General features: G+C 36.6%; 1 protein-coding gene across 2 annotated transcripts; it reads left to right on the top strand.

The window, feature by feature from the left end:
* The first annotated feature begins 40,434 nt into the window (after positions 1-40,434).
* On the top strand, positions 40,435-47,044 carry LOC110787154 (serine carboxypeptidase-like 31). 2 transcript variants are annotated; one of them, XM_021991727.2, is made up of 10 exons: positions 40,435-40,770; positions 43,602-43,709; positions 43,848-43,943; positions 44,029-44,121; positions 45,305-45,387; positions 45,568-45,855; positions 46,016-46,146; positions 46,251-46,346; positions 46,462-46,567; positions 46,675-47,044. In XM_021991727.2, exons 1-10 carry the CDS (start codon positions 40,470-40,472, stop codon positions 46,819-46,821), a joined length of 1,449 nt encoding a protein of 482 aa, XP_021847419.1. In that variant the 5' UTR covers positions 40,435-40,469; the 3' UTR covers positions 46,822-47,044. The 2 variants fall into 2 exon arrangements, with proteins under 2 accessions (XP_021847419.1, XP_021847427.1); XM_021991735.2 differs by lacking the exon at positions 43,848-43,943.
* Positions 47,045-72,089: the final 25,045 nt, after the last annotated feature.

The raw sequence follows: 72,089 nt of genomic DNA, 5'->3' as shown, positions 1-72,089 counted from the left end.
GTACCATGTTTCCGTTTCCGGCAACATCTATGACTTGGACAATATTTATATTTCCGATACGATCCATATTTCTGTTTCCGGTAATATCATCGTTTCCGGTGTATTCATTATTTTCCTTTGACGATCTTAGCTCCCACTGAAACCAAGATCCGTCGATTCCGAATATCCATAGATGGAGTATTTAATGCCATTAAATACTTGATCCGTTTATGTACTATTTGTGTGACCCTACGGGTTCAGTCAAGAGTAAGCTGTGGATTAATATCATTAATTCCACTTGAACTGAAGCGACCTCTAGCTAGGCATACAGTTCACTTGATCTCACTGAATTATTAACTTGTTAATTAATACTGAACTGCATTTATTAGACTTACCATTAAATGCATACTTGGACCAAGGGTATTATTTCTTTCACCATTGGCACTATCGGTCCAACCTTTTTCTTATCCGGCACAACGAACCACAATTTAACATGGGATATACGTTCAATGATAAACGTAGACACGGCCGGGTTGCCTGCTCATATAATACTATGGGTACAAGGAAACGTCACAACTCATGCAAGCAAAAGTTCCGTGCATCAAGAATTTTAAGAAGGATTTTACTTGCATAGTTAGATGTTATTATATCTTTTTTTTTCAAGCAAGCCTATTGCACTTATTGATAATAAGTGGTGGATTGTAGTTTCAATTACCTTAATAATAAGGATTCCATTCACTTTATTGAGATGGAGCAATTACTCAACGCATGTTCAAGATTCATCAAGAGACTAGAAAGGATCTTTATTAACTACGTCGTACTAAGCATATTGAGTTGGGATTATACGTGTGATATGCGTGCAAAGTCTTAGCAACTTATTGGGCCCGGGCCGAATGGTGTTAAAGTCTGATAACTACATTGTTTACGATAAAAATGATGAATGAATTAAGCAATTGTGTCCAAAGTAAATACCCGGCCTAAAAATTTAGAAATGTAATTTTAATTTTAAATCCCTAAACATTGAGTTATCTTTAAATTGGTGAATGAAAATTTAATTAAAAGTTGCCGATTTCAACAATTTCTAAGCTGAATATTTTTTTTGGGGTCTAATTAATCCTCATTACTATAAATAATACTAATATTATTTAGATTTTAAAAATAGAAATAGATAAATAAGTACCATATAAAATATATATTAAGAGATAAATTTTGCTAGTAATAAAAAAAGACAGATAAGTACTAAGTAAAAGATAATAAGAGAAAAAGATACAATAAGATAGAATTGGAAACAAAAAGTGTTACGTGAGGGATAGATCTTTCTAAAGTATTTTTTTGAAAAAACAATTTGAGTTTTTATAAACTTAAGAATGAGATATTTGATAAAATTGTTTGAATAAGACTGAACGAGAGTAGAGCTGTCAAAACAGGTCATCGGGTCGGGTTTGGGTCGGGTCATTACGGGTCTCGGGTCATGATCAGGTCGGGTCGTGTCGGGTCAATATTCCATTCGGGTTTAGTTCGGGTTCGGTCGGGTCGATTCCAGGTCGGGTCATATCGGGTTTTTTCCTATCCCGAGTTCAGGTCGGGTTCGGGTCGGGTCACATTTCGGTCAGGTTTGATTTCGGGTTCAGGTCTTATCGGGTCGGGTTTAAGTCGGTTTGTAGCAGATAATTTCGGGTTCGGGTCTTATCGAGTCGGGTTTAAGTCGGTTTGCAACACAGTTATTTTCGGGTTCGGGTCTTAGTTTGGATCGGATAATAATCAGATCAAATAGAATTCAGGTCGGGTCACTCTCAGGGACAGGTCAAACTCGGGTCTGATAATTAACCTATACATTTTAATTACGGATTTTTCATGAAATACCCCTGAGTTTTTGCAAAATTCACCAAATGCCCCTCGACTTTCAGAAATTCACCAAATACCCTCCACTTTTTAACAAATACACTAAATACCCTTAATGAGCATTCTCTGCCAATTCTGTTAGATTTCCGTCAACTTTACCCTAATAAACTCTATTAATCCATACTTATCTAATTACCCTAATTAAATTTAAAAATAAAAGGCCAAATATTTTTTTTATTTTCCTTTTTTCTTTCCTCGTATGTTTTTCTCACACCGTCTTCATCTTATGCCCAATCTCTCTCCTCCCCCTTCATTCTTCCTCTTCTCATCACCATTGAAATTTAGATCAATCGTCACCGCCCAATCTTTCTCCTCCCCCCTTAAATTTGCTTCAAGACAAAAATGGATGAGATCTTGAACATCAACAACAATGGTCAATGGCAGAAGAGAATGCAGAAGATTAAACAACCAAGAAGAAGATCGATTTAACTCACTTCCAGACGCCATCCTCAACGAGATTCTCTCTTTCCTCCCAATCAATTCCGCCGCCACCACCTCCGTCTTATCCCTCCGGTGGCGCCACCTTAGGACTAGAGTTACAAGCTTTGAATTCAACTTTAGTTCCTCCACAAAAACTTCACGGAATATCCTCTCAATCATCGGCGACATCCTACAACAACTGACCACCCCTGATTCTCAATCACTGGTAATTTTGAAATTGATTGGTATGCTTAAGATTGAATTGCCTAAAAACGTAGCTATCGAACTCCCTAATTTGAAGAAACTTAGTTTGTGCTACCTTCTCGATGTGCCTCTTTGGTTGCGGTCTTGCGGACGATGTGTCAATCTTGCCCAATTTTGGAAGATTTACATTTGAGTTTTGATCTGATCTCTTTACCCCAACCCCAGAATGAACGTTCTTTGATGAATATAATTTCTCCCAATTTGAAATCATTGGAGTTGCGTATGAATTCCGGGAGTTACCTAGAACGGAGCAAGATATCAATTGATGCGCCCAAATTGAAAAACCTTATAATTCGTGATTACAATTCGTTTTATTGCTTTCTCCAGAATCCGAGTTTGTTAGTTGATGCATGTATTGACTTGAAGGGGATCCCTCAAGTTCAATGGGGGAAGAACCAGAGGAGGAAGAGCCAGGAGAGGAAGAGGATAATTGTGTTAATTAGTTTAGTTAAGGAAAAAAGTTAACGGAAAAGTTAACGAAGCTAACGGAAAATCGTCATTAAGGGTATCTTGTGTATTAAGTTTATAAATAAGGGTATTTAGTGTATTTGTTAAAAAGTGGAGGGCATTTGGTGAATTTCTGAAAGTCGAGGGGCATTTGGTGAATTTTGCAAAAACTCAGGGGTATTTCATGAAAAATCCGTTTTAATTATTTTATATTCTAAAAAATTTTGTTTAACTTATTTTAGAGTTAAATTTTTCAATATCTAGCAATAAATAATTAAAATAGATTTATCAATGAAGTTAATATTTGGTCGTGTCATTGATAACTCGGGTAAATCGGGTAGCGCGGGTTGTCACAGGTCGGGTCAATAGCAGGTTTCATCGAGTTACAATCGGTTTCGGGTTGACATCGGGTCGGGTATCGAATCGAGTTCGGGTCATTGTTCGGTCGGGTCAGTTCGGTTATCGGTCATTTTCGGGTCGGGTGTCGGGTCCGGGTTCGGGTGTTACAACATCGGGTTAAAATCGGTTATCGGTTTTTTTGGGTCGGGTACAGGTCGGGTTTCGGGTTTCCTGTTTTACCGTAATTTCGGGTCATGGTCGGTTACGGGTTCGGTCGGTTCAGGTCGGGTTTTCAGGTCGGGTCAGTTTTTGACAGCTCTAAACGAGAGTCGTAGGCAGTAACACATATACCTAATACGAACCAAATACTTATTCTAACACAATATTTCCTAAGATAATTCTAACGTAATATATTCCTAATATTCTACACCATTGATTTTTTATTATTATTATTATTATATTTTTTTTTCAATGTTACGTTGAGCACATTATGGAAAGAAGAGAGGAGATGATATGATAACAATATTGTCATACACAAGTTCCTAACCTACATTTATACTCCAACTTGAAAAGAGACTTATTTTAACTTTTTTTTATTATAGATATACTTAAAACGCCTATTTGTATACGATGATATAATAAGTCAAAAATGTACAAAAATTGACAAACGCGTGCATCGCACTGGCTTCAATACTAGTAAATAATACACGGAGCAAGTAATTTGAGCCAGGAGGAGTAATTCATCAAACATTAAGCGGAATACTCGTAATTCGGAATCGGGGAGAGTTATGGGTGGTTAGGTTCCAGTCCCCTCCCAATTGTTGTTGCGGGGGATCGAATACGGGTTCTCCCTACCAAGTTCAGCTCCAATCACCACTAAACCAACCAATTTGTGTAGTATATTTTAGAATAAGACTTTTGGCTTAATATTGAAAGGTATCTCAAAAATCATCATTATCAAACACGCCAATAAGATAACTGGATAAGTATTAAGGCCACTTAAGACTTAAGAGTGTCTTTGACCCGACTTAACGTTAATTTAACAAAATTATGATTAGGTACTAGACTATTGGGTTGTTGGATGGTGTGAAATGGGCCTTTTCTTTTGATACAGAAGTTGACCCATTTGTAAGATGCTGTGCTATGGACCTAGGCAATTAACATCTTGTCAGATCAGCCGGAAGAATCTAGCTAACGTAGGGCGCGTTTTTTATTTTAGTTTTTTTGTTTTTACAAAATAAAAATCAAAATATAAAAACCACAAAAAGTAGTTTTCAGTTTTCAAAATCAACATTTTTTTTTTTATTCTAATGAGAAGAAGAGCTTCAAACAAAGGAAAAAAAGAAAAGCAGAAAGCGAAAAGACTACAGCTAAAACTAATTCTTAGGGAGGTGCTAGGCGTGGCAGCGCCACACCTCTAGCATCCTCTTCTAAGATTGCACACAAAGCAGATGGAATAGTATCTAAGTAAACAAGACCATTAGTGTGAGCAACTCCTTGGTTGGCTAGCCAATTCGCCGCTCGATTTCCTTCCCGGTAAACATGAATAAGCTTCACCTCCCAATTCGTTTCTCGTAGCATAGTCTGGCATCTTCTTAGCTCGTGAATGCAGTCGCCCCCTTCGGTCACATCTTGCTTTAGATCTTGAACACAAGCAAGGCTATCAAGCTGCACTTCTAGCTTTGCAATTTTGTAGATCTTTTGCTAGCATAAGCCCATACTTAAGAGCTTTGACCTCTGCTTTGAAGGCATTGCAGTAACCCAAATTGATATGGAAAGCTGATACGAAGGTACCCTGCTTGTCTCGTATGATGCCACCACCTCCTGCTGGTCCCGGGCTACCTTTAGCCGCCCCATCACAGTTTAGCGCATACCAACCTTCTTCTGGGCCGTGCCACCTAATGTATTTTTGTATCTTTGTAATCCTGTTATTATGTGGCAGTTCCTCATCCTCAATCAGACTTCTTCTAGCTTCATCAAATCGGACTTGGAGGAAAGCACCAATGTCTAGGGGGATTTCGGAATTTTGATTGAAGACAAAACAATTCCTCCAACGCCATATCCACCATAATGCAGTCCCAAAGTAGGTCGACCAGATTTCTTCATTCTGCGCATTGCCACCACATATGTTCTCAGTGATCCATGGTTTCAATGTGGGTGCAAAGAAGTCCGGTGTGTGGCCCGGTCCACCCAGTTTTTAGTTTATGATTGTTATAGATATGATTATTTTTTAGTTTATGATTCAATCTAAATCATATACTCAGTAGTTTACAAAATAAAAAATAAAAATTGGCAGTACCGAACGGGCCCTCAACGTACGGAATATATTTCGAACTCTGTATTAGATATTTTTGTTGATAAGAAAAACAAAAAATCACATTGAATCAAAATGCACACGTGTTTCAAAATTTGAAAAATATACAATTTTAAAACAATATACTTCAATTAGACTCAGACTGGCATCAAACTGCTCAAAGGTTGGTTTATATGGTCCCTCCGTCTCAGATTAATTGTTACACTTACATTTACAGAAAGTTTTAGGTGATAAGTGGTTGTTTGGTTATCAATTGTTATTTTATTGAAAAAGTAGATGTGCTAGGATTTAGTGGAATGTTTTTTTAATTGAATGAGAGAGAGTGTAGGGACAAAAAAATTAGTGGGAAGACAGAGACTATAATAATTGTGGGGTCATTCCAATTTTGAAAGTGTAACAACTCATCTGGGACGGACGAAAAAGAAAAGTGTAACAACTAATCTGGGACGGAGTGAGTAATAATGATGATGCATTTCATGAACAGTGATGCTCAAAGGGTCAAAATGGGATTATATTATATGGCCGGTGTCACGTCGAGTAAGTTAAAGTAGCATTGTTTCAGTTGTGGTGTGTACGTAGAACATAGAAGAGGTCGACAAATGAGTTGTTTTAATTGGATGATACAGATCATGTTTAAATTAGTTCATTCTTAGGCGATCATTTATCTAGTTTAGTTTTATTTGGTTCAGGTTGTACCGAAGTATGGCCAAATTTAAGTTTAACTTATGATAAATCGATCTATATTAATTATTCACAAACTCACAACATTTTTCAGTAGACTTAGACTATATCAGATTAACCAAGTCATGTTAATTGAGAATATATCGAGCTTAATTATATATGTCGTTGACACTAATCATGTTTTTGTCACTTAATAACGTATCAAAAAAGAAACTTAACATCATTAAGCACAATTTCAATTTCAAATGGTTTATTGTATAAGCATATATTTCATTCTCCACTAGCTAGCTTATGTTCATGTATATCGTATAAGCATTATTATACTTTGCAATAATCTAAACTATATTATACTAATTATATTATGGATGGGGCGTGAGGCATGAGCAAAGTTCATATTTGAACGTTTTCTTTTTTGTTTGTTATAAACATGCATCACTTTATTTAAAGGAGAATTTCCCACTAAAGCGTATGTTAGTGATCTCGTCAATGCTGGCCAACACAAATGTTGTGTATCAACTATCAAGTAATTAAATTCTATGGATTTGATAAAATGAAATGATTTAATGCACGAAAAAGAAGAAGCTAATTAAGTCTATTCGGAGAACTTCCAATCTTCTAGATCCTTTTACGATGCGCTGAGTAGCTAGCTAATTACTACGAGTCAATTACTACTCGTAGACTCGTAGTCTCGTAGATGGATGTTAGTTGTGTCGCACTGTGCTTCGTGTCAAGTCCGTGTCTTGTGCTTGAATTAAGGTTGACTTACGTCAAGATCACTAATATCGTGCTGTGTAAAAAATTACAATAGTGTGGTATTGTCCAGACATGGTCCAAACCTACATGTCTCGTTTTGTGTCGTGCTTACGTGAATAACACCTTATTTCACTCAATTTAACGTGATTTGTCGTATCGGGACGTGATTTTTCCAATAAAACGTTATCATATCCCGAGCACGCCCCATGATTTCGTGTCAGTGCAGTGTCTTACTTTTTCCATGCCCCATGCCGTGTTGAGCTTCATTCCTTCGTGTTGGGACGTGTTGTGCTTTTTCCAATAAACGTGATCAAATTCCGTCCCACGCCCCACAACTTCATGGATGTGCCGAGCTTCCTTTGCTCTCGGTCGTGCCATGCTTTTTCCAATAAAACTTAACCAAAGTCCGTCCCACGCCCCACAACTTCGTCCGTGTCCATGTCGATCTTCTTTCGCGTTGGGTTGTGTCGTTCTTTTTCCAATAAAACGTGACCAAAGCTTGTCCCACACCCCACAACTTCGTGTCCATGCAGTGTCGTGTTTTTTCCGTGCCCCCTACCGTGTTGAGTTTTTTTCCGGTGCTGGCCATGTTGTCAGAGGCGGAGATAGGGGGGAGAGTGGGGGGGGGCAACAATTTTAGAAAATACTTATATATAGTAATTGTGAAAATACTTATATATTGCGGAGATAGAGGGGACACCGAACTGAGCGGCGCAGACTGTGTGTTGCGGTTACGAACCCAACGGATTTGACGGTGTATGCCCCACTGGACCAACCGGCTGCGGCAAAGAGGTCGTTGTCAGCGCTGGGGTGGAGGGCATATCTTGGGAAACCAGCAATGGAGAAGAAGATTCCATAACTGTGAACAATGTCGACAATGAAGCGTAGTTATCAATTAATTCAGAGTGTTTGAGAGTGCGGAAATACGGAAGAAAATTTTGATCTTTGAGGTAATATATGGTGATGGAATTTTACGTGATATGAAGAACGAACAAATTAATTTCCGTAAGGGTTAGGTTTTTGGATCTAAAGAAAACCTAGGGCTCTTGATACCATGTGAATATAATGATACGGCTTACCCTAATACAGGTGTCTGGTACTCATATATATAATAATATCGTATAATAAATTACGAGTATACCCTGAGTATCCTCTATTAGTAATAAATACAAAAATCTATCACTAAATGCTACTTGCCTCAATGATTGTTATAGTTAATAACTTTTGTGCACACCTTGGTATAGGGTTCGAATCCTTATACCATTCTTTTTCTTACCCCCCCCCCCCCCCGCATCTTTTTAGTTTCACTTTTTTTTCTCGCTCCCAACGTGAATTCTTGACTTCGCCATTGCATGTCGTGCTTCAATAAACTGGTCTATCCCATTGCCTTCTTCAGGTACTCCATAATACTCCCTCTGTATTTATTTATGGGATATACTTGCTTTTTCCGGCCGTATTTATTTAAGAGATACACTTGTCATTTTTAGTAACTTATCAACCCCACCATCTAATTAAATAATATATCTACACTCCACTCCCACCCCACACTCCCTAAATTGACATGGTCCCCACTTGTTTTTCTTATTAAAATATCTACTCAACCCCACTTGTTTTATCACTTTATTTCATTTAATTCTTTTTCTTAATACTCGTGCCCGGCCAAATGTATCTCTTAAATAAATACGGATGGAGTATGACTATAATTTCCATTTTTCTCATTTATTCAAGCCTAGCTTTATCAAGCAATTGACCAAAGCGGTTGTCAAATAGTTCACGAGCACACTCAAATATTCTACGTATCATATATGCATGATGATCATGCAACAGTGTTATAGTGTATCTTGGTCAAATGGAAATCCAAATGTGTGATGATATCGGAACAACTTGCACAGGGTTTTTGGATTCCATGTCATTATTCAACAATCCAATTGGCTGATTAAATTATATCCCTTTTTTTTTAATGATACTTTTTCAATGAACATTTAATAACTCTGTGATATATCAGAAATTCTCAATCACTTGTAAGGTTCGCCACGAAATAAACTAAAATTTCTGTTATTCCATCATGAGATTCTTGTAATCGACCTCCTATATTATTAGAGGACAGTCAAAGCTTTCTTGATTTGACTACCAAAAACTACAACATCAGTCAACTTATACAGGGAACTCTTTGTTCAATTCGTGTACTAGCCAGACAGGACAAAAACTAACAGGTTCCCGACTTCCCGTGCATGATTATAATGCACACGTCCTATATTTTGGATCAATACATGGTAAACCTGGGTACATCTATATATGGCTCGTTTGGTATCGATAATAAGTTGAATACTCCGTAATCAGTGGCGGAGTCAGGAAATTTTTTTTGGGGTGTCGGCAGTGGCGTTCCCAGGATTTTTAGAGTGTTGTGTCCGGTGATCTTCCACAACACACAATATATTACTAAAAAAAATGTATCGTCCTAAAATTAATTAATCTTCATATTATAATCGTACAAAATTATTACAATATTCTAAAAAGAATAACTTAATCTAAGGGAGGGGTTTTTTAAATTCAAAACTATAAGAGACCTGTTTTTTATAAAGACTGGTCTCTTAGGATTATCCCCCTATATTTGTTCATAACTTTAAGAGACCACTAATTTCTAAAGGATGGTCTCTTAGGATTATCTCTATAGTATTCCCGATGCCTTACGAGCGGAGCGGGTGGTTTTAAGTATAACCTAAGAGATCGGTTTTATATAATAACAGGTCTCTTAGATTTCAGGTATAAGTATTTTTTTTCCAATTTTTTTTGGGGGGTCGGTGGACCCCCCATGCACCTACTTGGCTCCGCCACTGTCCGTAACAATAATTAACATGAATATGTTTGTTGGATGACGAACTAGATCCTACACAAGTAAGGTCTTGTTCTTTAAAGCTGAATTGAACTGAACTTAACTGAATGCTCCTGAACTGAACTTAACTGAATTGCGAAATAAGTCCTAAAACTGAAATTAAGCCAAAAAACACAGGGCCTAATGATTGATGAATGAATTGAACTAGATACTCATCTTTTAGTTGTTGTCGACTAGCTAGGGTGTTACGGAATAAATTATTGTGTTAAAGAAAGGTATGTGCGAGTTGATGAATGACTTATTTATTATGCTCGGTTGCTTCTGCTTTTGCTCTTTAAAACAGACAATTTATAATGAAATTATAACATACTTCGTATCATATTCATTTCGGTGCAAATAATATATGGACATGCAATTAAGTACGAATACCGGTTTTGCATGTTATTATTAAACAACATGCAAGTATGATAAAAAGAACTTGAATTGTGACTTGTGAGTGCAATGAAAATAACATGTACCCTGTAGCAAGACGCGCATCATGCTTTCGAATGTAAAATTTAAGTGTTGATTTTATTATTCTTGTGAATATAATGATACGGCTTACCCTAATACGGGTGCCTGGGACTCATATATATAATAATATGGTATAATAGTACAATTACGAGTATACCCTTAGTATCCTCTATTACACCCCCTCAATCTGTGCAGGGGGAACCACGTGCAGATTGGACCTTAAAAACTCAAAGCGCTGACCCGACAAACCTTTCGTAAAAATGTCAGCGAATTGTAACTCAGTAGGGACATAACGAACAACTAAATCACCATGAGCAACACGCTCCCGAACAAAATGATAATCTATTTTGATATGTTTGCTACGATCATGCTGAACCGGATTGACCGCAAGATAGGATGCAGACACATTATCACAAAAAAGTTTAACAGGTGCGCGAATGACGATTCCCAACTCAGCTAACAAGGAACGAATCCAGAGAGTATCATGTACCGTGTACGCAACAGCGCGGTACTCTGCTTCTGTGGATGATTTGGAGACGGTGGGTTGCTTCTTCGAACGCCAGGAAATTAGGTTGCCACCAAGAAAAATTGCATAACCAGTGGTGGAACGACAACTATCAGGACAACCTGCCCAATCCGCATCCGAGTAGGCAATCATGATTGACATGTCTGGGGCGGGGCGAAGCCATAGACTGTAGTCTGCAGTACCCTGCAAGTACCTGTAAATACGCTTAACCACCAACAACTTAGATGTGCGGGGTGCATGCATAAATTGGGAAACTAAATGCACAGCATATGTAATATCAGGTCTTGTCATAGTCAAGTACTGTAAAGCCCCAACCTGTAGAGGAATACAGTTAAACATAATAACATGTGCGGAACAATCCCCAAAGCCAGGAAACATGTATAAAGCACAGATTAAGCAAACTTACATTCGAAGCGTGTTTTCGACAATAATATGTCAACGAACACGAACAAAGAACTCCACTTGTCGTTCCTCTACTTGGTTCACCAACACGTTCAGATCCGTCTTGATTATCGTAGCTTAGACAATCGATCAAGATACTTTGCCTTTTGGGATGAACACACTATGGAGGCACAAAGAGAATTAGGGTTCTCTATTTTCTCCTAGGGTTGTGTGTATTGTGTTATGATTGTGCTAAATTGGAAAATAGGTCATAAGGTTATTTACATAACCTTACTAACCGACCAAGCCATGAGGCAAGGCCGGCTAGCAAGCCCGCACGCCAAACACATGGACACGCACAACCAGTGGGCCATGGGCCGCGCTGCTGCTGTGTCGTGGTCTTGGCCCGCACGCACGCGCACAGCTCCGCGCCACAAGGGCCTCGCTGCTGCTGTGTTTGCTTTTCTTGCTCGCCTAGTCGTGTGCGCGCCCATGGGCCTTGAGTGCTTCGTGCACTTGGCTCGTGGGCCGCTCCTCATATTCGCGATTAAATATATTTCCGATATATTCTTTATCGTTTCGTATACGACGAATCACCGTCGTACGACACGATTTATTCGTCTCGCCTAGCTTACGAATATTCGCGATACGATATACGATTCCGATGCAAGGTCGTATCGTATAATACGTTTCCAACTTAAATCCCGAAAGGCTATTAAATGAATTTCCGATTCATTTAATCCGGTGATCTGTTACGTGTCATTGGTGTGACCTTGTAGGTTCAGTCAAGAGTAAGTTGTGAGTTCAATATCCATTAGAACTCACTGATCAGAAGCATTGCTCCAGCTAGCTGTTCCGATCACTTGATCTCACTGAATTAATTATTCGCAATTAATCTGAACCTTGGTATTAGACTTAATGCAGCTTGGGTGAAGGACATATTTCCTTCAATCTCCCACTTGTCATTCAGACAAGTGTGCATCCACATTCCTTTGTCACTTAGTCTTACTTACTGAACATAAGGTAAGATCCAAGCCATCCTTATTAGGTCCAGAAGTGTTTCTCGGATTACAGAGTTCAACTGTCAAACTTTTGCAGAAGGTTAAGCCTAACCATTCTGAGCACGGCCATGCATTTTACAGTATCTAACTCTCCGAGAGGCCTTGTTACACAACAACACCATATCCTATCAAAGATAGGAGGACAATCCATTCTTGCAATCTATGAACACTCACTTTGATTCATAGTACGCCCAATAACTGCTTTTATAGCCTCCTTTTACGGTGCGACGTTTAGCTAGTATCAAAGCGAACTAATTCTCAAACGAGCAGACATAATCGCTCATGTTTTGAGGAATGGTTCTAATCACCATTAATGAGAACTACTTATGACATGACTTTAATCTCTTAAAGTGTTCTCATGGTCAATCCGATACAAGATCCAATAAGTATCTATGCAAAAGATTCTGACATCCAGTCACTCTAGTTCAAGAAACAGAACTAAAAATCTACTTGCAATCTAATCTTCATTAGTCATTGGTTGTCCACCTTTCAATGACCTGGATTAGGGATCCTTTTGTGATTTCAATATTCAAGTTCACTTATGGGTGTTTCTTTGTCGAAGAATCCATCTTGACATCCCATTTAAATGATTTGAATCACATGGACTTATCATTTAATACTAAACCAAGATTAAATGAACTATGAAATATAATTTCATAAATGATAAATGTTTAAACCAAATGCTTACCAATTTGTGGGCCTCTAACCCAAAATCAAGCATTTAATGTTTTACAGATATAGGCCTTTCACCCAATACTTAAAAAACTCATGGAACTCAGACTTGATTCCATATCTGCATATAAATGTTGTGTATCATTCAATGCAGAGGTTTAGTTTATCATACTTTGCTATCCTTAGCATCTTTTCTATCGAAGGCCTTTCGATGTAAGATGAAAAGATCTTTGAATATGTTTCTAGAATGATCTAGTCTTTCGTTGCTGTTTAGAATGATAATCATATCTAAAATAGAAAATCATCCAGGTAGCAGACTTGTGATCAACCTGAGTTCATTAAAGAACTCCCACTAAAAACAATTTCCTTTCATTGCTTCTTAGGCAACAATGAATTCATTTCAATTATGTAGAATTTCAAATGATGCTTCCTTTTGGAATGCTCCAACCAGTTCACATAGATGTGGGAGATACATCTTTCAACTGAGAACTTGGAAACTAATCATTGATTCAGTTTCCCATGCATCACATATGGTTTAGAACTTATGTTACCACCTTTTAATCACGACACCTAATTGCCCGTGTATGTTTGTGGTTTGCCTAACAACAAGATTCAACTTTTGCTTAGGCAAACGCATGTAGCATCAAAACTTTAGTTATCTTCACTTCCTCTTATCAAGTGCTCATCCTACATATCCAAATGTATTGGATGTTCTTGATACTGTTCCAATGATCTTTGATCCAGATCAATAGAGATTGGTATAAACTCGTCACGATCCAATGTTCACGAGTTATCTTGGCGATCTATATATCACATATTACATGATTGATTGTAATGCAAAAACCATTCGCATTTTAAAATCCATCCATGTGACTTTTAGCTTTATTCTGTTTCAAGAGATACTGAATCTTGCTAAAATCTTAGCATTGCCAGGTGACATAAGGCGAAGGCACCTCTTCAAGGTTCCTCATGCTTAACTTTAGTGATAACAGCCTAGCTTTATACTTAGTTAAAGCATTCATAACTTAGACTTACTCATATGGGTTGAGAGTCTCTTTTGAGTCTCTCCATTGTGTTTGATTTAGTAATTACTTTTACAGAATCCAAACAACGCTTTAGATCCTATCCAATAGATCTTTAACCCAGTATGTTCTAAGTTTCGCCATGGTTCTAATATTGACAAATACTTTCAAATCTAACCATTTAGAATTTGAATGTCATCTTCAATAGAGAGATATGCATCTCATATATATAGAACCAATAAACTTGACTTAGCTCCCACTAAACTCCTCATCTATAAGATGATCCATATTTTCATAAAGCTATGATTCCTAAATAGCCTTTTAGACAAATATGGTCCAATTCCCACTTGCATGCTTTAATCTACGAATAGATTTCTTAAGCTTGCTCCTTTATCTAGCATCCAAAACTTTTACATTGTGTGATGTACACAATTCCTTTCTACAAGTCCAATTGAGTAAGGTGTTTCGTTTTCCAATTGCCATATTGCCATATGCAATGATTGCTAGATTTATCCAAAATAGTTCAAGCATTCCGACTTGGTGAAAAAGATTTCAACATTATCAACGCCGTGAAGTTGTTTACAATCTTTAACCACCAATCTAGCTTCTCTTTTGTATGTGTATACAATATCATCTCTGTATGTTTTGAAAACATGTTTGCAACCAATGGGAGTAAACCCCTTATGCAAATCAACGTTGTATGTTTAGAAAACATGTTTGCAACTAATGGGAGTGAACCCTTTATGCAAATAAATCAAATCATAGATTTGATTCTTTAAGATGAAGATATTTCGGATAAAATGGCCTCAAACCATTTTGTATGGCCTCGAACCATACTTATATTTTTGATGGCCTCAAACCATACTTGGGAATTTTAATTCGTCGTAGCTAACCTGTAAGTCGTATGTTTTTTAAGCACTTTCCAAAGTCTTTATAGTTTTCATTCCTCAAGATATCTATGTATCTATGTTGGTTGAATTCTATTCCTTATACGATTTACCTAGGTATTGAACATCAAACGTTAGTGTCTATAAAGACATTACTCAAGTCCTTTGAGTATTAGGATTCTCTTGAAGCACTTCTAAAGTCTTCATGAAGGTCTTCCAAAGGCTTCTAAGTACGGAGTTTTTCCAAAGACTCCTAAGTATCCTACATTTGTTTGTTGCTTGACTCGAAGTCCATTCGAGGTCATTTTTCTCCCACTTGCCTTTTGGAAATATGATGGTTTCCTAAAAGACATTATCTTAAGCAACAACCATATGTACTCAGATTTGTGGTGGAATCAATACCTTTTGTTTCTATGAGTCGCTCATAAAGAAACATATATCTATCCTTGAGTTTGTTTGATGTAAACATTAACTCCCACTGGGTTCGACAACCCTAGATATATATATGTACTGAAAAGATGTACTGAACCGAAGTTCAATCCTTATGACATCTTATCCTTAGCTTTGACAACTTTGTTTAGTGTGAAAGTCACTTGAGAGTGTAATTAGAAACTATATAGGAAAATAGTCGTGATTATCGTTAATCGAAATAGATTCCGATTTCTCCATTTGGACATACCATATTCTTATGGAGCTTCGATTGTTATAATGCCATATAAACAATCTAGATAATCTTTCTTGGCTCATGCAAACATCACCTTGACCCAGCCTAGATGTTCCAAAATTCTTGCCAAGTTGATTTTATACCCTTTTGTGAATTACATTGAAGCATTTCACACATTTCACTTTGAGTAAATATAGCCATATTTTCTCAAATTCTTGTGAAATAGGTAAGTCATAAAATCCATCTTTGGCCCATGAACTTCATTGTCTAGAAACTTCTAACAATAGTCCATTTCTATGTCATGTTCAACGAGCAAGACCCACGTGTCTTAAATTAACCAACTTTCAGAAATCCATGCCATGGAATCTTAGAATGTTGACTTGTTGATATGGTCGTATGACATTGCCAAAGATATGTGGAACACAAATCAAAGTGTTTGATTTGAACCTTCTGAAGTTTGAGTGTGAAGAGATTCGTTTGTTTATTAATCAATCATATGACTCAACCCTTAAATGACCATTTCGTTCAAATAAACACTCAACGAATGTTTTTGTTTAATTTGAATGTGAGCCTTTCCATTGTCCAAACAGAAATTGATTATGATGATTAATGGAACATAATACCATTAAGTTCCAGCCTTTAGAAGGACTTTAAAACAAACATGATGACCCTACAATTAATGTAGCACAACTTTACTTCATTTCCCACTTGTAGGTCAATAACTAGACTTAGCTCCCGAAATTTGAGTTCTTAACAAGAGTTTAGAACCTCAAGCGGTAATCTAATACCATAGGAGTTTATTTTCTAAGTCGTTTCTCTTTAACATAAACTTCAAGGTAGAAATTGAATATTCAATTCATTTCTTTTGTTCCCCTTTCCTATCCTTTCTAGCACGTTTTCTTATAGTCCTAAAGATTTTACTCTTTGCTTGATCTCTACTTTGTTATGCTTACAAAGTCCCTTTCTTTTGTTCACTTTGAATGACAACATCCAATGAGTCTAATTCATTATCGAATTAAAAGAAAATTGGTTGTTAACCATTGGTTATACATGAGTCTTTAACTCAATACTTCATTATTCCAAAACTACCCAGTATTCTGAATATATGAGGTCCAATTGGTTTACCATTCAAATTCTAGTTTGAAAACAACCATGAAGATCACTATAAGAAAATAGCATTCAAGATACGCTCCCATTCTCCTTTACTTTGAGAATCGCTCTCAAAATTAGTTACCAATCGATCGAGGAAATATCGCAGTTCTATTGTCCGAACTAGGTTGCAGATGTACTATTCTACAGAATGAAATAGCAAAGAAAACATTTATCATACTTTAATAACTTGAAATAAAAGCATTCACGCAATCATCAAAGCTATTAAACATTTCATTCATGCAAAAAGCAAAAACATGGTCCAAAAGAATGAAACGATTCCAAGACCCCAAAAGTCCTAAATCCTTAAGCAGCTTTAGCATGTCTTAAGTAGTTTAAGATTTTGGGTAAGCAAAACCTATTGCTAGTAATCTCCAAATTACTCTTGGTTAATAAATTAATACCATAATTTATCCCATTGCCACCACATAATGCCATTGTTGTTTGAGTTGAAACCACAATCAGCGTGCTCCTTTAGGACGCCTTACCACCTAAGTCAACTAAAATAGCACCTCGCTTTAGCGTAATGAAGGAAATAATGCCCTTGGTCCAAGTATGCATTCAATGTTAAGTCTAATAAATGCGGTTCAGTATTAATTAACAAGTTAATAATTCAGTGAGATCAAGTGAGCTGAATGCCTAGCTAGAGGCCGCTTCAGTTCAAGTGGAATTAATGATATTAATCCACAGCTTACTCTTGACTGAACCCGTAGGGTCACACAAATAGTACGTAAACGGATCAAGTATTTAATGGCATTAAATACTCCATCTATGGATATTCGGAATCGACGGATCTTGGTTTCAGTGGGAGCTGAGATCGTCACAGGCAAGAAATGAATACTCCGGAAACGATGATATTTCCGGAAACGGAAATATGGATCGTATCGGAAATATAAATATTATCCAAGTCGTAGATGTTGCCGGAAACGGAAACATGGTACGTATCGGGAAATATTATCGGAAATAGAAATATTGCCGGAATCGGAAATATTGCCGGAAACGGAAATATTGTCTGAATCGGAAAATATTATTGGAAATGGAAACATTGCCGGAATCGGAAATATTGCCGGAAACGGAAATATTGTCAGAATCGGAAATATTATTGGAATCGGAAAATAATTCCGGAAACGGAAATATTAAATATTTGTTCGAAACGGAAATTGATTCCGGAATCGGAAATGTTGAATATTGTTCGTATCGGAAATGAATTCCGGAATCGGGAAATTAATCGGAAGCGCGTCGTACGAATTAGCATCGGACGAGCTTGCTAGACGAAGGCCCAGCACGAAGCCAGGCCCACGTCCAGCAAGGGAAACGCGCGCCACAACACGCCAGCCCAAGGCTGCGCCAGGCCCACCGCAAGGCAGGCCCAGCGCGCGCCCAAGGCTGCGGCAGTCGTGGGCTGCGATGCTCGGGCTGTGCGCGCGCGCGCATGGCACCCCTCGTGGGCTGCTGTGCGTGCGTGGGTGTTTGTGTTCACATACGAAACCTAAAACGTACAGGATTCTTTTAATGATTAAATTCCTAATCCTATTTGATAAATTAATTAAATAAAAGTTTCATTAGGATTCTAATTTAATTAAATCGTATCCTAATAGGATTCCAATACTCTTTCCATACCCCTATAAATATGTGGCCTGGGTTCACAATTTATAACGAGTTTTCAAGTATTCAAAGTGAGTTTTTGAGAGAAAAATTCAGTCACATTCCTTGCCTAAAAGTGCCGAAATTTTTAGTACCTTAAGGGCGATTCTAGTTGGTCAATCTTAAGGCGGATCCGGACGTGCTGTGGACTATCTACGGAGGGACGACACTTGGAGTCCTAAAACTTGTTCTTGTTCGGTTCGGGCGCAGCTAGGGAAGGCACGCAACAAAGAGTATGCATCTAAACTATGCTATATGATTATGTGTAAATAATATGTATTCCTGGCTAAATGGTTTTTCCGCATGATTTATGAATTGTCATATGTATCATAACCGAACAGTGGTATCAGAGCCTCTTATTATTTTCATAATCTAAAGTGCATGAACATGGTTAAATATTACAAATTTGCAAGAATTAAAAGGGGTGATTAATTTTCGTAATTGTTAATTAATTGCAAATTGCGTTTATTTAATTATACGTATGCAGTTTTTCGGCAGTTTCTTCGTTACTCATCCAAATCGAGTGATTTTTGTGTCAATTCCGCATGTAAAAGGCATTCTAAAATTTTGACAAAAATAATTTTTTTCTGCCGAACCCAGAATTCTCAAATTCGAAGCCTAACTATGACTTTTCGAAGGTTTTAGTTTTTCGAATGCAAAATTTCGTAAATTTAAGATGTTAAATTAAATATTTGCGATTCTTGTTGATAAATCTTGAATTTTTGATTGACCTACTGTATATGTTTAACAAGTTTGAATGCCTAGCCTTGTTAATTATGCAATCTAATTTGTGATTATGATTAATTTGTTGAAAATTAGAATAATTTAGAATTAATTTGATTTTCATAACTAATTATAATTTAATTAGATACCTATGATTAAAAACCACCATAAAAATTGTAAATTTATGATAAATTTTAAATTTTTATGACCTAGGCTTGAATCCATGATAATCGGAAATCAATTGAATAATAAATTTTCGATTTTTCGCCCTAAAATTATGAAATTAATATTATTTATTAATTTGTCATTAATTTTAAATATAAATTTTAAATTTTATGCGATTCGTTCATATAACTTGCACGCACAAAGCAATGGAAGCTACGTGTTACCCTTAAGGGGTGTTGTATAGTGCGGGCATGTGACGACGAGCAAGGGAGCTCGTCGCCCATGCGGCACGAATGCAATGAGCAAAGGCATGGTGCACGAGCACAAGGCAGCAGCCCCTGCCTTATGTCGTGGGCTATGAGCAATGGACGAATGGGCGTGGGCGAAAGCAAGGCACGGCAGTCGCGTGTGGGCAGCAAGCGAGCTGCGCCACAACGCGCACTGCCTCGCGCAAGCGCGCGCAGCCTCGCGCGCAGCGAGCGCAAGCTCGCGTGCCACGGGTGCTGCGCCCAGCGTTGATGCCGCGCGCAGCGAGCGCTGGCTCGCACCAAGCGAGCGCTAGCGAGCGCGCACAGTATGCGCTGGCGAGTGCACGAAGCGAGCGCTGGCGCGCGCGCAGCGAGCACATGCTCGCGTGCATCGAGCGCTGGCGCGCGCGCAGCGAGCACCAACTCGTGCGATGGCTTGCGAAGGGTAGAAGCAGCAGCTATGTGACGCAGCGCATGGGCTGCGCGCACATGGCCAGCGATGGCTGTGTGCGTGTGGCCCATGGGCGTGCGATGCGTAGGGTGTTTGCGTTGCGATTAGATCGTTTTGAATGTTTAATTTGAAATTTTCAGTTTACGTAATTTTAATTAATTTTAAAATTAATAATTTAAATTATTTTCTTGGATTTTAATTTTGAATATTGTAATTATAATAAATTTTATTTATTCTAATTATTTTACTAAAATTAAAATCATGAATTAATTTAAATACGACTGAAATTAAATTAAACTTTTTGGATTCAATTAAAAATTTATATGAGCTTTAAATTTTAATTAAATTTGTATGTTTCCGGTTAGACTAGAAATACATTTTTATGTTTAAAATTAGTAAAGCATATGAATTTATTGGTTTAAGTGGGAGCGCTTTTAGTCATAAACTCTTGATTAGGTCTACAAATCCTTAAGGTTAAAACAACTTGATTAGAATTAATAAGGACTGAATAATTGGTAGATTATTGGTGCCCTTGATTAATTGCTGCAAATGTTCACGTGATGCATAATGTGTTTTACTAACCAGCTATGTGGGCCATTCATGATAATGAATGGGTGAATGGTATGTATTGTATATGTACTGTTTTGCAGGTTATGAAGTGACTAGTATGGTTCAAATAGGATAGAAAATATGGTCTGCGTACCATTAATTTGAATGTAATTGGTCTAAAGTACCAAAGTTGTTTTTCAATTCAAATATGATCTGCGTACCATCAAATAGTTGTAATTAGTTTTAATTATAGCTTATCCTATTTGAAGAAAATGGTGCCTCCCACGGATATTTTCAAGACGGACTTTGAAGTTGAAGCTTCAAGATGAAGTCGGGCCATACTACATCACATTTATCTTATGCATGTTTTAAGTTATTTATTGCTTTTAAATATGTCTTAAAATGCATGAGATCAAAGCTTGATTATGTTGCATGATTAAGGATTTTAGTTCACTTAAAATCTAACCAACATAGTAAGAGCCTTAAGTTCCAAACTTAAAAATTGAGTTAAAAGGTGCCATGCCAAAATATACACTTGCTTGGATATCCTTTACATCAATCTAGTAATAGTTTTCGCTCAGCGAGGTGTTACTTATTGGTCCTAAAGGGGCAAGGTACACAAATAATTGTGAGTACATGTTAGTTTTGGTGAAACTCAACGATATAAGTAAGGAGTCCTTTTATGTCGTGGCAAAATCGATAGGTTTACCTAATAAGTTCTTAGACGTACCTATCAACCAAGAATAGTTTCTAGACTATTAGCAAAAGGCTTTTGCTTACCTAAGATGTTTTAGGATTAAGTCGACAAACTGTGCTTAGTTCTTCAATGATTTTAGGATCTTGGAATCATTTTATTCACACCTGCCGGAACACATAACTTGAATAAAATGCTTAATAAACATTGAATTATGCATGTATGCTAGAATATAAGTTTATTAAGAGAAACTGTGAATGGTTATTTATTTGTTTATTCTTTTCAATTGTAGTTTTAAATATGGCAAACAACAATTCATTCAACATTCGATCAATTCTCGAAAAGGAGAAGTTGAACGGGAAGAACTTCCTTGACTGGCAAAGGAACTTGCAAATAGTTCTTATGCAGGAAGGAAAGGAGTATGTCCTAGAAGAAGCGATGCCCGAAGCCACAGGCGACGGGGTCACTCAGGCAGCCCTCAATCGTTGGATTGATGCCAACAAGGATGTGAAATGTCTAATGCTCGCCACCATGAGTGCAGATCTGCAGAAAACGTTCATCAACTCAGATGCTTTCACAATCATCAGTGAGTTGAAGAACATGTTCCAAGATCTGGCTCGAGTCGAAAGATTCGAGACTCATAGGCAAATTCTTGAGACCAAGCTTAAGAAAGGCGAGCCCGTAAGTCCACATGTTCTCAAAATGATTGGACTCATTGAGAATATGAGTCGGCTGGATCAGCAATTTTCTCAGGAAATGGCTATAGACACCATCCTCCATTCTCTTCATAGCGGGTATGATCAGTTCAAACTGAACTACAGTATGAATAGTCTGGACAAAACGCTCACTGAGCTTCACGGTATGCTGAAGACCGCTGAAAAGACGCTCAAAAGTGATAAGCAGGATGTGCTTATGGTGCGTGGGGGCAAGTTCAAGAAATCTGGAAAGAAGAGGAATGCTAAGAAAGGTGGCAACAAGGCCAGCCCCACTAAGCAAACTGGCGCCAAATCTGTAAAGAGGAAGGTCAGTCAACCCACTTCTGAATCCGAATGCTTCTACTGCAAGAAGAAGGGGCATTGGAAGAGAGATTGCTTGAAGCTAAAGGAAGATCAGAAGAACGGAACAGTCGTTCCATCTTCAGGTATTTTCGTTATAGACTGTATACTTGCTAATTCAACTTCTTGGGTATTAGATACAGGTTGTGGCTCACACTTATGTTCCAATCCACAGGGACTAAGAAGAAGTAGGAAGTTAAGCAAGGGTGAAGTCGACCTACGAGTGGGAAATGGAGCACGGATTGCTGCATTAGCTGTAGGAACTTACTATTTGTCGTTGCCCTCCGGGCTAGTTTTGGAACTGGAAGAATGTTTCCATGTTCCAAGTCTTACTAAAAACATCATTTCAGTTTCTTGCTTAGATGCTAAGGGATTTTCCTTTTTAATAAAAGACAATAGTTGTTCGTTTTATTTTAAAGAGATGTTTTATGGATCTGCTAGATTAGTCAATGGACTTTATTTATTAGATCACGACAAACAAGTATATAACATAAATACCAAAAAGGCCAAAAAGGATGATTCAGATCTCACCTATCTGTGGCATTGTCGATTAGGCCATATAAACTTGAAACGCTTAGAAAGACTTCAAAAGGAAGGAATTCTAGAACCATTTGACTTAGAGGATTATGGTAAATGCGAATCATGTTTACTTGGCAAAATGACAAAGCAACCTTTCTCTAAAGTTGGAGAAAGAGCAAATGAACTATTGGGTTTAATCCATACAGATGTATGTGGACCAATGAGTACAAATGCTAGAGGTGGTTTCAGCTACTTTATCACTTTCACTGATGACTTCAGTAGATATGGTTATGTCTACCTAATGAAGCATAAGTCTGAATCCTTTGACAAATTCAAGAAATTTTAGAGTGAAATAGAGAATCAATTAGGCAAGAAGATTAAGGCACTGCGGTCTAATAGAGGCGGTGAGTATCTGAGCTATGAATTTGATGACCATCTGAAAGAATGTGGAATTCTATCAGAATTGACTCCTCCAGGAACACCACAATGGAACGGTGTGTCAGAACGGAGGAACAGAACCTTGCTAGACATGGTCAGGTCAATGATGGGTCAGGCCAAACTTCCATTAGAATTTTGGGGACATGCACTAAATACAGCTGCACTCACTATAAATAGAGCTCCGTCTAAAGCTGTCGAAAAGACTCCATACGAATTATGGTTTGGAAAGCCTCCAAATGTGTCTTTTCTTAAGATTTGGGGATGTGAAGTATACGTCAAACGATTAATTTCATACAAACTTCATCCAAAATCTGACAAATGTATCCTTGTGGGCTATCCAAAGGAAACAAAGGGGTATTACTTCTACAATACATCTGAGAACAAAGTGTTTGTTGCTCGAGATGGTGTCTTTTTGGAGAAAGATCACATTTCCAAAATGACAAGTGGGAGAAAAGTAGACCTCGAAGAAATTCGAGTCGAACAACAAACTCTAGAGAATGCTCAAGATGACATTCAGGATGAAACTCAGAGATCTTTAGAAGAATCTGGTGAGAATCATGGTCAAACTAGAAATGTTACCCCGCGTAGATCGCAAAGATATAGATCTCAACCGGAAAGGTACTTAGGTATTTTGACGAACGAGAGCTATGACGTTCTATTACTTGAAAGTGATGAACCTGCGACTTACAAACACGCTATGACGAGCCCTAGCTCCAAGCAATGGCAAGAAGCCATGCAATCTGAATTAGACTCCATGTCTGAAAACCAAGTATGGGATTTGGTCGATTTGCCAGATGGCTACCAAGCCATTGGAAGCAAATGGGTTTTCAAACTGAAAAAGGACAAGGATGGGAAACTTGAAGTTTTCAAAGCTAGATTGGTTGCAAAAGGTTACAAGCAAGTCCACGGTGTGGATTACGATGAAACCTTTTCACCAGTTGCAATGCTAAAGTCTATTCGGATAATGTTAGCAATCGCTGCATATTACGATTACGAAATATGGCAGATGGATGTCAAAACTTCTTTCTTAAACGGCGTTTTAACAGAAACTGTGTTTATGACACAGCCTGAAGGTTTTGAGGATCCAAAGAATGCTAAAAAGGTATGCAAGTTAAAGAAGTCAATCTACGGATTGAAGCAGGCATCCAGGAGCTGGAATATACGTTTTGATGAAGCAGTCAGTGACTTTGGTTTCATCAAGAACGCAGACGAATCTTGTGTATACAAGAAGGTCAGTGGGAGCAAAATTGCTTTCCTAGTATTATATGTCGACGACATATTACTTATCGGAAATGACATTCCTATGTTGAACTCTGTCAAGATTTGGCTTGGGAAATGTTTTTCGATGAAAGATCTAGGAGAAGCACAGTACATATTGGGCATCAAGATTTACTGAGATAGATCTAAAAAGATGATTGGACTTAGTCAAAGCACTTATATCAATAAGGTGCTTGATAGGTTCAAGATGGCGGACTCCAAGCGAGGCTACCTACCCATGTCTCATGGAATGACTCTAAGCAAGAATCAGTGCCCAAAAACACTTGATGAGCGTAGACATTAAACGAATCCTGTACGTTTTAGGTTTCGTATGTGAACACAAACACCCACGCACGCACAGCAGCCCACGAGGGGCGCCATGCGCGCGCGCGCACAGCCCGAGCATCGCAGCCCACGACTGCCGCAGCCTTGGGCGCGCGCTGGGCCTGCCTTGCGGTGGGCCTGGCGCAGCCTTGGGCTGGCGTGTTGTGGCGCGCGTTTCCCTTGCTGGACGTGGGCCTGGCTTCGTGCTGGGCCTTCGTCTAGCAAGCTCGTCCGATGCTAATTCGTACGACGCGCTTCCGATTAATTTCCCGATTCCGGAATTCATTTCCGATACGAACAATATTCAACATTTCCGATTCCGGAATCAATTTCCGTTTCGAACAAATATTTAATATTTCCGTTTCCGGAATTATTTTCCGATTCCGATAATATTTCCGATTCTGACAATATTTCCGTTTCCGGCAATATTTCCGATTCCGGCAATGTTTCCATTTCCAATAATATTTTCCGATTCTGACAATATTTCCGTTTCCGGCAATATTTCCGATTCCGGCAATATTTCCATTTCCGATAATATTTTCCGATACGTACCATGTTTCCGTTTCCGGCAACATCTACGACTTGGATAATATTTATATTTCCGATACGATCCATATTTCCGTTTCCGGCAATATCATCGTTTCCGGAGTATTCATTTCTTGCCTGTGACGATCTCAGCTCCCACTGAAACCAAGATCCGTCGATTCCGAATATCCATAGATGGAGTATTTAATGCCATTAAATACTTGATCCGTTTACGTACTATTTGTGTGACCCTACGGGTTCAGTCAAGAGTAAGCTGTGGATTAATATCATTAATTCCACTTGAACTGAAGCGGCCTCTAGCTAGGCATTTAGCTCACTTGATCTCACTGAATTATTAACTTGTTTAATTAATACTGAACCGCATTTATTAGACTTAACATTGAATGCATACTTGGACCAAGGGCATTATTTCCTTCAGTCTCCCACTTGTCCTTAGGGACAAGTGTGCATTTCCTAATTCCTTTGTCGCTCGATGCTTGCTCTTGAACATAAGGTAAGAGTTGTCATCCTTATTATGTCCAGAGGTGTTCCTCGGTTTCAGAGTTCAACTGATCAAATAAACAGATAATCATAGCCTATGATTCATCCGAGCACGGCCATGCATTTCACAGTTTCTAGCTCTCCGAGTGGCCTTGTACAACTTTTAAGCATCTCATCCCGATTTATGGGAGGACAATCCCAATCTTGCGATCTTGAGATTAGACTTCGTTTGATAGGTGATTACCTGAGCGTTGCCTTTATAGCCTCCTTTTACGGTGCGACGGTTGGTCAACGTCAAAGCAACCAGTTCTCAAACAAGTAATCTTAAATCACTCAGGTATTGAGGATTTAGTGTCTAATAATTTTAATGAAATTTACTTATGACAGATTTTCATCTCTTACAGTAAAGTTTCATAGGTCTTGTCCGATACTAGTCTTCCCAAAGTAAGTATCTATGCAAATGATTATGACATTGCCATGTCCACATAGTTCAAGAAACAGAACTACTAGTCATCTTGCATTCTAGTCGTCTAACGTTTTCTATGCGTCCAATTTTATAGAAAACTCCGACTAGGGACCATTTTCAACCTTTGACATTCAAGTTCACTTGATAGACATTTCTTAGTCACAGGACTGGTCCTGACAGTCTATCTTGAATATATCGTCAAATTGAAGGGACTCATCATTTAATAAACCACAAATTAAATGGAAAAATGAATTCTTTTCATTTATTGTGAATGATTAACCAATAATGTTTTACAAAGATTTAAACTCTAAAACTTTAAAACATTAAACAGGGTCATCAAAGCCATTCTCCAATATGCTTGATTCCCATAGCTGCAGTGTGCGAGTTGTGCTTCGCCTGCGGCAGAGGTTTAGTCAATGGATCTGATATGTTGTCATCAGTTCCAATTTTGCTTATCTCGACTTCTTTTCTTTCAACGAACTCTCGTAGAAGGTGAAATCTACGAAGTACATGCTTGACTCTCTGGTGGTGTCTAGGCTCCTTTGCCTGTGCAATAGCTCCGTTATTATCACAATACAGGGCTATTGGTCCTTTAATGGAGGGGACTACACCAATTAATTCATCATCTCCTCCATAGACCAGGAAGTCATCTTTGTGCCTTTTCAGGTACTTCAGAATATTCTTGGCAGCAGTCCAATGCGCCTCTCCTGGGTCTGACTGGTATCTGCTCGTAGCACTGAGTGCATACGCCACATCCGGGCGTGTACATATCATAGCATACATTATTGAACCAATCAATGATGCATATGGAATCCCATTCATTCGTCTACGCTGATCAAGTGTTTTTGGGCACTGATTCTTGCTTAGAGTCATTCCATGAGACATGGGTAGGTAGCCTCGCTTGGAGTCCGCCATCTTGAACTTATCAAGCACCTTATTGATATAAGTGCTTTGACTAAGTCCAATCATCTTTTTAGATCTATCTCTGTAAATCTTGATGCCCAATATGTACTGTGCTTCTCCTAGATCTTTCATCGAAAAACATTTCCCAAGCCAAATCTTGACAGAGTTCAACATAGGAATGTCATTTCCGATAAGTAATATGTCGTCGACATATAATACTAGGGAAGCAATTTTTCTCCCCCTGACCTTCTTGTATACACAAGATTCGTCTGCGTTCTTGATGAAACCAAAGTCACTGACTGCTTCATCAAAACGTATATTCCAGCTCCTGGATGCCTGCTTCAATCCGTAGATTGACTTCTTTAGCTTGCATACCTTTTTAGCATTCTTTGGATCCTCAAAACCTTCAGGCTGTGTCATAAACACAGTTTATGTTAAAACGCCGTTTAAGAAAGCAGTTTTGACATCCATCTGCCATATTTCGTAATCGTAATATGCAGCGATTGCTAACATTATCCGAATAGACTTTAGCATTGCAACTGGTGAAAAGGTTTCATCGTAATCCACACCGTGGACTTTCCTGTAACCTTTTGCAACCAATCTAGCTTTGAAAACTTCAAGTTTCCCATCCTTGTCCTTTTTTCAGTTTGAAAACCCATTTGCTTCCAATGGCTTGGTAGCCATCTGGCAAATCGACCAAATCCCATACTTGGTTTTCAGACATGGAGTCTAATTCAGATTGCATGGCTTCTTGCCATTGCTTGGAGCTAGGGCTCGTCATAGCTTGTTTGTAAGTCGCAGGTTCATCACTTTCAAGTAATAGAACGTCATAGCTCTCGTTCGTCAAAATACCTAAGTACCTTTCCGGTTGAGATCTATATCTTTGCGATCTACGCGGGGTAACATTTCTAGATTGACCATGATTCTCACCAGATTCTTCTAAAGATCTCTGAGTTTCATCCTGAATGTCATCTTGAGCATTCTCTAGAGTTTGTTGTTCGACTCGAATTTCTTCGAGGTCTACTTTTCTCCCACTTGTCATTTTGGAAATGTGATCTTTCTCCAAAAAGACACCATCTCGAGCAACAAACACCTTGTTCTCAGATGTATTGTAGAAGTAATACCCCTTTGTTTCCTTTGGATAGCCCACAAGGATACATTTGTCAGATTTTGGATGAAGTTTGTCTGAAATTAATCGTTTGACGTATACTTCACATCCCCAAATCTTAAGAAAAGACACATTTGGAGGCTTTCCAAACCATAACTCATATGGAGTCTTTTCGACAGCTTTAGACGGAGCTCTATTTATAGTGAGTGCAGCTGTATTTAGTGCATGTCCCCAAAATTCTAATGGAAGTTTGGCCTGACCCATCATTGACCTGACCATGTCTAGCAAGGTTCTGTTCCTCCGTTCTGACACACCGTTCCATTGTGGTGTTCCCGGAGGAGTCAATTCTGATAGAATTCCACATTCTTTCAGATGGTCATCAAATTCATAGCTCAGATATTCACCGCCTCTATCAGACCGCAGTGCCTTAATCTTCTTGCCTAATTGATTCTCTACTTCACTCTGAAATTCCTTGAATTTGTCAAAGGATTCAGACTTATGCTTCATTAGGTAGACATAACCATATCTACTGAAGTCATCAGTGAAAGTGATAAAGTAGCTGAAACCACCTCTAGCATTTGTACTCATTGGTCCACATACATCTGTATGGATTAAACCCAATAGTTCATTTGCTCTTTCTCCAACTTTAGAGAAAGGTTGCTTTGTCATTTTGCCAAGTAACCATGATTCGCATTTACCATAATCCTCTAAGTCAAATGGTTCTAGAATTCCTTCCTTTTGAAGTCTTTCTAAGCGTTTCAAGTTTATATGGCCTAATCGACAATGCCACAGATAGGTGAGATCTGAATCATCCTTTTTTGCCTTTTTGGTATTTATGTTATATACTTGTTTGTCGTGATCTAATAAATAAAGTCCATTGACTAATCTAGCAGATCCATAAAACATCTCTTAAAATAAAACGAACAACTATTGTCTTTTATTAAAAAGGAAAATCCCTTAGCATCTAAGCAAGAAACTGAAATGATGTTTTTAGTAAGACTTGGAACATGGAAACATTCTTCCAGTTCCAAAACTAGCCCGGAGGGCAACGACAAATAGTAAGTTCCTACAGCTAATGCAGCAATCCGTGCTCCATTTCTCATCGTAGGTCGACTTCACCCTTGCTTAACTTTCTACTTCTTCTTAGTCCCTGTGGATTGGAACATAAGTGTGAGCCACAACCTGTATCTAATACCGAAGAAGTTGAATTAGCAAGTATACAGTCTATAACGAAAATACCTGAAGATGGAACGACTGTTCCGTTCTTCAGATCTTCCTTTAGCTTCAAGCAATCTCTCTTCCAATGCCCCTTCTTCTTGCAGTAGAAGCATTCGGATGCAGAAGTGGGTTGACTGACCTTCCTCTTTACAGATTTGGCGCCAGTTTGCTTAGTTGGGCTGGCCTTGTTGCCACCTTTCTTAGCATTCCTCTTCTTTCCAGATTTCTTGAACTTGCCCCCACGTACCATAAGCACATCCTGCTTATCACTTTTGAGCGTCTTTTCAGCGGTCTTCAGCATACCGTGAAGCTCAGTGAGCGTTTTGTCCAGACTATTCATACTGTAGTTCAGTTTTAACTGATCATACCCGCTATGAAGAGAATGGAGGATGGTGTCTATAGCCATTTCCTGAGAAAATTGCTGATCCATCCGACTCATATTCTCAATGAGTCCAATCATTTTGAGAACATGTGGACTTACGGGCTCGCCTTTCTTAAGCTAGGTCTCAAGAATTTGCCTATGAGTCTCGAATCTTTCGACTCGAGCCAGATCTTGGAACATGTTCTTCAACTCACTGATGATTGTGAAAGCATCTGAGTTGATGAACGTTTTCTGCAGATCCGCACTCATGGTGGCGAGCATTAGACATTACACATCCTTGTTGGCATCAATCCAACGATTGAGGGCTGCCTGAGTGACCCCGTCGCCTGCGGCTTCGGGCATCGCCTCTTCTAGGAGATACTCCTTTTCTTCCTGCATAAGAACTATTTGCAAGTTCCTTTGCCAGTCAAGGAAGTTTTTCCCGTTCAACTTCTCCTTTTCGAGAATTGATCGAATGTTGAATGAATTGTTGTTTTCCATATTAAAAACTACAATTGAAAAGAATAAACAAATAAATAACTATTCACAGTTTCTCTTAAAAAAACTTAAATTCTAGCATACATGCATAATTCAATGTTTATTAAGCATTTTATTCAAGTTATGTGTTCCGGCAGGTGTGAATAAAATGATTCCAAGATCCTAAAATCATTGAAGAACTAAGCACAGTTTGTCGACTTAATCCTAAAACATCTTAGGTAAGCAAAAGCCTTTTGCTAATAGTCTAGAAACTATTCTTGGTTGATAGGTACGTCTAAGAACATTTTAGGTAAACCTATAATTACAATATTCAAAATTTATTATAATTACAATATTCAAAATTAAAATCCAAGAAAATAATTTAAATTATTAATTTTAAAATTAATTAAAATTACGTAAACTGATAATTTCAAATTAAAATTTCAAAACGATCTAATCGTAACGCAACAACTCCACGCAACGTACGCCCATGGGCCACACGCACACAGCCATCGCTGGCCATGTGCGCGCAGCCCATGCGCTGCGTCGCATCGCTGCTGCTGCTATCCTTCGCAAGGCACCACGCGAGCTGGTGCTCGCTGCGCGCGCGCCAGCGCTCGATGCACGCGAGCCATTGCTCGCTGCGTTCGCTCGCCAGCGCTCGCTTTATGCGAGCCAGCGCTCGCTGCGCGCGCTCGCCAGCGCTCGCTGCGCGAGGCATCGACGCTGGGCGTAGCACTCGTGGCACGCGAGCTTGCGCTCGCTGCGCGCGAGGCTCCGCGCGCTTGCGCGAGGCAGTGCGCGTTGTGGCGCAGCTCGCTTGCTGCCCACACGCGACTGCTGTGCCTTGCATTCGCCCTCGCCCATTCGTCCATTGCTCATAGCCCACGACACAAGGCAGGGTTGCTGCCTTGTGCTCGTGCACCATGGCCTTGCTCATTGCATTCGTGCCGCATGGGCGACGAGCTCCCTTGCTCGTCGTCACATGCCCGCACTATACAACACCCCTCAAGGGTAACACGTAGCGTCCATTGCTTTGTGCGTGCAAGTTATATGAACGAATCGCATAAAATTTAAAAAATTTATATTTAAAATTAATGACAAATTAATAAATAATATTAATTTCATAATTTTAGGGCGAAAAATCGAAAATTTATTATTCAATTGATATCCGATTAACATGGATTCAAGTCTAGGTCATAAAAATTTAAAATTTATCATAAATTTACAATTTTTACGGTGGTAATTTATCATAGGTATCTAATTAAATTATAATTAATTATGAAAATCAAATTAATTCTAAATTATTCTAATTTTCAACAAATTAATCATAATTACAAATTAGATTGCATAATTAACAAGGCTAGGCATTCAAACTTGTTAAACATATACAGTAGGTCAATCAAAAATTCAAGATTTATCAACAAGAATCGCAAATATTTAATTTAACATCTTAAATTTACGAAATTTTGCATTCGAAAAACTAAAACCTCCGAAAAGTCATAGTTAGGCTTCGAATTTGAGAATTCTGGGTTCGGCCGAAAATACTATTTTTGTCAAAATTTTAGAATGCCTTTTACATGCGGAATTGACACAAAAATCACTCGATTTGGATGAGTAACGAAGAAACTGCCGAAAAACTGCGTACGTATAATTAAAATAAACGCAATTTGCAATTAATTAACAATTACGAAAATTAATCACCCCTTTTAATTCTTGCAAATTTGTAATATTTAACCATGTTCATGCAATTTAGATTATGAAAATAATAAGAGGCTCTTGATACCACTGTTAGGTTATGATACATATGACAATTCATAAATCATGCGGAAAAACCATAAAGCCAGGAAAACATATTATTTACACATAATCATTTAGCATAGTTTAGATGCATACTTTTTGTTGCGTGCCTTCCCTAACTGCGCCCGAACCGAACAAGAACAAGTCTTTAGGACTCCAAGTGTCGTCCCTCCGTAGATAGTCCACAGCACGTCCGGATCCGCCTTAAGATTGACCAACTAGAATCGCCCTTAAGGTACTATTATTTTCGGCACTTTATAGGCAAATGTTTGACTGAATTTTGCTCTCAAAAACTCACTTTGAATACTTGAATAATCTCTGTAAATATGTGACCCTAGGCACCTATTTATAGAGTTATGGAAAAGGATTTGGAATCCTATTAGGATACTAATTTATTTAATTATAACCCTACTAGGACTCTAATTAAATAATCATTATCTAATAGTTTTAGGATTTAATCATATTTCGAATCCCGATTGCTTTAGGATTCCCGCACAAGCATTGCACGAGCACCGTACACCCGCGCAAGCCTTGCGGCCCACGCTAGGCGCACAGCGCTCGGCCCACTGCTGTTGTGCTCTCGCGCGCGCGCCCTTGGCCTTGGCTGGGCCTGGCCTTGCGTTGGGCCTGGTCGAGGCTTGGCACGCGATGGTGCGTGTTGGCTCGCTGGGCGATGGCCTGGCTTCGTGCTGGGCCTTCGTCTAGCGGGCCTCGTCCGATGCTAATTCGTACGATACGCTTCCGATTAAATTCCCGATTCCGGAATTCATTTCCGATACGAACAATATTTAATATTTCCGATTCCAGAATCAATTTCCGTTTCGAACAAATATTTAATATTTCCGTTTCCGGAATTATTTTCCGATTCCGATAATATTTCCGATTCTGACAATATTTCCGTTTCCGGCAATATTTCCGATTCCGGCAATATTTCCATTTCCGATAATATTTTCCGATACGCACCATGTTTCCGTTTCCGGCAACATCTACGACTTGGATAATATTTATATTTCCGATACGATCCATATTTCCGTTTCCGGCAATATCATCGTTTCCGGAGTATTCATTTCTTGCCTGTGACGATCTCAGCTCCCACTGAAACCAAGATCCGTCGATTCCGAATATCCATAGATGGAGTATTTAATGCCATTAAATACTTGATCCGTTTACGTACTATTTGTGTGACCCTACGGGTTCAGTCAAGAGTAAGCTGTGGATTAATATCATTAATTCCACTTGAACTGAAGCGGCCTCTAGCTAGGCATTCAGCTCACTTGATCTCACTGAATTATTAACTTGTTTAATTAATACTGAACCACATTTATTAGACTTAACATTGAATGCATACTTGGACCAAGGGCATTATTTCCTTCACATTGTTGCTACGGGATCCCTCAGAATTAGTACGTCCTTGTAGTAGAGGAAGTGGAGTTGTTATCCGATCTATTCGACACAGAACGAGTACTTGCCAAGAATGCTTGATGTGTGGCAAAACCTTGTTCCCTAGCCTGACGAGCTTTAATAAGTTGTTCGTGACTTAACAATGCCCGACGAACATCAATAAAGGTAATGTTATCATTGAAATGTAGAAACTGACTTGTCAAGGCATCATAATCTTGACCAAGACCCATCACGGTGTGCAAAATCAAGTCATGAGTAGAAACTGGAGAGTTAATCGCAGCCAGAGAATCAGCTAGAATTTTTACTTCACGCAAATATGATTCCATAGACTGAGATTCTTGCTTAGCAACATGTTGTAACAAAGTTTTCAACTCCATAGAACGGGCCATACTAGCATGCATAAAACGAGATTGAAGTCTTTCCCAAAGCAAATGCGAAAACTTAACTTCATGCACTTCAACAAGCATATCTTGAGACAAAGTTGCGCATAACCAACAACGTATAGTTTGATCAATTCGTAACCAATGATAATAATCAGGATTCATAGTTTGACGGTTTTGATTATCAATCACAAACATATTCGGCATAGGAATAGAACCATCAATGAAGCCTAGCAGACCATGAGAAACTAAAAAAGATTCAAACTGCGTACGCCATGGTAAATAATTTTCAACAGTAGTAAGAACAGTAGTAACTATATTTTTAACATTAGATGTCGAAGTTACCAAATTTCCAGACAATTGAGAGAGATTTGGGCCGTAAGGATAAAACCCGGGCGGAGGACCGAATCCAGACGGTGTACTAACGGGCGGGAACAATCCTGAACTTCCCACAAAAGTGGAGCCCCCATAACCACCACCATATGCATCAGTATTTCGACCAAAAGAGCCGAGTGCACCATGATTCCCAGCATTGACGGCCTGAGTGGTGCTTACCTCAAAGAGACGACGCGGTGTCGGAAGGGTTGGCTGCCACGTGAAGGTAGTCGGGAATTGGGGTTCTCCGACGTACTGGGGTTGTGTGACACCTATCGTTGGTGCCCCAACAGTCGTATGTGGCTGCAGACCTGACGAAGAGGGATGTACAAGACCATGGGGCTGCTGCAGAGATGTGGAGTCCCGCGCAGGGGTGGTCGGATTTTCCGGTGACGTCGTGACTGGAGTGGTTGGAATCATATTCAAGTTGGATGAGCGGAAGCAAAGAGCTATTAAAACACAAATTAATGTGCTTGGGAATCTGTAGCAAAAACTCACGAAATAAAGAAGAAAAGTAAACCAAATTTATGATGGGAAAAGGGATGATTACCAAATTCGTGACAATCAGGTATGATAATCAAATTTTTTTTCTTCTTTGTGTTTCTTTAATGCCGTGACGTTCTGTATTTTCAGATTTAGGGCTTTTGGATCTAAAGAAAACCTAGGGCTCTTGATACCATGTGAATATAATGATACGGCTTACTCTAATACGGGTGCCTGAGACTCATATATATAATAATATGGTACAATAGTACAATTACGAGTATACCCTTAGTATCCTCTATTAATTCTTACTCTTGCTAGAAAATTTTTATGACAATTTAATGTAGGGTGATGATAAAGGTTGCAAGTTGCGATAACATTTAGTTGTCGCAATCTTACGTGTCGGAATTTAATTGATACATATAGGTGTCACATAGGCTATGAGTCATCATAATATTTTTACTATCAGTGCAATATTTTTACTACTCCGTATGAAAATATGTAGAAGGTAGTCGATATAAAGAAGGAAACAAATTAGAATATTAAGATTTTCTACCATTTTTTGAAACATGTATAATAGTAGTAAGATATATATGTTAAATATTTTCGTTTCCAATTTAAATCATGACAAATAAGCATGTCATGTCATCATTGTGACACGACTTAAAGATCGCATGTTGCGACCTTTATCATTTTCGTTTAATGTATGTCTCGGAGCCTCAGTTCAGTCATTTCTTTCACCTGAATCCTTTCCAGTGCTTTAATTAAGAGTTCAAGTAATCTATACCACTTACAATTTATGTTTTTTTTTTCCGCAAATCCTTTCAACTACTCATTACTTACATGAAAATGCATGATAAGATCATCTCCAATTGGGGCTAAGAAGTTGAAAAACAGTTATATTGGATGAATTATAAAAAATGACAATAATTTTCATTTCCTATAACTCTTTTTCTCAGAAAAAAAAATTCTCAAAAAAACAAAAAAAAAATTGGAATTTTTTTTTTCCTTCATAATTAGTAAATGCAAAGTTACTTTTTAATAGTTTTACCATTGGATGTTTGATTCTGAAATGAGGTTTAAAAAATAAGGACTTACAATTGTTACAAATACGGAGTATAATTGTTTTGGAGTCCTAAGTGAAGGATCACCAATGGTGATGCACTGATGCATGCTTTAATGACTCACATGTGCACAAATGAATACTAAGGTACACATCATAATCTAACACATAGACTCCTGCCCTTGATTTTTTCTTCATTGACCAAGTTGTGTGATGAGTATAACCATTGAACAAAAGACTGAAATCTTATCAGGAAACAAACGAAATCCAATTAAGCAGAAAAAATAAATAAATTTTGTATCAATAGTTCCATGTATTTTCAGTGTTCTTTCGTCAAAATATTAGTTAACTGCTCCCTCTGTATTTATTTAAGGAATATACTTGTCTTTTTCGGCCGTATTTATTTAAGAGATACACTTGTCATTTTTAGTAACTTATCAACCCCAGCATCTAATTAAATAATCTATCTACACCCCACCCCCACCTCCACCCCCTAAAATGACATGGTCCCCACTTGTTTTACTTATTAAAATATCTACCCAACCTCATTTGTTTTATTACTTTATTTCATTCAATTCTTCTTCTTAATACCCGTGCCCGGCCAAGTGTATCTCTTAAATAAATACGGAGGGAGTAGATTTTAGTCTGTGCGATGCACGGATTCTAATAATTATCAAGTTAAAAAAACTCCTATATATACCAACTGCTATATTTATATATTAGATTATATTAGTTTTAATTTTGGATCGAATTTCATTTTAGATTTATTTTTTAATTATTAGAGAGTTTAATTTTGGATTAAATTGTATATGCGTAATATTAATAATTAATGAATAAAAATATCTACATGGCGCCTAATAATTTATCTACATGGCACTCGACTTTTTTAATTCAAAAATAATTTCAAAATCTTATTTTTCATTGGCCGAAAAATTAGATTTCCTACGTGGCTCTCTAATATTGGGTTAGTGTTTGATTTTGGATTGAATTTTATTTTAGACTAGATTTTAGCCCGTGCGATGCACGGATTCTCTTAAATGGTTAAGTTAATATAAAACTCGTATATATTTCAACTGTTATATTTTATAAATTTTATATATTAGATTAGATTTGATTGGTTTTTTTTATTTTTGATGGAGTTGTATATATTAGTAACTAATTAATTAAAATATCTATGTGCCACCTAATTAATTATCTACACGGCACTCGATTTTTTTAATTCAAAAATAAATTAAAAATCTTATTTTTCATTGGCCGAAACAATGAGATTACCTCGTGGCACTATAATAATTCAGCAAATATTTTAGCCCGTGCGATGCACGGATTCTATTAAATTGATAAGTTAAATTAAAAATCCTATATATTTCAACTGTTATATTTTATATATTAGATTAGATTTGATTAGTTTTTTTTATTATTATTTTTATCTTGGATTGAATTTCATTTTGGATTCATTTTTATTATTAGAGTGCTTGATTTTGGATGAAATTGTTTATGCGTAATATTAATAATTAATTAATAAAAACATCTATGTGGCACTCGACTTTTTTAATTCATAAATAATTTTGAAATCTCACTTTTCATTGGCAGAAACCATTAGGTTTCCTACGTGACGCTTTAATATTGGATTAATATTTTATTTTTGATTGAATTTTATTTTAGATTAGTGTTTGATTTTGGATAAATTTTATTTCACATTTATTTTTTAATTATTAGAGTGTTTGATTTTGGGTGGAGTTGTATATATTAATTAAAATATCTAGGTGGCACCTAAATAATTATATGCATGACACTCAATTTTTTTTAATTCAAAAATAAATTAGAAATCTTATTTTTCATTGGCAGAAACCATAAGATATTCCTACTTGGCACTATAATAATTCGGCAAATATATATATATATATATATATATATATATATATATATATATATATATATATATATATATTTTGTCCCCTTTCCTTTTCAAATTCATAAATTCCCTATAATCTTGCTATGATCAATAATGAGTTCGACCACAAACATATTATTGACTATGTTAAGAGTATAACCCACGTGTGAGTAATGCGACTCGTTGTTCTTGAAAAAATAGAGGGAGATTGAGTAACATATACTACTTCTGTTTTTTTCCTTGCAACATCTGATATTTTACGCTTGTCAATGCAACTCTTTAGCCGTTAATATCTCTATTTATACATTAGCTAAAGTTATAAAAAGTTTATTCACTCATATGTTAAATTATACTTGCACCATTTTGACTTTTTGCACTATTCACACAATTCAATTTGACAATATTTTATTTCTAGTTTACGAAAACAAATATTAGCGTATAATATAATTTTTGATTCATCTTAATATATATTTTCAAAATATTAACATTTTACGTAGTATAAGTTTTTCTAACTTTTACTCCCTCCGTATTTAATTAAAAGATACGCTTCCTATAATCGGCCGTATTTAATTAAAACACATACTTTCTATTTTTGGCATGTCATGGTCACCACTTCAAATTATATTAATTTTTCTCTCCTTCTTGTGGATCCCACACTTACTCACATCCTCTTTTTACTACAATAAATATTTCAACCACTATCAATTCCTTACAATAAATAATACTTTCTCAGTTCTTTAAATATTGCATCATGATTGATTTTACGTTTTCCAATGCATACTTTTACTCTTAATATCTCGAATTATGTATAAGTAAAAATTATAAAAATTTCATATTTAGAAAACATATATCCATAGTAATCTAACAATGTCTCACATGACTAAAAAATTTCTTAGGTAGGAATCACAAAAAATTACCAAAAGTATAGTGTGAATAGTGTAACTAAAAAACAAGATGGTGCAATATTTATTGACAGAAGAAATAACTCAATATCATCTCATTTTCATCTTATTTTAATAAACTCAACTCTCCTCCTAAAACTACATGCCGTTCAAACTGTATCTTTTAATTAAATACGGAGGGAGTAGTTAAAGATATCGGTGCATGGTCAAAGTTATACACTGGCAAAATGTGTCCAGTCAAACCGGGGAAAATGGTTTGGGACATAGGGAGTACTACATATATCTTTATCGAAAATGACAAAGGTCGCAACATGCGAACTTAAGCCGTGTTACAATGATGACATGACATATATATATATATATATATATATATATATATATATATATATATATATATATATATATATATATATATATATATATATATATATATATATCCTATTATACATGTTTTAAAAAAAATGGTAGGAAAATCTTAACAATCTAATTTGTTTCTTTTTTTATATCGACTACCTTGTTTACATATTCAGTAAAAATATTGCATTGATAGTAAAAATATTATGATGACTTATAGGCTACGTGACGCCTTTATGCATGTACCAATTAAACTATGACACGTAAGATTGCGACAACTAAATGTTGTCGCAACTTGCGACCTTAATATTTTAAAACATAAAAACTTATTGGCACTTGCCATATTTTGAAAACTCTTACCAATTGAGGTTGGCATGAGTGGTTAACGGCCTCTTGCTCCTTAACCAAGGTCTCGGGTTCGAGCCTTGGGAATAGAAAAAATCTCAACTGGGAGGGATGCTGCCCATCGAGGTACCCATGCAAACTCCCACAGGAGATTACCTCGCCGAAGGCGGTGGGAACTCCTCGTAGTAGAACCAAAAAATATTTTGAAAACTCTTTATTTTTTATTTTTGTTTTTAAAAATAAAGATATTAATTTCCTCTTCTTGAATATTAATTAAAAAACTCTTTGCATATTCATAACCTCCCTTCATCATCTTCAACTTTTAATCAACATTTTTGTTACTCTTAAAGATTCTTTTTAAAGAGAAGATAGAACGGACATTTTATTAATTATTTTTACATTTTCATATAAGTGTTGAATGAATTGATTTTCGAATACCAAATCCATATGAACATAATGGTAAAAAATACGTAACTCGTGCGTCGCACGAGATAAAAACTAGTTATTATATAAAAAAAAAAATCAACTTTCTTAATTTTTATGCCGGCCACCATATACATCCTAATAAAATACGATGGGAGTATTAATTTTAGGATGTAGCCCTTTGAGTTTATCATTCTCAGCCTGTGAATTGTAGTTGATCTTTGGTTAGTTTATCACACCAATTGCTATTTATAAGCTTCCACAATATGATTACTTTTTTACCCCGGGTTTGCCTTTATCACTTTATTTTTCTCCAATAAATACACAAGTAAATACCTTGAAAATAATTATGGAGTGGCAAATAGAACATACTTTCAATATTTTTTATTTTTATTCTTTTTTAAATGGAACATCCACTTACCGAACCTATAAACCTACATATCTGATATCTAAGCAAGGGCCCATTGATATAATAATCCATGTCAGAAATTCACCAACCCAATAAAAACTAAATGGCCCACATTTTAATTTTCGTTTAGTGCAAATGTGCAATTATAAATAGCCCAAGTTGGTTCCTCTTTCATATCCTCACATTTTTCTTCAAACAATATTCTTACAAATGGATTTTACAAAGACACCATTTTATGTGTTTGTTATTATTATTGTGTTACTATTATATATAGAGCCTATAGATAGTTCTAGGCTCAAAATAAAGCCTTCTTACATTGACAACAATGAGGAAAACCCCTCGGAAAACAACCATCTTGTGACTAATCTCCCCGGCCAACCGGACGTCAATTTCCGACACTATGCCGGTTATGTAACGGTGTACCAAAAAAACCAAAGGGCGTTGTTTTATTGGTTCTACGAGGCTTCTTCTCTACCCGATGAGAAGCCGTTAGTTTTATGGCTTAATGGAGGTAAGCATACGCCACAATAACTCGTTTCATATTATTCTCATTTTGTATATTTTTGTTTTTTGATGAATATTTTTACAGCGCGTCTCCTGTGAGACCAGTCACACCATCAACTTGATGGTGTGACGAGCGCGAAACCAATAGCGTACCTCCCCTAAAACTATAAAAAAAAGTAACAGATCTAAACTATAGAAGTAACATACCTAAACTAAAAAAGTACCTCCTCTAAATTTATATAAAAAAAAGTAACATGTCTAAACTATAGAAGTAACATACCTAAACTAAAAATGTACCTCTCCTAAAACTATTTCGTATAAGAAAAAGTAACATGTCTAAACTATAGAAGTAACATACCTAAACTAAAAAAGTACCTCATCTAAAATTATAAAAAAAAAGTAACATGTCTAAACTATAGAAATAACATACCTAAACTAAAAAAAATACCTCTTCTAAAATTATTAAAAAAAAAAGTAACATGTCTAAACTATAGAAGTAACATACTTAAACTAAGAAGGTATCTCCCCTAAAACTACTCCGTATAGAAAAAGTAACATGTATAAACTATAGAAGTAACATACCTAAACTAAAAAAAAGTACTTCCTCTAAAATTATAAAAAAAAGTAACATGTCTAAACTATAGAAGTAACATACCTAAACTAAGAAGGTATCTCTCCTAAAACTACTCCGTATAAAAAAAGTAACATGTATTAACTATAGAAGTAACATACCTAAACTAAAAAAAGTACCTCCTCTAAAATTATATATAAAAAAAAGTAACATGTCTAAACTATAGAAATAACATACCTAAATTCGCAAGTGTGAACTGGTCTCACCATCAGTTGATGGCGAGGACAGTCTCATATAAGAATTTGGGATATTTTTATTGACGTAATTAACATAACTAATTCGAACAGAGAAAGTACTATATACATTTATAGCCTATACTTCCTACACTCTCAACATTAATAATTAAGTGTACGGGTACAATTATATGTAATTTGCTCATATAAGTAATGTATTACAAAATGTACCACACATTAATTATATATGATGGACATTGCATTAAAATTCCAAGCCACTTTATCTAATTAAAGACTGAAAATTGATAATAACACATACGGTATATTTATGATTATTTTTATTTTTTTGCGCTAAAGAGTACGTATTGACAGATTTTAAACAATTTAGTTAGGAAGAGAAATAGATTAATAGACAATTGTGCTTAAATTTATTCTGGGTGTGGGTGGGGTGGGGAGTACGTGGAGGATTTGGGGTTGAGGGCTAGATCTAAAGTTTCACTGTAAAGCTTTATGTTTGGGAAGGGCTTGACCTATGCATGTCATATACGAAGTAGAACATCCACCGCTGCTACTCATTCGGAAAGACAACATAAATATAAAAGTGAAAGGAGGTGTTAAACTCTTGACCTACGTATGTAGTAGAGCTGTTAAAAATTGACCCGACTTAAAATTGAATTAACACGATTCGACACTATTTCAACACCCGACCTGATGTGAATCGAAAACTGTTTGTAACTCGATGAAGCATGTTTTGGCTCGACATGTGACAACCCGATACATGATTTTACCCGATAGTTGACAATCCGATCTGCCATTGATCTGACCAAATAGTAACTTCAACTATAAGTCTATATTATTAATTTTAATTACTTGATCTGGAAAAATGGAATCCTGTTAGCTTAACGTTATTATTTAAATAAGCAAAATTAAGCTAAAATATAACTTGTTTTGTTTCTACAATAAGTTAAAATGTTTCACCTATATTACTATATAAATAAGCGAGTTTCGATCATAACAAAATTTTAGTTATTTGGAGTTTTACGATTTAACATTTTGAGATGACCAAATCGATTATTGACTCGTAATTAACTTTATATACGTATAATGTATTTCCTTGACAAGAACGCACGATGACTTGGTCTAGATACATCTCAATTTAAAATAAATTAATAATCAGTTTTTAAATATAATAAAAAATAGTTATAGGTTAAAAACTTGGTAATTACTGGACTCGATCTTAACCCGTGTCCGAGAGTGAACCCGAACTGAAAATTTTCCGATCCGTACTTGCCCTGAATCCGAGATTAACTGCTACAAACTCGATTCAAACCCGGCTATATACACTACAAGAAATTGTACTATTAACGACGGGAAATCCCGTCGCGAAAGGCAAATAATCGTTCATTAACGACTGGATTTCATGTCGCGAACCCGTCATAAAGGGGGCCGTCGTTAATAGAAATCCCGTCGTAAATCCGTCGTAAACCCGTCGTAAAAGACATTTGCGACGGTTATTCCCGTCATTGTTTGGTTGTTAGCCCCGTCGCAAAAGGCTTTTGCGACGCGATTTTTGACCTCTCGTAATTAGGTTGTCGTTAAAGATACAAATTCTTGTAGTGATAAGACCCGAACCCGACTTGTACCCGAAATGAGAAAAAAACCGACCTGAAACCAACGCGACGTAAACCCGAGTGATAAAGTGGCCTGATACGATCCCACCTGTTCATGACCCGAAACCCAAAATGAACCGACCCGAACCCGATCCGATGAAATATGGCCAAAAAAATCCTTGGTACATACTCCGCATATATGATTAGCGGATAGGAAGAAACAAATATTCTATGGACCTTAACAAACGACACATTACAAAAGGCCAAGCATATATTCCAACTAAAAGTAAAAATACATTTTTTGTTGTTTAGCTCACAAACCCATTAACTTTTAAGTATATGTTTAATAACAATATTAATTTGATATTATTCTTGTCACATTTTTGTTTTATACTCTCATATATATAATAAATTTTGGTCTCAGGTCCAGGGTGTTCTTCTGTTGGTTATGGAGCAACACAAGAAATTGGCCCTTTCTTAGTGCACACTAATGGTGGTGGCCTTAAATTCAACCCTTTTTCTTGGAATAAAGGTCATTGCTTTATTGCTTAGAATTAAAATCAATGAATATTTTTTGTGTGCTTATTTATATAAAAAAATTAATTTAATATTCAAGCTAGAATATATTATATCTTAATTAACTTTGTATTACATGCACACCATCATGTAGAAGCAAACATGTTGTTCCTAGAATCTCCTGTTGGAGTTGGCTTCTCCTATACGCACACTAGTACCGATTTTGATAATCTTGGGGATGAATTTACTGGTATATATGAATATCTCTTATCTGATATGATCATTGTTAACTCTCAGATTTTATATTAGACTCTGATTAATCCTTGCTTGTTCAGCTAATGATGCTTATGAATTTATTCAAAAGTGGTTCCTCAAGTTTCCAACATATAGAAACCGTACGTTTTACATTGCGGGGGAGAGCTACGCAGGTACGTACGTACTCATGCTTTCTTGTCTCATTATGAGTATATCACCGGCCTTGAAATCCATGATTATGAAATTGTACATCAATATAGAGCTGATAAATCTCACACAATATATACAATAACACGATAAGAACCGGACACGATACAATAACACGATAAGAACTAGACACGTTTAATTAATGGATTATTCTTGCGTGGACCTGGTCCACAATAATATTAGTGTGGACCCAAAATTAATAGTTTTGTCTAACACCCTTTTTACACTCATAGTGACCTTTATTGTTCATATAGTAACTATAATAAATTAAACACCAAATATTTTAGACATAGTAACCCTATGTTTTTAAAAGAGAATTGTGACTTAAAATCACATAATTCAAGCACAACATGTATCAACGACAATAATTTGACATTTTTTTTCATAATAATCCTAATAAATTGCCAAAATGAATTAGGAACAAGTTGTTAACTTTATTTTAAGGCATGGTCCACCATAAATTTAGTGTGGACCAAGTCCATTTAAGAATAATCCTTAATTAATTTAACGGGTCAACAAAACACACTACAAAACTCTGTATCTTTTATGACAACCTAATAACGACGGGTAAAAATTCCGTCGCAAAAAGGGTTTTTGCGACTGGGATAACAACCCAACAAAGACGGGAACAACCGTCGCAAATGTCTTTTACGACGGGTTAACGACGGCCCCTTTTCATGACGGGTTCGCGACGGAAATCCCGTCGTTAATCAACAATTATTGGCCTTTAGCGACGGGATTTCCCGTCGTTAATAGTACACTTTCTTGTAGTGACAAGGAACATTTATGAAACGGGTCGGGTCATTTTTTTGGTTTCCCAACCCGTTTATATTCGACATGAACAACTGAACATGTTACACGACTCAACACGACATATTTGCCAGCTCTACTTTAAAGCTCAAAAAATTATGACATACTATCCTAGTCATTTCTTATGGTATCTTTTAATAAGGAGAATCTAGGAGCAGATATTTGTTATCTGTGTTTAGCTTGCTTAATTAAGGGTGATATCATAAAGAAGTCGATCGAGCATAGGGTTTTACGAATTGTTTTGTGAAAATATTATTTGATGACCGAGCATTGTGCACATGTATATCCATGATATAATTTGCTATTGCATGTACGTATTACCCTTGTTTGAATGGGCAGGGAAATACGTTCCAGAATTGGCCGAGCTCATCCATGACAGAAACAACGGCTCTTCTCTTTACGTTGACCTAAAGGGCATCTTGGTATATATATTAACTATACTTATTGTGCTACCTAGTACCTAGTAGACTACTTTTGTTTTAAGACAAATTAAAAAAAATGTGACATGTGACAATTAAATCTGGACGGAGATTGTTAATACGAAGTACTTAATAACTAGTAACGGAATATGTGAAGTACATGTTCGTACTGTATATGTGCAGATGGGTAATCCTGAGACATCAGACCCTGATGACTGGAGAGGGTTGGTGGACTATGCATGGAGTCACGCCGTTGTGTCCGATGAAACACACAAAATCATACGAGATAGTTGTGATTTCAACAGCGATAACACTTGGAACAACCCTGATTGTAGCCAAGCTGTGGACGAGGTCTTAAAACAGTACAAGGAGATTGATATTTACAGCTTGTACACTGCTGTTTGTATCGCCAATTCTACCAAAAATGGTTCAGGATCAATGGAAGTCATGTTCAAATCTACCTCCAAAATGGTGAGATTAAATACAACGAAAATGATAAAGGTCGCAACATGCGATATTTAAGACGTGTCACAATGATGACATGACATGCTTATGTGTTATGATTTAAATTGGAAACTAAAATATTTAACTATTACCCATGCCATATTCCCCTTTGTTGGTGCAAAAACAGATGCCAAGAATCATGGGTGGCTATGACCCATGCTTGGATGATTATGCAAGAAGTTACTACAATAGACCAGATGTTCAAAAGGCTCTTCATGTTAGTGATGGTGTTCTGCTAAGGAATTGGAGCATATGCAAGTAATTATGAAAACCTAATCTTATATAATTAAATACTCCAATTATTTATTAGTGATTTTTTTAATATGTTAACTTAATTTGTTTATGATGTTTAATTGGTGCAGCTTAACAATATTTAGTAACTGGGCAGATTCAAAGCCATCAGTACTTCCTATTTACAAGAAGTTAATTTCTGCTGGTCTTAGAATATGGGTCTACAGGTAAATTCATCATTCATGTTCTGTTTTAATCCATCATTCATGTTCTGTTTTAATCCATATTACTTGTGAACTTATTGTTAGATTAAGTTTGCTCTTTTTTTTGGGGTTTCTTCAGTGGAGATACAGATGGAAGAGTTCCTGTGTTGTCTACAAGATATAGCTTAAATGCTCTTGGATTACCAATTATTAAACCTTGGAGGCCATGGTACCATGAAAAGCAGGTACTGTACTCTCTCCGTCTTTCTTTGTTTTTAAACTTCTGGTAAATCTGCAAAGAAACACTAATATTGTATACAAATTGTTGATTAATTTGGTTGTTAATTTACAGGTGAGTGGTTGGTATCAAGAATATAAGGGTGTTACATTTGCAACATTCAGAGGAGCAGGCCATGCTGTGCCTATATTCAAACCGAGCAGTTCGCTCGCGTTGTTTACGTATTTTCTTCAAGCACAATCCCTTCCTTCTGCCCGTTAAACTTCATCGTACAATGTACATGCCAATAACAAAATCAATGCTGCTATAAAATATAAATAAAGCTTAATAAGGCAATTTTGTAACAAAAGTTTTGCAGTCTGATATTGCCAAACAGGCCTCTGATCCAACTAGTTACTTTGTAATTGTAACCCTATAATTATATAAATTAAGGTGGGAGTTGTCTGAAATATGATAAGTTAATTAACTAATCTTTTTCCCTGTATAGTTGATTCGTTAATCATGTGCAACAGCAGAGCATGCATTAGACTCAACAAGACTTGAACCGGATGACTCGAACTATCCATTATTGGTTTTGTTACGTGACACATATAAGGTCATCACGTAAGTACGTACATTTATAGCAAACTGTAGTAAGGTCTTATTATCTACCCGACTAATTACATCTTACATCATCTGAATTCAACTTATATGAATTTATTGGAACTTGGCCGGTTTGATTGACCGGGTAAGAACTGATCAAACCTGATTGACTTGCATCATAGGATCTAATCGGACGTGATGCAAGAGTGTAAACTTGAAATAATAAACTTATAGACCTGATTGAAACTTATTAATGACCTGATAAGACCTGATTGCAATTCATCTGAACTTATTAAACCTAAAACTCAATTTTCTACGTGAAGGGAACTGAAGACATATGAGGAGCATAGTTGAGTTCAAGTGAGGAACATGGATGTGTTCCTACTTGAATATGCGTGTGTTCCTGCTCCTCACCTCACTGGCTCACTGGAATAAAGACCTCACATGTATCCTACTAGGATCATATGAGCTCATAGTGTCAAAATGTCACTAACATTAATTGCAGCTACCTCTTTGTTTGCGAGTAGTTAGTTTTGTATGTTTCGGTACAAATTTATTTTCTTGCTTTAATGTTCCTTTCTCATTGGTCGTAGCTTTATATATATATATATATATATATATATATATATATATATATATATATATATATATATATATATAGTCTTGGAGCCATTAGGACAAATCAAAGTGATAGAATTGTAAAGTTAGAAATCAAAGAGGTACATCTTCAACTACCGATTCAGGAAATCTAGATTTTAAACCCAACTAAACATACTTTCTAAAATTGATTAAACAGGAACTTAAAAGTATAAACTTTCTTCAAGAAAGCAACCTAGGTTAGAATTTTTGTTATCAAAACAGAAGGGCGTTTCATACGTGGGAAAAGAGCATGATCCAGAATTCATGATTATCCATTCAGTAGTCACGTAATGTATGCGAATCAAGTTTCAAATTAAGAATATAATATTATCATTATGCTATGTTAAGGTTTACTTATCGGCCTTAGCTTCTAATTAAGTTAATTACAGAGTTAATTATGTTTAATTATAACTATTACGTAGCTTATAATTATACTTCGCATTTGTTTATATTAATTGGAAAATAAAAAAATGCTTGATCGTTTTGTGTTACTATATTAATCTTTTGTATGAAGAACTTATTTCAAGTCTCTGGCTACACTTTGCATGGGCTTATCAGCCCAAAAACTTAAGTATGTTGGCAAGTGGCAATAAATAAAGAGGATAATTTGTGGGCTTACATATAAAGCCCCAAACAAAATTTACTCCTTTTTCAAAAGAATCAAAACCAATTTACATCTATATTGCCAGAATGAAATAAATCCATTTACTAATTTATAATATCCTTATGGATTACTCCGTATAAATTAGTAACGGGATTTATTTCACGGATTGATTAAACGACGCCTTATTTTCCTAAGAACGCCCTTATTTAGTATAGAAACATATAATATTGCCCTTTTAATATTCACCCAAATCTAATATATATATATATATATATATATATATATATATATATATATATATATATATATATATATATATATATATATATATATATATATATATATATATATATATATATATATATATATATATATATATATATATTTACACTCAAATGAGAAGGGGACTTAAAATGAGAAGAATGAGAAGGAATCTGAACCAACCAAATCAACGATTAAGATGAAGCTGAGATTTTTTTTATTTTTTTCTTCTGATTTTCGATCTTCTCCGATACAAATCCCAACTTCCAGTAAACCTCAATTTTCTCTCTCTTACTAATTATTCTACCATGGGATCAACATCCCCAACCTCTTTATTGTCTCTCTCCTCCCCTCGGCCCAACTAGCCACCGCATCACCACCACCACCGTAATTTTGTCAACTTACGAATTTCGATTGAACTCCTAGCCACATTCTCTCTCCTTCTCAGCCACCACATCCTTGCAAACAAACCAATCTCATTTCCTCTGCCCAACCAACCACCGCAATTAATTCCGCCCAACCTGCAGCCAACTTTTGAATTTCCATATTCGAGCTTCATTTTCTCTCTCCTGTTCAATTCAAGCTTTCAACCATGGAAGTCAATATTCACCCACTCTTGTTTCTCTCTATCTCCCCAAAATATAAATAATTAAGTGCAATGTTCATGGAAATATGGCTAGTTAAATCATGAATACGCTCATTTGCAGAATTTGATTAAAAAAAATCGAAAATTTTGCTCATTTAATAATTTTTTTGCTCATTGTATGAAATGAGAATAATTTTTTTGCTCATTGTATGAAATGAGCAATTTTTTTGCTCATTGTATGAAATGAGCAATTTTTTTTGCTCATTGTATGAAATGAGCAATTGTTTTTGCTCATTGTATAAAATGAGCAATTTTTTTTGCTCATTGTAGAAAATGAGCAAAATATTTTTGCTCATTTGTACGAAATGAGCATTTTTCATCATCCCTCCTCTTCAATCCCCACTACTAAACACCATGAATAAAGAGAGGTCGAAAATATACATCTCACCCCAACAACAACAACATCAACAACTTTATAGCTCGAGCACGATAACAAGATCACAACTAGTTGAGGTTTTGTATTTTTTAACCTGGAGAATTTATTTGAAATAATAACCAGAATATTTAGAGTACATAAAGGAAAAATAATACTCCAACAATGAAGCTAATTTCACTACCAAAGTAACATCTAGTTTTATGAATTAAACAAAAATCAAAAAATATTTGAGATTGAGTTGCAATCACAGCAAGTCTCACTTGAAATACAAAGTAAAAATTATAGCGAATACCCAATTGAAGAGGAAATATAAGTTGGGCTTTCTATGTTTGAGAAGCAGATGACAATAGGTGTGTGGTAGAAGATGGAGGACACCATTAATGAAGTAGGAAGACATAAATAAATTAAAGTATTGTTGCCATGGAAGATGTAGATAATAAGATGCAGGAGCTGAGGTAGAAAATGGAGGAGAGAGAAAAGGGGGGGGGGGGTGGGTGGGTTTTGAAGCTTTGATTCTACTCCCTCCGTCCCGGAATACTTGACCTGTTTTCCTTATCGGGCCGTCCCTTAATACTTGACCTGTTTCTAAAAATGGAAATATTCTAACAATATTATATTATTTCTCACTCCACCCCTATTAACCCACCTACCCCCTACTCCATACAAAAAATAATTAAAAATTCAACCCCTACTCTCCCCCCAACTCCACCCCTTTACACATTTCCCACTAACTATATTAAAATAATACCCCACTATCAACTACTACCTATTAAATTAAATAAGTCAATTCAAGTCCCTTAAACTCTGTGCCGGTCAAACCGGGTCGAGTATTCCAGGACGGAGGGAGTAATTTTGTCCGTGTATTTTCTACTCCGTATTTTATTGTGTGTCATTGACACATTGTTGTCGATCGGTTCTGATTTTAATGACTGCGGTATTGCACGCGTTGAATTTCAGTCGTTAGATTAATCCATTTGTACAGTCAAGATTTTTTCTCATTCTTCCCATTATAAAGATTTTCTCATTGGAGGGGGACCCTATATATATATATATATATATATATATATATATATATATATATATATATATATAAATGAGGCATATTTGCTGAAATATTAGAGCGCCACCTAGGATTACTAATGGTTTCAGCCAATGAAAAATAAGATTTCTAATTTATTTTTGAATTAAAAAAATCGATTGTCATGTAGATAATTAATTAGGTGTCACGTAGATATTTTAATTAATTAATTACTAATATATACAACTCCATCTAAAATCAAACACTATAATAATTTAAAAAAATCTAAAATAAAATTCATTCAAAATCAAACACTAATCTAAAATAAAAATAAACAAAATTCATTATCCAATATTAGAGCTCCATGTAGGGAATCTAATGGTTTCGGCCAATGAAAAATAAGATTTCAAAATTAATTTCGAATTAAAAAAGTCGAGTGCCACGTAGATAAATAATTAAACGCCACGTAGATATTTTAATTAATTAATTAATAATATTACGCATATACAATTTCATCCAAAAACAAACACTCTCATAAATTTTTATTTTTTTTAAATCTAAAATGAAATTTAATGCAAAATCAAAACCTAACATATATATATATATATATATATACTCCCTCCGTTCCATAATGTTCCTCACTTTTCCATTATGCGCGATCTCCAATGCACTACTTTGACCGTTAATAATTTTAATTTCGTATTAGTAAAAAATATAAAAAATTGATATTTAGAAAATTTATATTGAAACTAATCCAATGATATCCCACAAGTTAACATTTATACTCTTAATCATATTATTAATTACGGTCAAAGTTTTAAAAACTTTGACCAAATGAATAGTAAACCTGAGGAACATTATGGAACAGAGGGAGTATATATAAAGGAGGCATATTTGCTGAAATATTAAAGCGCCAACTAGGATTACTAATGGTTTCGGCCAATGAAAAATAAGATTTCTAATTTATTTTTGAATTAAAAAATCGAGTGCCGCGTAGATAATTAATTAGGTGCCACGTAGATATTTAAATTAATTAAACGTTCTAAAATCAAACGTTCTAATAATTAAAAAATAAATCTAAAATAGAATTCATCAAAAATCAAACACTAATATAAAAAAAAAAAAAATTCAATCCAAAATCAAACATTAATCCAATATTAGAGCGCCACGTAGAAAATCTAATGGTTTCGGCCAATGAAAAATAAGACTTCAAAATTATTTTTTAATTAAAAAGTCGAATGCCACGTAGATAAATAATTAAGTGCCACGTAGATATTTTATAAATTAATTATTAATATTTCTTAAATACAATTTCATCCAAAATCAAACACTATAATGAATAAAAAATAAATCTAAAATGAAATTTAATCCAAAATAAAAAAAATCCAATCTAATCTAATATGAGTTTTATTTTAACGTACAAATTAATAGAAACGCATCGCACGGGCTAAAATCTAGTAATAATAATAGTAATAATAATAAAAATAATAGAAATAATAACAACAATAATAATAATAGTTAAAAATAATATAATTATATTATAATAATAGTTAAAAATAATATATTAACAAAAATAAAAATAATGTATTCTCTTCAAAGGTGAATTATCCCATCTTCATTTGAAGCAAACACTGATTCAATTCGAAGATGAGCGCTACCCTACCCACGCACAGAAATTGCACGAAGGCCATGGTTGCACCGCACAAATTATGCGCCGACAACATGACCACCGCGCAGATCTTGTGCGCGGTCGTCGTGTTCCCGGTGCACAATCAGTTTCCATGACTTTCGGGCAATTTCTGTGCGCGACCAAGACACAAAAAGAAATTGTTCTATTTCTTACTTCCGACGGCGACGGTGGATGAGGTTGCGACGAAGGCGACTATCGGGATGCTTTGGCTTATGGTGATAATGCTTTTCGCGAATGCTCTATCGCTATGGTACTATTCTCGCTTCTTCACTTCACACCGTCATCATTTCTCTGTTCTTGCTACGGTGATGGTACTATGAGCAATGGACCAATGGTGATAGTGTGAAGGGAATAAGATGGTAGTTGGCCGGAGGTGCTCGAACCTGACGGAAGGAGTAGGGAGGGTGTAAAAGTTGGGTGAACATGGAAGGGGGGTTAATTTGTTTAAGGGTAAAAACGTACTTTTCACGATAAAAATGCGGGCGATTTTAGCTTACACGGGCGCCGAATAACCATACACTTGATTAAGGTGGTGACATAGTTCTACCTATGAGTCCATGAGAACCATACGTAAGGTAGTGTTTTATCATTAAGCGAAAAGAAAGCTGATGGTGAAATATTCATCCTTAACCAATGATTTCCAAATGATACATCCAAAGGAACTGCATGCAGGCTTCGTTTGATTTTGCGTAAAACGTTTTAAGTGAAAAAAATGTAATTTAATGTAAAATATTTTTGAAGGAAATAAAAATTCCAAAATACTTCGTGTTTGGTTCCTTACAAAAAATATTCAAATAGAAAAGGAAAATTGACGTTGGTGGATGAGGATTGACGGGTAGGTAAGAAAAGTGAAAAAGTGATATGGAAGATGGTTTCCACCCTTGAAGGACTTATTGGAAATAGATTTGCTTCTCTTGCCATAATAAACTGTTATAATTAAACGCGTGCCACGAACGATGAGAACAAACCCACAAATATAATATAGGACAAATAGCAAAGACAATAATAAAATAAACAAGTGTTTATGAGGAAATTTAGATTTCCTCCCCTCAAATATTATCGTATTATTAAGTTCCTACAAAATAACACAATAACCCCTCAATTGATGATTCCTCTCACCAATGTATTTCCCCCTCTTATTTTCTAGCTAGGCCTAAACCCCCTTTTATAGGCTAAACTAGAAACACGTCTACTAGAATTATACTTGCTCCTCAAGTCTAAATAATTCTAGAGATTGTTACATACCAAAATATATCTACTTTCCTAATTACAATTCTAATTAAACTAGGAAACAAGATATTAAATCAAACAAGTCCTTTTCGTATTTTTTCAACTTAACTAAGTTGTGTTTATTTCCTAACAAACCTTCCCTTAAACTCAACTTAGTCTCTTCGCGAACTAACGAACAACTTTCGGAGCTTGCCTTCCCTTGAGCCAAAATTTGTCCCTCATTACCTCCTTCAAGTATGAAGAGATTTTGTTTGTTATGTCGTCCCTTCAAGATCACACTCCTAGCCTTGGTGACCTCCAAACGACCTCCCTCAATATGAATAGCATAACCCAAGCCATCCAAACGACCCAAAGATATAAGATTGCGATCAAGTCTCGAAATGTACCTCACCTCTCGTACTTTTCGAGTCTTCCCATCATGTGCCTTGATCTCAACCTCACCTATACCCTCAACCTTAGCCTCTTCCCCGTTAGGCAAGGTAACACACAATCCATCATTTTGCTTATAAGAAGTAAACCACTCCTTCCTACAACAAATATGTTGTGAGCATCCCGAATCTAAAATCCAACCCTGTTTTGGATCTTTACTCTCCTCCACCATTAGAGCCATATCCTCATCAATAGAAATACTAGCAGCACCTCTAACCCTTCTGTGAGGGGGTCGAAAAAGCACGAGGCTAATGCGTGACCTCATCCCTCGTGGGTCTGACGCTTCTTTTTGTCAAATCAAGTGTAATTGGATTTCCTGTGAGTTTACACCCAATTGACTAGTAATATAGGAGTCGCCATTCAGTTTTTAACGACGATGAGAAAAACTGACAAAACCCGATTATCGTGACATAAAGGGAGTACAATTATGTTTGACCACGACGGCCGTAGGTTCCCTTGTGATCCCTGGTGGTGGGGATCGCTCAACGTACACCCGCAGGGTAGAGATTGAGGGTTCGGGGGACTGTAACTACCGAGAGGAGTACTCGCTCTTCGATAACTCCAGAGGCAGGATATCCTTACTAGCTCAGCATAAATAATTGAAGGGACATGCGTTAACTATTAAACTAATCTGAGTTGATTTTAATAATATGCAACATATAGTACTAGATCGAGCTCGATTATCTGATTTAGATTGTTTTAAGGGACCTAGCATGATAATCCAATTTCCCAAAAATATCATATTTATTGAGCGTGATCGAACAATCAGATTTTAGTTAGTTTAACAGTTCATAAAAGGGCGAGGAAAGCAATTAAACCATGGAAAAGGGACACATTACGACGCACCCTTGAGAGGTGCGTCACGGTTCTCAGAAAACTAACCACTTTGACTTTGCTATTTCTCCTTTTATTTAACGAATCTCAAATTATGGGACAGGATACGTTATGTTCGATTTATGGATCGATTGCGACAGAACGCGTGATCAGTTTTGCAGCGTGAGGCTTAGGCTTAGGGGTTTAGAGTCAACACTCAGAATAATAATTGTGTGTTGTTGTTTTCACGTCGAACTTAAGGCCCTATTTATAGAAAAGAGTTCGTGGAAAGATAGAATTGCAGAACTCTAATCAACGAGGAATTAGGAAAAAAACACGTACCAGGTATTTTCAGCGCCCAGGCCTGGGCGTCAAAGATTTCGGCGCCCAGCTCTGGGCGTTGAAAATAGGATCCATGCAATTTCAGCGCCCAGGGCTGGGCGTTGAAATTGATGTTTGGGCTGTTTTCTTAGTCAGATTCGGATTCCTAGAATCCGGAGTGTTTGAGACTTAATCGAGTCTTTTAGTGCGTATTATGTTAGGTTATGATACATATGACAAAACATAAATCATGCGGAAAAACCTTAATGCCAGGAAACATATTATTTACACATAATCATTTAGCATAGTATAGATGCATACACTTTGTAGCGTGCCTTCCCTAGCTGCGCCCGAACCGAACAAGAACAAGTCTTTAGGACTCCAAGTGTCGTCCCTCCGTAGATAGTCCACAGTACGTCCGGATCCGCCTCAAGATTGACCAACTAGAATCGCCCTTAAGGTGCTTAGGAATTTTCGGCTATTAGTGCAAGAGAGTGGCTGAATTTTCTTTCAAAAACTTACCCTTTAAATACTTCAATCGTGCGTATAAATTATGACCCTAGGCCCTTATTTATAGAGGTTTGGAAAGGGAATTGGAATCCTAGTAGGATACGATTTAATTAAACTTAGAATCCTACAAGGACTCTAATTAAATAATCCTAATAGGAATAGGAATTTAATCACACACAAAATCCTAATAGATTTAGGAATTGTGCATGGACACAAACACACACGCACGGAGCCACGAGGGCGCCCGCACGCGTGCGCTCGGCCCACGCAGCCCACGCTGGGCAGCATTGCCTTGGCGCGCTGGGCCAACCTTGCGGTGGGCCAGGCGCTGCCTTGGGCTGGGCGTGCGCGTGTCCTTGATTGCTGGGCGATGGTCTGGCTTCGTGTTGGGCCTTCGTCCGACAGGCCTCGTCCGATGCTTATTCGTACGATACGCTTCCGATTAAATTTCCGGTTCCGGAATTCATTTCCGATACGAACAATATTTAATATTTCCGATTCCGGAATTAATTTCCGTTTCGAACAAATATTTAATATTTTCGTTTCCGGAATTATTTTCCGATTCCGATAATATTTCCGATTCTGACAATATTTCCGTTTCCGGCAATATTTCCGATTCCGGCAATATTTCCATTTCCGATAATATTTTCCGATGCGTACCATGTTTCCGTTTCCGGCAACATCTACGATTTGGATAATATTTATATTTCCGATACGATCCATATTTCCGTTTCCGGCAATATCATCGTTTCCGGAGTATTCATTTCTTGCTTGTGACGATCTCAGCTCCCACTGAAACCAAGATCCGTCGATTCCGAATATCCATAGATAGAGTATTTAATGCCATTAAATACTTGATCCGTTTACGTACTATTTGTGTGACCCTACGGGTTCAGTCAAGAGTAAGCTGTGGATTAATATCATTAATTCCACTTGAACTGAAGCGGCCTCTAGCTAGGCATTCAGCTCACTTGATCTCACTGAATTATTAACTTGTTAATTAATACTGAACCGCATTTATTAGACTTAACATTGAATGCATACTTGGACCAAGGGCATTATTTCCTTCATATTAACCTTGTGACGGAATGCGTTTGGGCCCGTTACGAACTCTAGGCTCATTAGGATTTTAATTAATACGTAACTCTTATTTTCGAATCGTATTAGGAACAGGATTCTTCTCGCAATTTCTATCTCATTTAGGATTTATGTTGGAGTGCAACACCTAATTCTGACAGGTTTCTATCTTTTATGACTTGCCACTTTTAACAACTACCCATTACGGCAGTTACTATTTTTAGCAGGTTTCCATAAATAGCAGGTTTCTATAAATAGCAGGTTTCGGGTGAAATGAAAAGGGGAATTGAGATTCGTTATTTTATAGGAGATGCGTTGTCAAGTGGAGATTTATGTTTTCATCATCGAACCTTCCCTTTCGGGAATGGGGGCAAAATATGGAGAAATTGAAGCTTCGAATTGTCATCTCTATTATTAGATCTTGATACTAGCAAGGTACCAATCTCCTTTTCACATTAATTTTTGATTGAATTTTGTTTTTGCCCTTTTTTTTCTTAACGTGTTCATGATTTGAGGATGCTTTGACTTCTTCGCTAATGTCGACAATATGTTGCTTGTCCAATTAATTCGATTTTTTGGGGAAAATTGGGTGTTCTGCTTATTGATTTATTTTGATCTTCAGTCAATAAGGTTCATCTCTGACATGAGTGGTGACTGTATTCGTAATGAAAAGACGCCGGCGTTAGGATCTCGGTGGCGAAAAACCTCGTCGTTTGACATTTGTAGATCTAAATAAGTAAGTTTCATTTTATTGTCTTTTTTTCATCTAACAAAAGGTCATTTTAGTTAATAATGTTTAGAATCTGAATATTTTTAAAAATTAACTTTCAGATCTGGAGTTTAATTTTTATCTAAATTGTTGTTTTGCTTTTGTTCATTTTTAGGTAATTTTTGGAAAAATGAAATAATATATTTCTTTCTGGCTTATAATCTTTTTTTTCTTATTTCTTTCTGGTTTATAATTGTTTTTTTCATGCCAATTGTTTTATGATTTTTTTCTTATTATTGTGTCTATATTTCTTATTGAAGGATCTTCAATTTTGTTTTACTGTTATTTGCTCATAAGATGATGTCTTGCTTTCTTTTTTTTTTTTTTTTGCAGGTGTGTAATGGATGAGAGATTCATTAGTTAGAAGAATTAAAACATACGTTGTCAATTTGTTTATTTTACTTTGCGTGATTTGATTTATTCAACTTTGTAAGATACTCCTACTTTGTACTTATAATGTAATACGAGTAGTATAGAAACTCATATCTATAATTCTTGTATTCCTTATTTGATTAATAATAATGACACATGTTTAGTATATCAAGGTTTTTATCTCCAAAACTTTAATATTATGTGCGCACTTATCAAGACCCAAACAATAGGAAAGAAAAAGAAAATTATACAAAAATGCAATTTCCAACAAACTATTGAGGGGGGCAATAGTTATTGTACGCCTCAACAGGTCCCCAATATTATGCTACTTAATGGGTCTGTTGAGGGGGGCATTAGCTAAGCCCGCCTCAACAAGTCACATTTTGAGGCGAACAATGCCCGCCTCAATAGCTACAGACCTGTTGAAGCCCCCTCTGTTGAAGCGAGCAATGTCCGCCTCAACAAGGCCTAAAAGCCCGCCTCAATAGGGTTTTTTTCCACTAGTGTCGTTTGATAGGTGATTACCTGAGCGTTGCCTTTATAGCCTCCTTTTACGGTGCGACGGTTGGTCAACGTCAAAGCAACCAGTTCTCAAACAAGTAATCTCAAATCACTCAGGTATTGAGGATTTAGTGTCTAATAATTTTAATGAAATTTACTTATGACAGATTTTCATCTCTTACAGTAATGTTTCATAGGTCTGTCCGATACTAGTATTCCCAAAGTAAGTATCTATGCAAATGATTATGACATTGCCATGTCCACATAGTTCAAGAAACAGAACTACTAGTCATCTTGCATTCTTGTCGTCTAACGTTTTCTATGCGTCCAATTTTATAGAAAACTCCGACCAGGGACCATTTTCAACTTTTGACATTCAAGTTCACTTGATAGACATTTCTTAGTCACAAGACTGGTCCTGACAGTCTATCTTGAATATATCGTCAAATTCAAGGGACTCATCATTTAATAAACCACAAATTAAATGGAAAAATGAATTCTATTCATTTATTGTGAATGATTTAACCAACAATGTTTTACAAAGATTTAAACTCTAAAACTTTAAAACATTAAATAAGGACATCAAAGCCATTCTCCAATATGCTTGATTCCCATAGATGCAATGTGCGAGTTGTGCTTCGCCTGCGGCATAGGTTTAGTCAATGGATCTGATATGTTGTCATCAGTTCCAATCTTGCTTATCTCGACTTCTTTTCTTTCAACGAACTCTCGTAGAAGGTGAAATCTACGAAGTACATGCTTGACTCTTTGGTGGTGTCTAGGCTCCTTTGCCTGTGCAATAGCTCCGTTGTTATCACAATACAGGGCTATTGGTCCTTTAATGGAGGGGACTACACCTAGTTCACCTATGAACTTCCTTAGCCATATAGCTTCCTTTGCTGCTTCATGTGCAGCAATGTACTCCGCTTCAGTTGTAGAATCCGCAATGGTGCTTTGCTTAGCACTTTTCCAGCTTACTGCACCTCCGTTAAGGCAGAAGACAAACCCAGACTGTGATCTGAAATCATCTTTGTCGGTTTGGAAACTTGCGTCCGTATAGCCTTTAACAATTAATTCATCATCTCCACCATAGACCAGGAAGTCATCTTTGTGCCTTTTCAGGTACTTTAGAATATTCTTGGCAGCAGTCCAATGTGCCTCTCCTGGGTCTGACTGGTATCTGCTCGTAGCACTGAGTGCGTACGCAACATCCGCGCGTGTACATATCATAGCATACATTATTGAACCAATCAATGATGCATATGGAATCCCATTCATTCGTCTACGCTCATCAAGTGTTTTTGGGCACTGAGTCTTGCTTAGAGTTATTCCATGAGACATGGGTAGGTAGCCTCGCTTGGAGTCCGCCATTTTGAACCTATCAATTACTTTATTGATATAAGTGCTTTGGCTAAGTCCAATCATCTTTTTAGATCTATCTCTGTAAATCTTGATGCCCAATATGTACTGTGCTTCTCCTAGATCCTTCATCGAAAAACATTTCCCAAGCCAAATCTTGACAGAGTTCAACATAGGAATGTCATTTCCGATAAGTAATATGTCGTCGACATATAATACTAGGAAAGAAATTTCCCTCCCACTGACCTTCTTGTATACACAAGATTCGTCTGCGTTCTTGATGAAACCAAAGTCACTGACTGCTTCATCAAAACGTATATTCCAGCTCCTGGCTGCCTGCTTCAATCCGTAGATTGATTTCTTTAGCTTGCATACCTTTTTAGCATTCTTTGGATCCTCAAAACCTTCAGGCTGTGTCATGAACACAGTTTCTGTTAAAACACCGTTTAAGAAAGCGGTTTTGACATCCATCTACCATATTTCGTAATCGTAATATGCAGCGATTGCTAACATTATTCATCGTAATCCACACCGTGGACTTGCCTGTAACCTTTTGCAACCAATCTAGCTTTGAAAACTTCAAGTTTCCCATCCTTGTCCTTTTTCAGTTTGAAAACCCATTTGCTTCCAATGGCTTGGTAGCCATCTGGCAAATCGACCAAATCCCATACTTGGTTTTCAGACATGGAGTCTAATTCAGATTGCATGGCTTCTTGCCATTGCTTGGAGCTAGGGCTCGTCATAGCTTGTTTGTAAGTCGCATGTTCATCACTTTCAAGTAATAGAACGTCATAGCTCTCGTTCGTCAAAATACTTAAGTACCTTTCCGTTTGAGATCTATATCTTTGCGATCTACGCGGGGTAACATTTCTAGATTGACCATGATTCTCACCAGATTCTTCTAAAGATCTCTGAGTTTCATCCTGAATGTCATCTTGAGCATTCTCTAGAGTTTGTTGTTCGACTCGAATTTCTTCGAGGTCTACTTTTCTCCCACTTGTCATTTTGGAAATGTGATCTTTCTCCAAAAAGACACCATCTCGAGCAACAAACACCTTGTTCTCAGATGTATTGTAGAAGTAATACCCCTTTGTTTCCTTTGGATAGCCCACAAGGATACATTTGTCAGATTTCGGATGAAGTTTGTCTGAAATTAATCGGTTGACGTATACTTCACATCCCCAAATCTTAAGAAAAGACACATTTGGAGGCTTTCCAAACCATAACTCATATGGAGTCTTTTCGACAGCTTTAGACGGAGCTCTATTTATAGTGAGTGCAGTTGTATTTAGTGCATGTCCCCAAAATTCTATTGGAAGTTCGGCCTGACCCATCATTGACCTGACCATGTCTACCAAGGTTCTGTTCCTCCGTTCCGACACACCATTCCATTGTGGTGTTCCAGGAGGAGTCAATTCTGACAGAATTCCACATTCTTTCAGATGGTCATCAAATTCATAGCTCAGATATTCACCGCCTCTATCAGACCGCAGTGCCTTAATTTTCTTGCCTAATTGATTCTCTACTTCATTCTGAAATTCTTTGAATTTGTCAATGGATTCAGACTTATGCTTCATTAGGTAGACATAACCATATCTACTGAAGTCATCAGTGAAAGTGATAAAGTAGCTGAAACCACCTCTAGCATTTGTACTCATTGGTCCACATACATCTGTATGGATTAAACCCAATAGTTCAGTTGCTCTTTCTCCAACTTTAGAGAAAGGTTGCTTTGTCATTTTGCCAAGTAAACATGATTCGCATTTACCATAATCCTCTAAGTCAAATGGTTCTAGAATTCCTTCCTTTTGAAGTCTTTCTAAGCGTTTCAAGTTAATATGGCCTAATCGACAATGCCACAGATAGGTGAGATCTGAATCATCCTTTTTGGCCTTTTTGGTATTTATGTTATAAACTTGTTTGTCGTGATCTAATAAATAAAGTCCATTGACTAATCTAGCAGATCCATAAAACATCTCTTTAAAATAAAACGAACAACTATTGTCTTTTATTAAAAAGGAAAATCCCTTAGCATCTAAGCAAGAAACTGAAATGATGTTTTTAGTAAGACTTGGAACATGGAAACATTCTTCCAGTTCCAAAACTAGCCCAGATGGCAACGACAAATAATAAGTTCCTACAGCTAATGCAGCAATCCGTGCTCCATTTCCCACTCGTAGGTCGACTTCTCCCTTGCTTAACTTTCTACTTCTTCTTAGTCCCTGTGGATTGGAACATAAGTGTGAGCCACAACCTGTATCTAATACCCAAGAAGTTGAATTAGCAAGTATACAGTCTATAACGAAAATACCTGAAGATGGAACGATTGTTCCGTTCTTCTGATCTTCCTTTAGCTTCAAGCAATCTCTCTTCCAATGCCCCTTCTTCTTGCAGTAGAAGCATTCGGATTCAGAAGTGGGTTGACTGACCTTCCTCTTTTCAGACTTGGCGCCAGTTTGCTTAGTTGGGCTGGCCTTGTTGCCACCTTTCTTAGCATTCCTCTTCTTTCCAGATTTCTTGAACTTGCCCCCACGCACCATAAGCACATCTTGCTTATCACTTTTGAGCGTCTTTTCAGCGGTTTTCAGCATACCGTGAAGCTCAGTGAGCGTTTTGTCCAGACTATTCATACTGTTGTTCAGTTTGAACTGGTCATACCCGTTATGAAGAGAATGGAGGATGGTGTCTACAGCCATTTCCTGAGAGAATTGCTGATCCAGCCGACTCATATTCTCAATGAGTCCAATCATTTTGAGAACATGTGGACTTACGGGCTCGCCTTTCTTAAGCTTGGTCTCAAGAATTTGCCTATGAGTCTCGAATCTTTCGACTCGAGCCAGATCTTGGAACATGTTCTTTAACTCACTGATGATTGTGAAAGCATCTGAGTTGATGAACGTTTTCTGCAGATCTGCACTCATGGTGGCGAGCATTAGACATTTCACATCCTTGTTGGCATCAATCCAACGATTGAGGGCTGCCTGAGTGACCCCGTCGCCTGCGGCTTCGGGCATCGCCTCTTCCAGGACATACTCCTTTTCTTCCTGCATAAGAACTATTTGCAAGTTCCTTTGCCAGTCAAGGAAGTTTTTCCCGCTCAACTTCTCCTTTTCGAGAATTGGTCGAATGTTGAATGAATTGTTGTTTGCCATAATTAAAACTACAATTGAAAAGAATAAACAAATAAATAACCATTCACAGTTTCTCTTAATAAACTTAAATTCTAGCATACATGCATAATTCAATGTTCATTAAGCATTTTATTCAAGTTATGTGTTCCGGCAGGTGTGAATAAAATGATTCCAAGACCCTAAAACCATTGAAGAATTAAGCACAGTTTGTCGACTCAATTCTAAAACATTTTAGGTAAGCAAAAGCCTTTTGCTAATAGTCTAGAAACTATTCTTGGTTGATAGGCACGTCTAAGAACTTATTAGGTAAACCTATCGATTTTGCCACGACATAAAAGGACTCCTTACTTATATCGTTGAGTTTCACCAAAACTAACATGTACTCACAATTATTTCTGTACCTTGCCCCTTTAGGACCAATAAGCTGTTAGGTTATGATACATATGACATTTACATAGATCATGCGGAAACAACCATTAACCCAGGAAACATATTATTTACACATAATCATATAGCATAATTAGATGCATACTCTTTGTTGCGTGCCTTCCCTAGCTGCGCCCGAACCGAACAAGAACAAGTCTTTTAGGACTCCAAGTGTCGTCCCTCCGTAGATAGTCCACAGCACGTCCGGATCCGCCTTAAGATTGACCAACTAGAATCGCCCTTAAGGTACTAGAAAATTCGGCACTTTTATGAGCAAGATGTGTTTTAATTTTCTCTCAAAAAACTCACTTTTGAATACTTTGAAACTTGTGTATAAATTATGACCCCTAGGCCTTTATTTATAGAGTTATGGAAAAGGAATCGTAATCCTAGTAGGATGCGAATTAATTGGAATTAGAATTCTACATGAATTCTACTTAATCAATTTATCCAATAGGAATAGACATTTAATCATACACTGACTCTTGCAGATTCAGGAATCTCGCATGAGCTCAAACTCACACACACACGGCAGCCACAAGGGCTGCCCACGCATGCGAGCAGCAGCCCACGCAGCGCGGCCCACGCATGCGCGGCCTTGTGCGCGCTGGGCTGTGGCGTGCGTGCTTGCTGGGCGATGGCCTGGCTTCGTGCTGGGCCTTCGTCCGGCAGGCCTCGTCCGATGCTAATTCGTACGATACGCTTCCGATTAAATTTCCATTTCCGGAATCTATTTCCGATACGAACAATATTTAATATTTCCGATTCCGGAATTAATTTCCGTTTCGAACAAATATTTAATATTTCCGTTTTCGGAATTATTTTCCGATTCCGGCAATATTTCCGATTCTGACAATATTTCCGTTTCCGGCAATATTTCCGATTCTGGTAATATTTCCATTTCCAATAATATTTTCCGATACGTACCATGTTTCCGTTTCCGGTAACATCTACGACTTGGATAATATTCATATTTCCGATACGATCCATATTTCCGTTTCCGGCAATATCATCGTTTCCGGAGTATTCATTTCTTGCCTGTGACGATCTTAGCTCCCACTGAAACCAAGATCCGTTGGTTCCGAATATTCATAGATGGAGTATTTAATGCCATTAAATACTTGATCCGTTTACGTACTATTTGTGTGACCCTACGGGTTCAGTCAAGAGTAAGCTGTGGATTAATATCATTAATTCCACTTGAACTGAAGCGGCCTCTAGCTAGGCATTCAGCTCACTTGATCTCACTGAATTATTAACTTGTTAATTAATACTGAACCGCATTTATTAGACTTAACATAGAATGCATACTTGGACCAAGGGCATTATTTCCTTCAGTCTCCCACTTGTCCTTAGGGACAAGTGTGCATTTCCTAATTCCTTTGTCGCTCGATGCTTGCTCTTGAACATAAGGTAAGAGTTGTCATCCTTATTATGTCCAGAGGTGTTCCTCGGTTTCAGAGTTCAACTGATCAAATAAACAGATAATCATAGCCTATGATTCATCCGAGCACGGCCATGCATTTCACAGTTTCTAGCTCTCCGAGTGGCCTTGTACAACTTTTAAGCATCTCATCCCGATTTATGGGAGGACAATCCCAATCTTGCGATCTTGAGATTAGACTTCGTTTGATAGGTGATTACCTGAGCGTTGCCTTTATAGCCTCCTTTTACGGTGCGACGGTTGGTCAACGTCAAAGCAACCAGTTCTCAAACAAGTAATCTCAAATCACTCAGGTATTGAGGATTTAGTGTCTAATAATTTAATGAAATTTACTTATGACAGACTTTCATCTCTTACAGTAAAGTTTCATAGGTCTTGTCCGATACTAGTCTTCCCAAAGTAAGTATCTATGCAAATGATTATGACATTGCCATGTCCACATAGTTCAAGAAACAGAACTACTAGTCATCTTGCATTCTAATCGTCTAACGTTTTCTATGCGTCCAATTTTATAGAAAACTCCGATTAGGGACCATTTTCAACCTTTGACATTCAAGTTCACTTGATAGACATTTCTTAGTCACAGGACTGGTCCTGACAGTCCATCTTGAATATATCGTCAAATTTGAAGGGACTCATCATTTAATACTAAACCAAGATTAAATGGAATATGAAAATACATTTCATATATGATAAATGTTCAACCCCAATGTTTTACAAGCATGGGCCTCAAACCCATCTTCTAAAACAGTTCATGGAATTCAAAGCTATGCTTGATTTCCAGTGCTACAATGTGAGTGTTGCTTCTCACTTGTTGCATAGGTTTAGTTATCATGCTTTGCCAATCTTTAATATCCTTTTCATCGAATGTTCTTCGAGATATGATAATAAGATCTTTTCGAGTTTGTTTATTATGTGATCTAGTCTTTCTTACTTCGATGGTGGTTTTACTCATTTTGCAATGAAGAACCATCAAGTTAGCAGACGTTTTTCTTGCTTCAAGAGTGGTTCTACGCATCTTTCAATGAAGAATCATCAAGCCAGCAGATAGGTGATCTACCCAAGTTCAGTGAAGAACTTTAAACAACCCTGTTTTATTGCTTCTTAGGCAATAATTACTTTTACTTCAACTTTATAGGTTGCTAGTGATGCTTTGTTTGGAATTACTTATCCAAGCAGTTCACAGATATGTGGAATACTCTCAACTATATCTTAGAACATAGAAATCATTATTTTAATTTCCCACGCGACAACTCATGGTCTCCAACCCATGTTGCCATTTCAAAACACGATGCTCTATAGCTCGTCCTTGTCAATGGTTAACTCCAAAGGGGTCTTGCTTGATCCTTTGCCAGTGTTTCTGCGTGTAGCATCAATATTTAGCATATCTTTATTTCCTTGAATCAAGAACTATTCCTATGTACCTTTTCAAGTACCATAAGTATTCTTGATCTCAATCTAGTTGATCTTCACTTAGATCAATAGAGACTGGTATATGTTCGTCATGCCTAAAGTCATACGATACGTTTTTGGCGATCCTCATATTATATCATACATGATAAATTCTTTTGGAGAATAATTCCCAATTGAATTCTATTCATGTAACTTTTAGCTCATTCAATTTCAGTAGATACTGAATCCAGCTAAATTCTTTGACATATAATATAGGTGAAGAATCTCATTAGATTCTTTGATGTTTAACTTAGTAAATGCTTATACATAGTTCAAACATCCTTTACTTAGATTTATTCACATGGGTCGAATATCTCCAATGGAGACTTTCGTGTTTGATTTAGTAAATGCCATTTACTTAATCCAAAACAATATCATAAGATCTTTGTGAATAGATCTTAATACCCAGTATGTACTAAGTTTCGCCTTGGTCCGTCATTGATGAATAATCTCAAATCTAAGTATTTAGCATTTGAATGTTATTTCACAATAGAGAGATATGTGTGTGATACACATAGGACCAAATAAGTTTTTATGTACTCCCACTAAACTTCTTATACATCTATAAGAATCATGTACATTTTATGAAACTAAAATACTTATTAGCTTCACTAAAATACAGTTCCAACTCCCAATTGCTTGCTTAAATCTGTACTTAGATTTTATAAGCTAGCTTTCTCTTTCAAGCATTTATTTGGATCCACAAATCCTATGACATACCATGTACATAGTTTATTCCAACATTTGATTGAGGAATACGTTTTGTCATCCAATTGCTATATGTACCAATATGCAATCATTGCTTGAATTATAGACTTGAGCATTACGATTATGCATGAGGTTTCAACACAATCCATGCCATGAATTTGCTTGTAACCTTTAGCAACTAATCTAGCTTTGTGTGTGAACACAATTCCATGTTTGATGGTTTTTATCCTTAAAACAAACTTGCAACCAATAGGTGTGAAACTATTCTTGCAAATCAACAAAATTTCAATTTTGTCATCAAAACATTGAGTATGTTTTATGGCCTCTAACCATTTAAAACATTTGAGTCTATATATGGCCTCTAACCATTTTAGGGAATCTAGGTTTCGTCATAGCTTTCTTACAAGTCACAAACTCATTAATCTACATGATAATAGTTTGACTGCAAGTTGTAGGTTTCTTCACTATTTAATAGAAGAATCTCATAGTTTCATTGACCTGATCTCTATGTTTCTTTACTATCTAATAGAAGAATCTCATAGTTTCAGTGACTTGAATTCTATGCCTACTTGGGTATAGAACATCAAACATTAGAATATCAATAGCCACTTGAAAGTCCTTTGAATATTCTGTTCTCTTTGAAGCACTTGTAAAGTCTTCTAAGAGATATCTATTCTTTAAAGCCACTTCTAAAGTCCTTAAAGAATAAGTTCGGATTTTCTGAAGTACTTCGAAAAGCCTCCGGAATGTCCGTTTATGTTTGTTGTTCGCCTCGAAAACTTTCGAGGTCTATTTTCTCCCACTTGTCATTTTGGAAACGAATCTCCAAAAGGACATTATTTCGAGCAAACAAACATTATGTTCTCAAAAATTCGTGGTAGAAACAATACCCTTGTGTCTCATTTGAATAAATCACAATGAAACATATATCTAGACTTGGGCCTTAGTTTGTTGAATAACAAACACTAAGCTCCCACTGAGTTTAGCAACTCTTTAGATATATAATTGAAAAGATATCCTGAAATTACTTTTCAATAGCTTTGACGAATTTGGTTTAGTTTGGTGGTAGTTGAGCATTTTGTTTTAGAAATTATAGGAAAGTTTTTATGATCCATCATTGATCGAATCAAGTACTAATTGACTTCGATTATTCCAACTAAGATATGCCATATCTTATGGACCTAGATTGTGAAATTACAACACACAATCATTGATGATCATATTTGGTCTCAAGTAATCATCAACATGATCTAACCTAGATCTTTATGATTTCTTGCCAAGTGGATTTTATACTTCTGAATCTTTGAACTAGCCAAACAGATTCAACTTATATCACATTTGAGTAAATAAACCTACATTCACTCAAATCCATGCGAAATAATAAAGTCATAAAATCTTTCTTTAGCTTTGAACTCTATTGTCTAGGCGTTCTAACAATAGTTCACATCTTTTGTTACTTTCAACAAGTAAGACTAGCTTGTCTTAAGTTGATCTAGAAATCAACCAACTTTCAAAAGTCCATTAAAATAGAGTTTTTGAATGTTAACTTGTTGATATGGTCTAAGCAACAATGCCAAAGATTAGTGGAACTCAAATCAAGGGGTTGATTTGAACCTTAGTAAAGTTCTTTAAAGAGTTGTTTGTTTTAATCAAGCATATTGACTCAACCTGTAATTGACCATTTCATTCAAATAAACAAACAAACATTGTTTTTGTTCTTCTGAATGTGAGTCTTTCTGTGTTTGAAGCAGAAATTTAGGTATGCTGATTATGGAATAAAATAGCCATTTAGTTCCAGCCTTTGAAAGGACTTAAAACAAACTAGATGACCCTACAACTAATGTAGCATTTCCATGCTTCATTTCCCACTTGTAGGTCATTAGTGTATCCTAGCTTCATTTGTTTGAGTTATTACCGAAGTAAGAACCTCAAGCGGTATATGATACCAAGGAAGTTTGATTGCTAGGTCACTTCTCTTTAAACTTATAGGTAGAACCGGAATCGTAAATTCCTTTCATTTGTTCCTTTGTTTTCCTATTTCTTGTACCCTTTCTTATAGTCTTAAGAATTGAATTCTTTAGTGTTGACTTTTATACTTTGTTAGACATGTCCAATGTCACCCCAACAAGGTTCTTTACCATTTATGTTGAATATTTTGTTTCAACTAGATGATCTTACCAGAAGCTTCTAAAGTTCTCTAAGCATCGATCTATTCGAATGTCTAGGGACTAGACTCATTCGAGAATTAAATGGAAAAAGATATTAGGTTGTTAACCATTGGTAAAGCTGAGCGTGTTAAACTCAATGCTTCATGATCTCAAAACTACAGTGTATTTTGAATTCACAAGCACCAATTGGTTTGCCATTCGATTTTGATATTCGAAAACAACCATAAAAGTCGCTATAAGAAACGTACATTTTAAATTGCTCACTTTCTCTCTTTTCCGTGAATCGTTCTTGGATTCACTACCAATCGAGGAAATTTACTGTTACCTTTCTAAAAGGATTTATTGCAGTGCAAGATATTTAATTATAAACAATAATTAAAACATACATTGAAGCATGCAAAGTCTAAACATTTATCATGAATAATAACTTGAAAATAAAAGCAATCATGCAATTTAAACAAGTCATTAGCATTTTATTCGAATTATGTGTTCCGGCAGGTGTGAATAAAATGATTCCAAGATCCTAAAATCATTGAAGAACTAAGCACAGTTTGTCGACTTAATCCTAGAACATCTTAGGTAAGCAAAAGCCTTTTGCTAATAGTCTAGAAACTATTCTTGGTTGATAGGTACGTCTAAGAACTTATTAGGTAAACCTATCGAATTTGCCACGACATAAAAGGACTCCTTACTTATATCGTTGAGTTTCACCAAAACTAACATGTACTCACAATTATTTGTGTACCTTGCCCCTTTAGGACCAATAAGTAACACCTCGCTGAGCGAAAAACTATTACTAGATTGATGTAAAGGATATCCAAGCAAGTGTATATTTTGGCATGGCACCTTTTAACTCAATTTTTAAGTTTGGAACTTAAGGCTCTTACTATGTTGGTTAGATTTTAAGTGAACTAAAATCCTTAATCATGCAACATAATCAAGCTTTTGATCTCATGCATTTTAAGACATATTTAAAGCAATAAATAACTTAAAACATGCATAAGATATTTGTGATCTAGTATGGCCCGACTTCATCTTGAAGCTTTGACTTCAAAGTCCGTCTTGAAAATCTCTGTGGGAGGCACCATTTTCTTCAAATAGGATAAGTTATAACTAATTACAACTATTTGATGGTACGCAGACCATATTTGAATTGAAAAACAACTTTGGTACTTTAGACCAATTACATTCAAATTAATGGTACGCAGACCATATTTTCTATCCTATTTGGGCCATACTAGTCACTTCATAACCTGCAAAACAGTACATATACAATATATACCATTCACCCATTCATTATCATGAATGGCCCACATAGCTGGTTAGTAAAACACATTATGCATCACGTAAACATTTGCAGCAATTAATCAAGGGCACCAATAATCTACCAATTATTCAGTCCTTATTAATTCTAATCAAGTTGTTTTAACCTTAAGGATTTGTAGACCTAATCAAGAGTTTTATGACTAAAAAGCGCTCCCACTTAAACCAATAAATTCATATGCTTTACCAATTTTAAACATAAAAATGTATTTCTAGTCCAACCGGAAACATACAAATTTAATTAAAATTTAAAGCTCATATCAATTTATAATTGAATCCAAAATTTAATTTAATTTCAGTCGTATTTAAATTAATTCATGATTTTAATTTTAGTAAAATAATTAGAATAAATTCCATTTATTATAATTATAATATTCAAAATTAAAATCCAAAAATTAATTCAAATTATTAATTTTAAAATTAATTAAAATTACGTGAACTGAAATTTTCAAATTAAACATTCAAAACGATCTAATCGAAACGCAAACACCCTACGCGTTGCACGCCCATGGGCTGTACGCACACAGCCATTGCTGGCCATGTGCGCGCAGCCCATGCGCTCGTCGCATAGCTGCTGCTGTCCTATCCGCAAGCCTCCGCACAGCGCCCACCGCACGCGAGCTATCGCTCGCAGCGCGCGCGCGTTACCGCGCTCGCTGGTGCGCGAGATCGCTCGCTGGTGCGCGCGAGCCATCGCTCGCTGGGGCGCTGCATCGCTCGCTGGTGCGCGCGAGCCATCGCTCGCTGGCGCGCGAGATCGCGCGCTGGTGCGCGCGAGCAATCGCTCGCTGGCGCGCGAGATCGCTCGCTGGTGCGCGCGAGTGATGCTGTGCGCAGCGCTCGTGGCACGCGAGCTTGCGCTCGCTGCGCACGAGGCTGCGCGCTGTTATGCGAGGCAGCGCGCGCTGTGGCGCAGCTCGCTTGCTGCCCACACGCGACTGCCTTGGCTCGCCCCTCGCCCATGCCCATCCGTTCATTGCTCGTGGCACACGACACAAGGCAGGGCTGCTGCCTTGTGCTCGTGCACTACGCCCTTGCTCATTGCATTCGTGCCGCACGGGCGACGAGCTCCCTTGCTCGTCGTCGCATGCCCGCATTATACAACACCCCTTAAGGGTAACACGAAGCGTCCATTGCTTCGTGCGTGCAAGTTATTTGAACGAATCGCATAAAAATTTAAAATTTATATTTAAAATTAATGACAAATTAATAAATATTATTAATTTCATAATTTTAGGGCGAAAAAATCGAAAATTTATTATCCAATTGATTTCCGATTGATATGGATTCAAGTCTAGGTCATAAAAATTTAAAATTTATCGTAAATTTACAATTTTTATGGTGGTTTTTAATCATAGGTTTCTAATTAAATTACAATTAATTATGAAAATCAAATTAATTCTAAATTATTCTAATTTTTAACAAATTAATCATAATTACAAATTAGATTGCATAATTAACAAGACTAGGCATTCAAACTTGTTAAACATATGCAGTAGGTCAATCAAAAATTCAAGATTTATCAACAGGAATCGCAAATATTTAATTTAACATCTTAAATTTACGAAATTTTGCATCCGAAAAACTAAAACCTTCGAAAAGTCATAGTTAGGCTTCGAATTTGAGAATTCTGGGTTCGGCAGAAAAATACTATTTTTGTCAAAATTTTAGAATGCCTTT

Source organism: Spinacia oleracea, chromosome 6 (assembly GCF_020520425.1).
Source record: "Spinacia oleracea cultivar Varoflay chromosome 6, BTI_SOV_V1, whole genome shotgun sequence".
Classification (NCBI taxonomy): Eukaryota; Viridiplantae; Streptophyta; class Magnoliopsida; order Caryophyllales; family Amaranthaceae; genus Spinacia; species Spinacia oleracea.
The sequence above is the reverse complement of the archived record's forward strand: the minus strand, read 5'-3'. Positions and strand labels throughout refer to the sequence as shown.

Bases quoted from the DNA above. Each gene is read 5' to 3' on its own strand.
- LOC110787154 (XM_021991727.2), top strand. From the start codon at position 40,470: ATGGATTTTACAAAGACACCATTTTATGTGTTTGTTATTATTATTGTG. The intron at 43,710-43,847 runs GTCATTGCTTTA...ACCATCATGTAG, and splicing joins CCCTTTTTCTTGGAATAAAG to AAGCAAACATGTTGTTCCTA. The intron at 46,568-46,674 runs GTACTGTACTCT...GTTAATTTACAG, and splicing joins CATGGTACCATGAAAAGCAG to GTGAGTGGTTGGTATCAAGA.